At 46.9% G+C, this 69089-nt stretch overlaps 4 protein-coding genes, 1 long non-coding RNA gene and 1 pseudogene across 9 annotated transcripts; 2 read left to right on the top strand and 4 right to left on the bottom strand.

The window, feature by feature from the left end:
- The first annotated feature begins 5917 nt into the window (after nt 1–5917).
- LOC138430295 (pulmonary surfactant-associated protein A) lies at nt 5918–12814 on the top strand. Of its 3 annotated transcripts, XM_069572407.1 has the most exons (7): nt 5918–6575; nt 6836–8408; nt 8520–8736; nt 9551–9745; nt 9993–10112; nt 10849–10926; nt 11380–12814. In XM_069572407.1, exons 3-7 carry the CDS (start codon nt 8649–8651, stop codon nt 11754–11756), a joined length of 858 nt encoding a protein of 285 aa, XP_069428508.1. In that variant the 5' UTR covers nt 5918–6575; nt 6836–8408; nt 8520–8648; the 3' UTR covers nt 11757–12814. The 3 variants fall into 3 exon arrangements, with proteins under 3 accessions (XP_069428508.1, XP_069428509.1, XP_069428510.1); XM_069572408.1 differs by lacking the exons at nt 5918–6575; nt 6836–8408 and adding an exon at nt 9092–9151 and having other exon boundaries at nt 8697–8736; XM_069572409.1 differs by lacking the exons at nt 5918–6575; nt 6836–8408 and adding an exon at nt 9092–9155 and having other exon boundaries at nt 8698–8736.
- Nucleotides 12815–16325: 3511 nt separating this feature from the next.
- Nucleotides 16326–21614, top strand: LOC138430339 (mannose-binding protein A-like). 2 transcript variants are annotated; one of them, XM_069572516.1, is made up of 5 exons: nt 16326–16699; nt 18899–19088; nt 19475–19591; nt 20460–20534; nt 21156–21614. In XM_069572516.1, exons 2-5 carry the CDS (start codon nt 18908–18910, stop codon nt 21527–21529), a joined length of 747 nt encoding a protein of 248 aa, XP_069428617.1. In that variant the 5' UTR covers nt 16326–16699; nt 18899–18907; the 3' UTR covers nt 21530–21614. The 2 variants fall into 2 exon arrangements, with proteins under 2 accessions (XP_069428617.1, XP_069428618.1); XM_069572517.1 differs by having other exon boundaries at nt 16537–17491.
- A 1675-nt stretch (nt 21615–23289) lies between these two features.
- On the bottom strand, nt 23290–29036 carry LOC138430340 (uncharacterized). Its single transcript, XR_011253106.1, has 3 exons — nt 28657–29036; nt 28434–28562; nt 23290–25150 (listed from the first exon to the last, which is right to left on the bottom strand). It is a non-coding gene; the product is annotated as an uncharacterized lncRNA (long non-coding RNA).
- On the bottom strand, nt 25178–28372 carry LOC138430457 (2-iminobutanoate/2-iminopropanoate deaminase pseudogene; annotated as a pseudogene).
- A 3521-nt stretch (nt 29037–32557) lies between the features above and the next one.
- On the bottom strand, nt 32558–43329 carry LOC138430338 (pulmonary surfactant-associated protein D). The gene is made up of 9 exons (XM_069572515.1): nt 43141–43329; nt 42251–42322; nt 41629–41830; nt 37231–37347; nt 36842–36949; nt 36441–36548; nt 35963–36079; nt 35263–35346; nt 32558–33161 (listed from the first exon to the last, which is right to left on the bottom strand). The coding sequence occupies exons 3-9, from the start codon at nt 41825–41827 to the stop codon at nt 32785–32787; spliced, it is 1110 nt and encodes a 369-aa protein (XP_069428616.1). The 5' UTR covers nt 41828–41830; nt 42251–42322; nt 43141–43329; the 3' UTR covers nt 32558–32784.
- Nucleotides 43330–58285: 14956 nt separating this feature from the next.
- LOC138430321 (collectin-46-like) lies at nt 58286–68835 on the bottom strand. Of its 2 annotated transcripts, none has more exons than XM_069572471.1 (9): nt 68735–68835; nt 67841–67912; nt 67219–67420; nt 62562–62678; nt 62172–62279; nt 61720–61827; nt 61244–61360; nt 60977–61060; nt 58286–58837 (listed from the first exon to the last, which is right to left on the bottom strand). In XM_069572471.1, the coding sequence occupies exons 3-9, from the start codon at nt 67415–67417 to the stop codon at nt 58452–58454; spliced, it is 1119 nt and encodes a 372-aa protein (XP_069428572.1). In that variant the 5' UTR covers nt 67418–67420; nt 67841–67912; nt 68735–68835; the 3' UTR covers nt 58286–58451. The 2 variants fall into 2 exon arrangements, with proteins under 2 accessions (XP_069428572.1, XP_069428573.1); XM_069572472.1 differs by having other exon boundaries at nt 61720–61843; nt 68735–68826.
- Between the last annotated feature and the right edge of the window lie 254 nt (nt 68836–69089).

Raw genomic sequence — 69089 nt, 5'->3', positions numbered from 1 at the left:
AAAACACTGAATCACTGTTATATACCTGAAGCTAATATTATAAATCAACTCTAGTTTAATTAAAAACCACAGAGAGTCTAGATTTGGATCACGCATCTAATGATCCAGATGGAGTGTTTGTCAGGGAGGACGTGTTCTCTGAGCCCTGGACACATTTCTTCTCCCTTCCTTGCCTGCCAGGCAGTCTCTTCTCGTCCTCCACACCATCCTGTGAATGCACCTGTGGAGTTCCTGGCAGCACGGTGTTCTCTTCTTTTCCTCCAGGAAGCCAGCGTGGGCCCTTGAGCTAGCTTCTCACCAAGGGGTCATTGTTCTCCGGGTCCTCCCTTGGGGGCTGGGTCTTCCTTGCATTCCCTCAAACAGAAAGTAGAAATGGATTACCTCTTGGCTTTCTGCCCCTGCGGGTGGCCTTGCTAATCCAAATCCCAAAATTACCCCAAGGCCCAATGTAAAAACTCACCTTGTCCAAATGTATTTTTGAATTAGCTATATTTGTTTTTAGTTTAAAGAACTGCTTTTACATAAGTCCTTTTTTCTTCTTCTCATATTGCATCTCCGTAGTATTATAAACAAAGTTATGGATAGTATTTAGCAGGTAGTGGTTTTTAAAATGATTCCCATTATATTTTAATCTCTAGAAAATGTAATAAGGTAAATTTGATGTAATTCACTATTTCTTAACTATTATCTGGGAGAAATTCAACCACCAAAGACGTTAGACATATCGGAACACTGTTTCTCTGTTGAAGCTTCTGTGTGGCTGGGCGGTAAGAGAACAGTAGAGGTTGTATCAGGGGCTCCTGGTGGTCTAGCAGGGCTGCCGCCCTCTGATTGTCACCAGGGCTGGACTGAGTTCAGTTACTTAGGGCTGCACAAGGTACATGCAGGTTGGGATTCCCACCTCTCCAGGGCTTCTGGGCCAGGGAGGCCTTCGGCTTTTTCATCGAAGAGTGAAGAGCCTTCCCTGATGGCACCGCTGGCTGTGCGCCTGCTGAAGGCCTAGGAGCAGCCTGAGCCAAGATCTGGAGCAGCAGCCTTGGGGCTGGAGGCTGGGGCATGAGTCGCTGCGCCCAGTAGTCTAGCTGATCCAGGATCAAACATGCTCGGGATGGATGTGGATTCTAGGCAAAGAGCAAGGCTGGAGCTTCTGGCTGATACAGCAAGCAGTCCTGGGACCTGAGGCTTGGATAAGGTCTACCTTGCAGAGTGACTGTCCAAGAGGAGTCCATCCAGAGCCTAAGCCTGTGGGCAAAGGATGCACTGGATCTTCAGGGAAATTTTGCCCAGGATTCTGTGAGATCAGATGGGAAGAAGTTCAAACCTGACTCTAGGCCCTGCAGACCGTGCTACTTCTGGTAAGTTATGGAGCCTCACTGAGCCTCAGTTCCTCTATTATTTAAGGGAGTAAAGATGGGCTCTGCAAAGGATACGGTGGATGTAGAAAAACCTAACAGGTGCTCAGGAGTGGACACTGCTTCACATCCACCTTCTCCAGGGACAGCATTGAGCCAGCCTCTGTGGAAAGAGGGATGGAACGTGCAAGGGTGAAGACTCTATCAGGCTAGGTCAGGGGGAAAGCAGATCCTCATGGCAGAGCCAGGAGAGTGAGAGGATTGTCAGGACTTATCAACACCCCTGAAATAAAACAGCCCTTCGTGAAGGTGGAATGAGTGAACAGGGAGAGTGATGTGCGACGTTTGTTTTCAGATCGGCTCATTTGACTGCAATTTTTCCTGCAGCCACCAGAGGGCAGAGCTGACCCATACATTTCCTATGGGATAGCCGTGGGCTGTAAGTTGTCACCCTATTTATTTAACTTATATGCAGAGTACATCATGAGAAATGCAGGACTGGATGAAGCACAAGCTGGAATCAAGACTGCGGGAGAAATACCAATAACCTCAGATATGCAGGTAACACCACACGTATGGCAGAAAGAGAAGAACTAAAGAGCTTCCTGATGAAAGTGAAAGAGAAGAGAGAAAAAGTCAAAAAACTTAAAACTCAACATTCAGGAAACTATGATTATGGCATCTGGCCCCATCACTTCATGGCAAATGGAGAAACAGTGGAAACAGTGAGAGACTTTATTTGGGGGGGCTCCAAAATCACTGCAAATGGTGACTGCAGCCATGAAATTAAAAGACGCTTAACTCCTTGGAAGAAAAGTTATGACCAACCTAGACAGAATATTAAAAAGCAGAGACATTACTTTGCCAACAAAATCCATCTAGTCAAAGCTATGGTTTTTCCAGTAGTCATGTATGGATGTGAGAGTTGGACCATAAAGAAAGCTGAGCACTGAAGAATTGATGCTTTTGAACTGTGGTGTTGGAGAAGTCTCTTGAGAATCCCTAGGGCTGCAAGGAGATCCAACCAGTCCATCCTAAAGGAGATCAGTCCTGAATATTCATTGGAAGGACTGATGTTGAAGTGGCAACTCCAATACTTTGGCCACCTGATGTGAAGAACTGACTCATTTGAAAAGATCCTGGTGCTGGGAGAGATTGAAGGCAGGAGGAGAAGGGGATGACAGAGGATAAGATGGTTGGATGGCATCACTGACTTGATGGACATGAGTTCTCCGGGAGTTAATGATGGACAGGGAAGTCTGGCTGCAGTCCAGGGGGTCACAAAGAGTTGGACAGGACTGAGCGTCTGAACTAAACTGAGCTGTGGGCTCCCTCTTGTGAATTCTATTGGGAATGATGAGCCTTAAGGCTCAGGGATCACCTTCCACCTCTGTAGGTACAGACACCACTCACAGGCCCTGAGAAGTCAGAACCATTTTCTTAACATTCCATCTCTGGAGCAAGTCCTTTTCCTCAGGGGGAGGGACTATGCACACGAGAGCCTGATCCTTAGGTTCCTCAGGAATCCATATGGAACACACAGACCGTCCAACTTTCGCATCTGTTCTTCAGGAGACTTTAGAAGGCAAAGGGAAGGCCTGATCAAGGACACTGAAGGCCCTGCCCCAGGCACCATCATCCCCCACCCTGCAGCGAGCCAGGCCTCAAGGGCACAGCTGGGAACCAGGGGGCTTCTTGAGTAAGGATCTCCCCAGGATTGTGAGACTTGGGCACAAGCAGGAGAGTGTGTGGCACTGTGTCCTGCCGCCCCCCGACCTTTCATTGCGTGCACCAACCTGGCCTCCTTCCCTCCTTGGGCCCTCTGTCCCTCTCATGAGTGTCTCCCAATCCAGCCAACTCTCCGCGATTCTCTGGGGCTATGGAACAACGCTCTCCTGGCCACTTGGTTTCCTCTACATCCATGGTGTAGCTTGCATCTTTGTGGGACTCTGATTAGTTCACTGTTCCCTTCCCTGGTTCGTGTTTATCCAAGACACTTATCCTCAGCCTACTCTTATGCACTTCTTGGGCGCAGGCTCTTTCTCCTCCTCCCTGTTGGTCTTTGGGCCAGCTGGGATCTCATGCAGAATCTTTGTTTGTCCCATGGATATCTGTAGAGCTGTGGGCAGACAGAGCCGTGGCAGAGGGCACAGCCCCAGGACAGGACTGCTGGGTTGCCGAGACAAGGCTCTTTTATGGAAGCAGACATAGCTGGTGGCCAGTGGCCCTGCAGGGGTCACCTGCCATAGTTGGATTCCTGAAGGCCCCGCCTCTCTGAATGTCCCTGCAGACCTGGCTCCTGGCCTTGGGCAGTGTGGGGGCCACGGCCAGTGTGTGCCCTCTGGTCTTGAGTTGGGGCTTAGCCATGTAGCTATCCACTCTACCCATTCCAGTATTCTTGCCTGGAGATTCCCATGGACAGAGGAGCCAGACGGGCTACAGTCCATGGGGTCGCAAAAGAGTCCGACACAACTAAGCGACTAATAGAAATGCTTTCACTTCCATGTAGCTTAGGGGAGTCCCAGCTCTGGCAGAGGATGGGGCTGTGCTCAATTGGCAGCAGGCTGAGTTCCCCTGGCTCAGGTCATATATGAAGCATAAATTCAGTTTTTTACATTTATGCTTGTAGTCATAATTTTCATATTAACACCATCTCCCGGTAAACCAAAATGTGTTTGGTTGAAGCTGTTTCAGATACATATTGATTGGAGTCTGGAGTCTTTACTTGTTCCTAGTCAGTTTCTCCTGGGGCAGTGAATCCAACGGTACATGGGATGGAGGGATTGGAGGCAGCAGCAACATAGCAGAGCGGTATCAGAAGACTGTGGAGTTAGGAGTGATGTAGACGCCAGGGAAGCCTTGCTTCCCCCTCAGAGGGCAGACACTGGGCTAGTGTGTGAGGGGCTGACCCTGCTCCCTACAGACGTGGGACACTCCATCGAGGACCAGATTTTCCCCACATCTGTCCCCCTGCCAGGACCGCTGCCTGAACTCTTGTCTCATCATCTCTTCAGCTCAGTGAGGTGGGGTAGCCTGTGGTCTGATTGCCTGCCAGGGTGCTGTGAGAGAGCAGAGTAAGAGGGGCTGAGACCTCCTTCTCAGCCCCATTTTTGAGCTGCTCTAAGTTGAAAGCTCTCCAGAGAACATCCCCTCTTGAACATTCAGGTCTTTTAGAAAATGAAACCCAGACCATCGCCGATCTTAGGCCCACCTCTTGGCCTGAGGAGACATTGTCCCAACATCCCGGGTCACTGGGACAAGCACTGCAGGGCGTTCATGTCCAGAGGCTTTGGGCTCTTCTGAAATGTTTTCTAAAGTCTAGGATGAAGGTACTGAGATATTCTTGCTGTAATCAGAGGTTGATTAAATACAGGAGGGCTCGCCGAAGGGCACTGCACACGGGAGAGTGGACTATGTGGAAGGACCCAAAAGAACAAGCCTCTTTAGAGAGCTCTGTGCAGACTCACACTGCTAACTCCAGGCTGTTCTGGGGCCAGGCTCCCAGGTGGAGGCCAAGGCTGACACAGGGTCACTTGTGTATCAGGATGTGGGCACCGAGGTTCTCTGAGGGACAGTGGAGGGCCTGGGTGAGTGTAATAAATGAATATAATAAATGTGGGGGAGGCATGGGGAGATACATGATGGGAAAAGTCCCTTCGACTCCAATACAGACATGAGGCTGGAATCAGCCAGATCGGAAGCTGGTGGTTCTGCAAATCAGGGGCGGAAAGAGAGTTTCATGTTGTCCTGAGTGTGGGATTCCTCCCGGAACCCTGTAACTGTTCAGCGCACAGGCTAATGTGCGTGTTTGATTCTGATGACCAGGGCCTCCTCGATCCTGGGACAAACTGAAGTGTTGTTTGTGAAGAAGCTTGCAGGCTGTTGAAAGTCTTCTGCCTGTCACAGTGTAGGTGGCAACAGTCTCTCTGACTCCCTGAGGCTGGGATCCAGGGGCAGCCCATCCTGCGTCCTTCCCAGGGAGGTGAACCCCAACCTGCTTGGGGTAGTCCCTCTGTCCACCTGGCCCACCCCACAGGCTACGTTCAGCTTTGCTTCCAGCAGGCAGTCACGTGTAAATACGCTCCAGAGCCTGAGCCCTGGCTGCTGCCTCCTCTCTGGGCTGAGCATGTGTGCTTTGCAAGGTGTCTGAAGCCCACTGCCCCAGAGAAAGGGACTCTTTGACTCCGTGAGAAACCTCTGCACATGGTCAACATCTCTGCTTTGGTGGACACTCGTTCCCGGAAGGCTGGTCAGGCACTCTGGCCACATGGTCCTTTCCTTTTCTCTCTCCTACCGTATCTCACTTCCCTGCCTGCCATCCTGATGTAGCCACGGAAACTCCCTTGGGAGAGTCGCTCTTGTCCAGGTGGAGGCAGGGCATGAAGCAAGCCCTGAGCATTCTCACCCCTGGCTCCTGGGTATCCCCTGCCACTTCAGGAGAGCTGGGGCTTGTTTTATTTTTTATTTTTTGGCCACACTCCACAGCATGTGGGATCTCAGTTCCCTGACCAGGGATCAAACCCACGATCCGTGCATTGGAAGCATGAGGTCTTAACGACTGGTCCAGCGGGCAAGTCCTGGAGTTTGTTTTAAATAGCAGCCTCATTTGAACCCACACACTCTCCTGCTCACCAACCACATAGAGGTCAGAGCCCAAGATGATTCACTTTGACCACGCAGTCCCAAATTATACCCATGAGGTGACAGCAAAGCCAAAGGAGATCTCTGTTCAACCTCTGCAGGACCAGGTCCCTGCAGGGAGGGTTGCCAGATAAAATATAAGATGCTCAACTGCATCTGAACCTCAGATAACCAATGAGTAATAATATTGCATACTTACAGTAAAAAGATTATTTGTTCCTTTGTGCACTGTTGGTGGGATTGTAAACTGGTAAACAGTCTGGTCACTATGGGAACCAGTATGGTGGCTCCTCAAAAATTTTAAAATAGAACTACCAGATCATCCAGCCATCTCAGTATATATTCAAAGTATATATCTGAGTATATATTCAAAGGAAACGAAAACAGGTTATCAAGAGATATCGGTATTCCCGTGTTCATTGCAGCATTACTCACAATAGCCAAGTATGGAAATAACCTAAATGTCCATTGATAATAAGATGTGGTGTATACTACCATGAAATATTATTCAGCCATGAGAAAAAGGACATCCTGCCATTTGCAACAATATGGACACACCTTGAGGACATTATGCTAAGTGAGGTAAGTATTAGTCGCTCAGTTGTGTCCAACTCTTTGCGACCCCAAGGACTGTAGCCTGCCAGGCTCCTGCGTCCATGGGATTTCCCTGGCAAGAATACTGGAGTGGGTTGCATTTCCTTCTCCAGGGGATCTTTCTGACTCAGGGATTGAACCCAGGTCTCCCGCTTTGCAGGCAGACTCTTTACCCTCTGAGCCACCAGGGAAGCCAAGTGAGATAAGTCAGAGACAAATATTGTATGACATCTACTTTTTTGTGGCAGAAAATACAATCAGAACACTCCAGACAAGAGAAGAATCATGATCAAAGACACGGAAAGCAGCACTCAGTTCTGTGAACTTGGAGCATCATCCTCTGAGAAGCTGCAGAAGGGAGAATTGATGGAACAAGAGATAAAGAAAGAGGTAAGGCCAGGTAAACAATTAATTCATGATTTTATTAGAATTTTTATGACACACTTTTATATATTGGCATTAAGTTATGTAAGTAACTTCTTAAACAGATGACCTAAATGATGAAATAAAACACCACATGATACTCTTGTCACTGTTTAATGAAAGTAATAGCTGAACCAGTGCTAATTTCTTCATTTTGATGGTTATGTGGAAAAATATCTATGTATAAAACATAAATTAAGGTACTAGGGTGACGGAATGTCATGGTTTCAGAAAAAAATTTGTACTGCCCTGCATCTTTCCTATAGGCTTGATAGGAAATTTAATTTTGATTCAAAATTTAAAAAGGCTCAAGAAGTTATATAACCTGATCAAAACCACATGGATAAAGAGTGGCAGTTCCAAATCACAACTTGAGTATTTCTGACTCCTAAGTCCACCCTCTCCCACACCAATCACATGGCCCTGACCTCCAGGCTGCCTTCTCCAGGGCCCTTCAAGATCTTCCCAAGAAGACTCTCCCTGTTCTTGTTCCTTCACCCCAAGAACCACACTCCCTCCAAGCCAAGTTGAAGTCCTTAAGCTGGACCCAGCTTGCCCCAGCCCAGTGCTGGCCCTGGCTCCCCATCCCATGCCGGCAGAGTCACAGGCATGTGACAGCTGGCAGCAGGGCAGCTGGAAGCACTTAGAGCTCCAGATCAGCTCTGACAGGCCTCCTGCTCCCAGGGGAGGAGTTCCATTAGCTGGGCTCCCACTCTCCCTGCGGATCTCAAGATTTTCAGACCACTCACAGGTAAGCATGGCAATCTTTTCCTGTCTTGGTTCTCCATTGTTACCATCCTACGTTAGAGATTCCCTCCTAATTTAGTGGCTTGAAGAGGAAATCTCTTCCATTGTCTTCACAAGTCATTCTACTACTTAAAGATATCACCACTGCAGTCATTAGACATCACCATGGTCAAGACAGAAAATATGGCTTCCTGCCCTGTCTCCCTACCACTGAGCCTGCCAAGGCAAAGGAGTGGGGACCCAGCCAAGGGATCACCTGTGCCAGTGAACCATGTACCCATCAACTCAGCCACAGACCCCAGAAGCAGGAGTTGGGAGGCTCAGTAGTGAGCCATGCCCCTTGACAGACAGTTTGTTCCAGCTCAGTCTGATGATCCCTTGGCTCGAGACATGACCTCTGCGTGGTTTAGAGCCACAAGGATGCTTCCAAGACCAAAGAGTCTCTGGAACTGGAATGGCCCCAGCGGACAACCCTTTATACCACTGATCTGTCTCTCTGCTTCCCTGGGAAAAGAGTCCAGCCCTGGTTTGTTCTCTCCCACTGGTGGGCTTTTTGAGGGTAGTGATCCCAGGAGTGTGAACATGTCACCAGCCAGGACCAGGGACCTGAGACCCAGGAGGGAGGAGACTTGCTTTGCCACATGCCTCCTTGTAAGTGCTCTCGTCCTTCACTGCGTGGGAAACTGGATGGATGGAGGGAGAGCGGGTGACCTCCGGCCCATGGGAAATTTCCCTTCTTACTGACCTGGAGTTTCTCGCTAGCAGATTTTCTAAGTGCCTCTCCAGCCTGAGTGCCTGTGAGGAAATGCTGAGTAAACAAGATGGCGGCTTCCTGCCCGGCCCTTCTGGTGTAGAGGCCCTTGTGACAGGAGTCTCTACGGGTTGGAGAGGATGCCTGGGGGCCTACATCAGTATAAATGGCACCATCCGCCTGGCCACACTGCTCTGGAGGCAGGGAGCATGGGCTGTGTTCGTGCAGGTGAGTTTAGCCCCATCCTCTGGGTCTTCCCCAGGGCAAACCGGCCCAGCAGGCACAGGCTTCACCACGGGTCAGGTGGGGAGGAGGGTCCTCCTCTGTACTACTGGGAGCTATTCCATAGAGTCCTAACTACGGGTGCAGGATGATGGGCTTGCAGATATCCTCATTCTTTACTGTGCTCCTAGGCCAAGTCCCTTCTCCCCAAGGACTCAGCAGGGCCAGCAGGGTTGGGGCAGGGGGAGAAACAGCCTGCCAAGGAGAAAGGGACACCAGAGCAGGGAGGAGGGGACTCCCTGTTGTTGACCAACTGGGAATGGCCGAGCCATGGGCCCTGGTCATTTCTCCTCATCCTCAGGATTGTGATCCCTCAACTCAAAAGGAGGCCATCTGAGAGTACGAGGGACAGACAGAATGAGTGAGTGAGTGACCACTTCCTTCCTCCCAGCAACCTGGGAGGTACAGACCAGGATTTCCTCCAGGACAGACGTGTTAGGGGAAGCCAAGAGAGTTCCCTGTGGGTACACAGTGAGGAACAGAGACTCTATTAGAACCCAGGTCCTCTGACTCTCCAGAGCTCTTTACAACCCCTCACCTGCCCAGGTACCATACCACCTCCAGCCAAGGGGATGGGGCATGAGACCGTGTTAGGTACCAAATGATGCTGACATTTCCAAGAATAGTTTGGGTCTTTCCAGAGCTCCTGAGAGTACCAACCCAGCCCTCAGGCCCCAGCATGTGCTGAATCTTGACAAAGCAGAGCAAGGGGAAACCCTGATAAATGCTTCAGCGGGGCCACGGCCCTTCCCTTCCTCAGGAGGAGCCGCTGGAGCAGGCGCCATGCTGCTGTGCTCTTTGACCCTTACGCTCCTCTGGATGGTGGCTTCTGGCCTCGAGTGTGACACGAAGGAAGTTTGTCTTGGAAGCCCTGGCATTCCTGGCACTCCCGGATCCCATGGCCTGCCAGGAAGAGATGGGAGAGATGGTATCAAAGGAGACCCTGGGCCTCCAGGTACTGAGTGGGAGCTGGGGGACAGTGACCTGATTTCAAGGGGAGCACCTGCCCAGGTGGGTCCAATGCTCAGCTGGATGGTGGGTATTTCCTGGGACCCTTAGACTGGAACAGCCCTGGATGGTCTATCCTCAGTGCCCGCGGAAGGACAGGCAAGTCAGCCTGGCTGAAATGGAGGTCCAGTCACTTAAGCCCCAACTCATTGTGGGTTACAGATACCATACATCCTCCTCCCCTCTCTCTGCAGGCCCCATGGGCCCCCCTGGAGGAATGCCAGGCCTCCCTGGGCGTGATGGGATGACTGGAGCCCCTGGCCTCCCTGGAGAACGTGGAGAAAAGGGAGAGCCTGGTGAGAGAGGTCCTCCAGGTGAGCTGGATGGGGCCAGTGGGCAGAGGCAACTGGACACCGTGCCCATGTGTTCAGTTACATGAGGAATGATGGGGGTCAGACAAAACTGTTCAAGTTCCCAAAGGGCATCCTGGAGGTGTTTGGGGTGTGGGTCATAAGTGCAGAGTCTGGTGGGAATCGAAAGTTTTCTGTGCATTACAACTGCTGCCAGGAAGATACGGGACATCAGGTGTGGGAAATGGAATAGCGATGGAAGGAGGGGAAGCCCTTCCTGGGGCTGAGGTGTGTGGGCTCACATGGACCAAGGAGCAGACAGATGATGAAACTGGGGGCCCTGCTTGCCCAGGGGGCCTCTGGAGCTCTAGGTTTCTTACTATGCCTTATAGCAGCAATGAGGGTGCATCAGAGTACAGAAAGAACCACATTTGCTCTTAATGGAGGGTGGGAAAGGGGCCCTGCCCAGGAACTAGAGAACTCCACAGATATGGACAGACAGAGCCACGGAAGGACATGGAAGGAAAGAAGAGCAGGGAAGGGGCAAGCAGGTGCAAGGAGGCACTAAGGGATAAGCGTGTAGGGAAGACGGAAACCCACTCTGGCCTTGTGGACCCTTATGACCGGGGGCCCGGGTGGTGGCTCTAGACAAGTGAAGGGCCGAATTCCAGGCTTGCAGTTGATCTCAGATCTGCTTGGCAGCAAGTGGGGTTGTTGTTGGCCTGTTGGTCCTCTCATCTCGCCGGGGATTTCTCTACAGGGTTTCCAGCGTATCTAGATGAAGAGCTCCAGGGCACACTCCATGAGATCAGACATCAAGTCCTGCAGTCACAGGGCGGTAAGGGGTCCCCCTTGGGGCTCTATATGGTAGGGGGTCTCCCATTAGTTCTCCTCATCCTCAGAACCAGGCTCCAGAATCTAGAGACTTGATGAACAAGTGTAGATGTGGAAGTCATTTTTTAGATGTTCTTAAACGGCCAGAGGTGAGAGAAATAGACATGAATTAGTTCCCTATGTCCTGGGGAAGCAAGGTCCCTATCGATATTGCTTTCTTTGATTCCCAGGAAATTGCACAGTTTATAACACATAATAATAAGTAATTGCTAAATGGGTGAAGGAATAAACAGAATCATGAGGGCATAGCAGAGAATCCAGAAAGACTGGGGTTGGAAGAAGGAGGGATGACAGAGGCAGGCAAAGATAAAGAGACTGGGGAGAACACAAAGGTGGAGAGCCTGAAGGGAAGGAGGCAAAGAGGTCTGTGGCCTGACCTGGAATCTTCTGCTGTCAGTCCTCATTTTGCAGGGGTCCATGCTGGCAGTGGGAGAGAAGGTCTTCTCTACCAATGGGCAGTCACTCAATTTTGATGCCATTAAAGAGTTATGTGCCAGAGCAGGTGGACACATCGCTGCCCCAAGGAGTCCGGAGGAGAATGAGGCCATTACCAGCATCGTGAAGAAGCACAACACCTATGCTTACCTGGGGCTGGCTGAAGGCCCCACCGCTGGAGACTTCTATTACCTGGATGGAGCCCCTGTGAATTATACCAACTGGTACCCAGGGGAGCCCAGGGGCCGGGGTAAAGAGAAGTGTGTAGAGATATACACAGATGGTCAGTGGAATGACAAGAACTGCCTGCAGTACCGACTGGCCATCTGTGAGTTCTGAGCAGGCACCAAAGCCACAGGATGGACAGAGTCCTATCTTTCCTTTCAGCCTCCATCCTGGGAATCCACCTGGTCTATGGATCAGGTGCTATAATCCCTTTGTGGCTATCAGAAGTGAAGGCACTCTTGATCACTCCACTCCTGGGTGGATCCTAACTCCTCCCCAATGATCACTAATCAGTCTGACTCCCCCAGAACCCCTTCTCAGCATTGCACTCTTGGCAGCCACTCTAACTTTGCCCTTCTGCAAGAGACAGAGGTTTCTTTCCTCCTCTTCTTGTCCAGTTCCTTTATTTATAGATGGCAACAGTAAGGTCCTGAGATGAAGGTTCCCTCCAAAGCACCACACTGGGTGCCTGCTTCCTGGCCCCCTCTACTCTGTCTTTGCAGCTCACTGCTTGCCCAGCCTCATCAAGATTTAGCAGTTCTGCTCAAGCACAATGATAGGTGGACTTCTGGGAAATTTCACACATGTGGAGCTAAGGATACATTTGGGTTTATCTATCAACCTGAGATCTATGGGGAGGCATCTTGTTGGGCTCTCCATGAAGTCAGAGGGTCAGGTGGTGCTCCAGCATGATGGAGGCCAATTTATTCCTAGTGATTGGCAGGTATTATCCACTTCCTTGAGTCTTGGGGTGTCAGCCAGCGCCTCTAAGGAAGATCTCACCCCCACCGTAGACATTACCCAAGTAACTGCCTGCTGATGAACACATTCCCCACCTCTTCAGAACTCAGTGAGGAGTTCACACCACTTGTCACACCACCATTTATTGAGCACATACTATACACCAAGCACCTTGACATGCACTTCTAAAACATCTTATGTGATTTAATCTTCGCACAGTGTCATGGGATGAGCATTATTTTCCCCAATCTTTTATATAACAACGCTGAAATTTAGAGAAGTTAAATGTTTTGAGTTTCTTTTTTTAAACATGAAGCAATTGGCAGAGGCTGGTTTCAAACTCATCTACCTGGACCTGAAGCTTGTGCTCATAACCACCCCACCTCACTGAACAGAGATGATTCAAGTGTAATAAATCATGACTGTGTTAACATGAGTTTCCACTGCTTTGGTTTCAAGAAACATTTCTGTATTTTTAGAAGTCAAGTTAACTCTAGCTCTGAACCCCCACTTACCTGAAAAGTAAGAGTGGGAAGTGCAATCTCAGGTTAAATTTTCTTTGTTGGGTGATAGGGGCCACCTGGTTCCATCCTGGAAGCACACTGGGCACCATCATTCTCTCTACCACCCACACATGCAAAAGAATAAGACAAAAAGTTACTGCCTACCTTTCATTTTAAGAACCTACCACTCTATGGCCAGGGTGGTGGTGAATCAGAAATTAAGCAGATTTTAATGACAAAGCTAGGGGCAATAATCATTTGGAGTATATTTTAAATCAACCCCAGAAAGTTTGCATTCTAAGGAAAAATATATGTAAATAATTATGAGACTGTGTATTAGTTTGAGGAAAAGAATGAGCTTCAAGGCTTCAAGATTGTACTTATCTATAAGATTATTAAGATTCTTGAACGTGTTATAAAATTTGTGAGTTACATGGATGCCTTTCTTAATGTTGAACAATTCCATCCCTGGAATATACTCAACTTGGTCTAATAGCTCATATTCTCATAGCACTTTCAGTTCAGTTCAGTTCAGTTGCTCAGTCGTGTTCGACTCTTTGCGACCCCATGAATCGCAGCACGCCAGGCCTCCCTGTCCATCACCAACTCCTGGAGTTCACTCAGACTCACATCTGTCGAGTCAGTGATGCCATCCAGCCATCTCATCCTCTGTCAATCCCTTCTCCTCCTGCCCCCAATCCCTCCCAGCATCAGAGTCTTTTCCATTGAGTCAGATCTTCGCATGAGGTGGCCAAAGTACTGGAGTTTCAGCTTTAGCATCATTCCTTCCAAAGAACACCCAGGGCTAATCTCTTTTAGAATGGACTGGCTGGATCTCCTTGCAGTCCAAGGGACTCTCAAGAGTCTTCTTCAACACCACAGTTCAAAAGCATCAATTCTTCGGCGCTCAGCCTTCTTCACAGTCCAACTCTAACGGCTCATATTCTCATAGCACTTACTATGTGCCATATATTATACTTGTACTAACTCATATAATCCTCATTAACCCTAATATGTAGATGCTATCATTATACCCAGTTTAAAAATGAATCAGTTCAGTTACTCAGTTGTGTCCAACTCTTTGTAACCCTGTGAACTGCAATACGCCAGGCTTCCTGTCCATCATGAACTCCCGGAGCTCACTCAGACTCACGTCCATCGAGTTGGTGATCCCATCCAACCATCTCATCCTCTGTCATCTCCTTTTCCTCCCGCCTTCAAATCATCCCCAGCACCAGAGTCTTTAAAAATGAATACTGAGGCACATATAGGTTAAAATGATTTTCCAAAGATCATGCAGCCAGTTCATGGCAGAAGTGGGCTGTAAATACAGGAAGTCAGAGTCCAGGGACTGGGCTATTAACCGTTGTTGCATGACTAGATTTTTAATAACTATTTTTTACGTCAAGCTTCCTCGGGGGCTTCCTATTTTCTCTACATCATTTAATTATCCTGATATTAGTGGCTACTAGGGAGATATTCTTCTCACATTTAAAGCTGCTGTTCCCTGAGTGTCTGCTCATGTTCACACAGCCAAGTCAAATACCAAAGGGGTCAGGGTGTTTACTCCACACACTCAGTGGGAGGTGGTATAAAGTACCATAGTAAAGGGCATGGCTATGTATTTCTATGAAAAGAAGACATGAGAAACTAGGAGCAATCATTCAAGCCACTGTGGACCTATCTGCCAAATACATTTGATTTTCCAAAGAACAAGGTTTTTGAAATTTTATTAATAGCTCCATGCTGCTGCTAAGTTGCATCAGTTGTGTCCAACTGTGTGCAACCCCATAGACGGCAGCCCACCAGGCTCCCCAATCCCTGGGATTCTCCAGGCAAGGACACTGGAGTGGGTTGCCATTTCCTTCTCCAATGCATGAGAGTGAAAAGTGAAAGTGAAGTCGCTCAGTTGTGTCCGACTCTTAGTGACCCCATGGACTGCAGCCCACCAGGCTCCTCCGTCCATGGGATTTTCCAGGCAAGAGTGCCGGAGTGGGGTGCCACTGCCTTCTCCGATATCGTGTCCTAGCTGTATGTAAATCTCTGTTTCAGATTTCCCCCTTTCTGGGAGGTCTGCTCATTTGCTATAAGGTTTGAGTGTTCTTTGTCCTCTGAGCCTAAGGGCCCTTCAGAGTTATGTCAATGGCATCAGGAAACATGATCCTGGTGTGCTGGTGGGAGGCGGCGATCTTCTGTACAGTGGGCTCCTCTCAGCGCCTGGCAGGCTCCTTGATGACGGGAATCTGGGAGGCTTGCTGAACAGGGCATGGTGACTTGAGTACACAAGGGCCAATGCTTGAGGAGCCAAATCACCAATCACGAAGTAGAGTCAACGGGAAGTGGCCCCACCCCCCCGGACAAAGCAAACCTCTAGAGTTGCTTTAGTTGTTAGAATAAGTGTTTCAAAGAGCGGGTGTAAGTTTAGTGGAAGGCAGGAATTCAAAGTTGCATCAGGGACTTGAAAAAGGCCATTTGATCAGGCTCTGGAGATAAGAACTGGGTGCTCCTGGAAACCCAGGCATGGAGGAGCCATGGACTGATCTGGTGTCTGCCCTGCTCAGGGTCTCTGCTTCTCCCCTCGCTCTGCCAATGGATTCTCGCTGTGTGCCCAGCCCTGAGTTACACCCTGGAGACAAGGAGGTGAATCAAAGGCAGCTCCTGCCCTAGAAAAGAGAGCACAGATATCAGCTCTAGGTGGAGGGAAGTCAAGAGAGCCTCTTTGAGGACACGGTGCTGGAGGATTCTTTTGTTTCATAATGTTTATTGAGCACTGATTCTGTTCCAGGCCCTCTTCTAGGTGGGGATGTAAGATCCCTGTTCTGGTGAACTTCCTGTTGTAAAGGAGTGGGCTGGTCAATACACATGGCAAGCAAAGACATAAGACAATTTTACATAGAGATGGACTAGAAGCAGATAATTAAAACAGACAACTCTAATTTTGTGATAGGGCTTTCTCCAGTGATATCACTTAAGCTGAAATCTGAATGACAACAAGTAATTGTGCAAAGATGGAGAGAAGTGTTCTCGGCTAGATCACCTAGCACAAATGCCCATGTTCAACTCTGAATCTGAGTTATTTACAGACACTTCCTCTCCTTGTGCCTAGGCCTGTGATGCACCCAGAGAGGACAGATAAGGGATGTTCTGAATGAGAAGAAAGGGATGAGGTGACTTCATGTCGTAGGTCTTTAACCCCTTCCCTCCTACCCCCAGTAAACTAAATATGGGTGAAGGGGTGAACTAGGCAGATAGAGAGAACTGATAGAGAGGTGTGCACCCGTGTGTGTGTGTGTCTGTGTGTACCCGTGTGTGTGTGTGTGTGTCTGTGTGTGCACGAGCATGTGTGTGTTTGGTAGGATGTGTATGCATGTCTCTTCCAGAAATAAATATTGGGAAAGAACTATCCTCTGTGAATCTGATCCATGGTCTGAGAATCTGTGATTCTAGATGGTCAGATAGCTGAGTGGTAGAGATGGATGTGTGAGAGGGAGCAGTAGGAGGTATCTGGGGCACTGCAGTAGAGAGCTGCCCAGTGCTAAGGTGGAGGACCCACCAGCAGCCTTGGAGAACTGCCCAGGATATGGCAGTTCTAAGGATGGTTGTTCATTAATCTGGGGTTGAAGGCCAGTCCACCACTGTCTCTGCTCACTAGACTGGTTGGGGCTGACGTTGCTGAGGCATCTGCCAAAGGCCCAGGCTGGAGGACCAGCTTCTCAGCCACAGCCTCTGTGCTCTGAGGTGCACTAGTAGGTCATTCGTGGAGGACAGAAGTGGAGGCCTGGGCCAAGAGTCTGGCCATTTGACTTGATCCTGGTGAGTTCCAGGCAGGGGCTATGGTGGGGTCATCAGTTTCCCTGAGGGCCTCTGTCTCTCTCTGACCTGGGGCCTTGTGCCCTTCCTGGATCTAGTTGACCATCTGCAAACTAAAGGTAGTCTTTTCAGCCAAATGGAAGGATGGAAGTGGGATGTATGTGCTGGCAACATGTTTAACTCTGGCTTTGGTCTGTAGCATAATCAGAGGAGGTAAAGAAAGGAGAAAGGTGAAGATCTGATCAAGAAAACTCTGTTCCTGGATTTCCCCAGCAGTCCAGGGGTTACCCACCAGTCGTTCCATCTCCGGTCCAGGAACTAGGATTCCACATGCTGTGTGGTACAGCCAAAAACGAGATCAATTAATCCCCAAATTCAAAATCCTAAAAAAGAAAGACATTTCCCTTCCAACTCATTGCTTCTCACTGAGTCCTGGAGAAAAGAAAGGGTTAAGAGAACTGACAGGCCAGGGGAGGAAAGGACAGAGGCAGTAGTATGAAGCAGTTCCACGGACACTGGGGTGAGAGGCCAGAGATAAGCAGAGGGGGACGCCCACAGCGGCTGGGCTCTGAAGGCTTTCTGGGAGGGGGCCAGCTCAGGCAAAGACTGGATGGGGATCTGATGGCTGGATGGGGCGCAGAGCCAGAGAGGCATCTGGGAAGCTTGCAGCAAATCCTGCCAGGAGGAGGAACATGAGATCACCCCACCGGGCCCAGAGTGAACAGAAATTTCAGAAGCCTGGGCTCTGGCTGAACAAATGGCCTCTCCGTGGAAAATTCAAATGAAGGGAAGAAGGTAAATCTAAGTCTCAGTTGGCTGGGATCAATGACCAAGAAGCCTCCATTCTCAGGGTTAGAATAAGGCTCCATACCTCAGGGCAATCTGGGTCCCTAGTCCCAGCAAGTGCCTGTCACAAAACAGAGACTTTATTAAACAAGATGATTGACAGGCTGTTGGAAAACAGCTGTGGTTCTGAGGGTGGTTGGGACCCTGGGGCGTAAAACAGATTTTTATGTGAAATGAGACAATGGATGTTGTAAAAACAGGTGCCATCAAGCAATGGGCCTTGTGGGACCTTGGGTCACCTGCAACAGTTTTGAGTCTAGCTTTAGGGTCCATAGGAGGGGATGGAAGAGGGAAATTTAAGCTATGTAGACCTTCAAGAAAGGGAGTTAAGAGAGCAGCCAAAGCTCATGCCAGCAATGAGCTCTCTTTGCTGGGCCATCAGCTGTTCTAAAAGGAACAGGGCCTGTGTGTCATGTGCAGACCCCATGGGCTCTCATGCTTTAATGCTGCCTAAACTACCAAGCCTTGAACTCAGAGGGCAAAAGAGCCCCAGGGAAAATGGGCCCCTATTAGGTTACTCTTGCATCTAAATTTGTGTTAGCAAGGAGATCCAACCAGTCCATTCTGAAGAAGATCAGCCCTGGGATTTCTTTGGAGGGAATGATGCTGAAGCTGAAACTCCAGTACTCTGGTCACCTCATGTGAAGAGTTGACTCATTGGAAAAGACTCTGATGCTGGGAAAGAGTGAAAGCAGGAGGAGAAGAAGGTGGCAAAATATGAGATGGTTGGATGGCAGCACTGGCTGCCAGTGAGTTGGTTCTTCACATCAGATGGCCAAATAATTGGAACTTCAGCATCAGTCCTTCCAATAAATATTCAGGGTTGATTTCCTTTAGGATTGACTGTCTTGATCCCATTGAAGTCCAAGGAACTCTCAAGTTCTCCAGTACTGCAATTTGAAAGCATCAATTCTTCAGTACTCAACCTTCTTTATGGTCCAACTCTCACATCCATACATGACTACTGGGAAAAACATAGCTTTGACTATATGGACCTTTTTAAGCAATGTGATATCTCGGCTTTTCAATATGCTGTCTAGGTTTGTCATAACTTTCCTTCCAAGGAGCAAATGTCTTTTAATTTCATGGTTGCAGTCACTGTCAACAGTGATTTTGGAGCCCAAGAAAATAAAATCGATCACTGCTTCTACTTTTTCCCCTTCTATTTGCCATGAAATAATAGGACCAGATGCTATGATCTTAGTTTTTTGAATGTTGAGTTTTAAGCCAGGTTTTCGCACTCTCCCTTTTTACCCTCATCAAGAGGCTTTTTAGTTCCTCTTTGCAGAGGTGGTGGCAAATGTTGGCTAAACAAAATAAGATGAAACTATTTTCCTCAACTCTCTTCATTCCAAGGTACGGATCATGTCCCTGTTTTCATCACTTCCTGTCCTCCTGTGTGTGATGACAGTATCCTTCTCAAATACAAAAGCCGCTGAGGATGCTCAGAAGACCTGTCCAGTGGTGGCCTGTGCCATCCCAGTCACTAATGGCACCCCAGGAAGAGACGGGCGAGATGGACCCAAGGGAGAAAAGGGAGAACCAGGTAGATGACAGGCCAGTCTTCTTAAACCTTTGCCCCAGTAGGAGAGCATCCTCTCTAAGGGGTCTAGCGTAGAGACAGGAGGAGGCTCATCTTTCATTATGGCGCATGCCTGTGAAAGGGCATTCTCTTAAGATGCTTTTCTGGCCCTCCAGGATCCCTCACTGCCACCCTGGAATTGGCGGTACATGGTTGTCCTTAGAGAAGGGGTGTCTTGTTTGCTCAGGGAGCTGCCTTAGGACAGGCCATCCCCAGGATGCAGGAGGATCTTTCTTCCTTGAGTCACCACAAGTTGAGTGGCGGTTTCTTGGGGTCAATCAACTATCGTGCTTTCAGAGAAAGAGAATGAGTGACAGCTACTTCTTCATATTTCCTTCATCTTCCAACAGGGCAAGGGCTCAGAGGCTCCCAGGGCCCTCCAGGGAAAATGGGGCCTCCAGGAAATATAGGGAATCCTGGTCTTCCAGGACCCAGGGGCTACAAAGGAGATCGTGGCGCTAGCTCGGGTAAGGAGCCCACCCCAGCATGTAGCAGGGGCTGAGGGGACGCAGGCCCTGGGAATTTCAGGCCAGGCGGGAGGTGCCCCGTCTCCTGCTGCCCCACTGGAAGATGCTCAGCTCTGCTTCCTGACCCAGCACTCTTGTTCCTCTCAGCTCCTCGGGGCCTGAGGGGATTTCCACAGCTGCCTGGGTACAGACTTCCAAAGTCCGCCAGCTGCTCCCTGAGCAGGCCGCTGTAGGCTGTGTGCCCTGGCCTTTCTTCAGCTACAGCAGTCCAGCGCATGGCTGCAGGCTGCAAGGATGGAGACGGGTCTTCTCTGCTCTTACTTTATGTCTGTTGTCACAAGAGTGGCATGAAAAGTGTTGGCCTCATAGAATGCCTGGATAATGGGGGACATCATAGCAACTTAGTTCAGAGTAAAATAAATTCAGTAACAACAGAACCAAAATGATGACCTCTTACTAATATTTATCCACTGGCCTATCAAAATAATAAATGTATTCAAGAGTTTGCCTACAATAAGAAGTTAAATAAGATTAGGGAAATTTTTCAAAAAGGAGAATAATTTGTTGGGCCTTTCTTATGAATTATTATAATATTTAAGAAATATATGAAGAAAAGGACCCAGAGCTATAGTTTATGGTATTACTTCTACTACTATTATTAGTATTTCCAGAGTTATATTTTTACAATAGCTACTATATATACTTGGGAAGGCAGGAATACATTTTATTTTCCTTTTGCTTCTTTTTATGTTTTTATTTTTCTGGAATACTTTTTACTCCACTAATATATACATGTATTTTCAAAATACTCTGCTTTCCAATTTAAGGTCTTCTTCTCAATAAATATCCTCTCTCTATTGCTTTACAGTTGCCGAGGCTAAGCTGGCTAGCTTGGAGGGACAGATAAGGAACCTGCGATCAGAACTGGATCATGTCAAAAAGTGTAAGCTTTTTTTCTGTCGCCAATGTGTTCTGGATTCTTTTATCTCCAGAGAGCTCTAGGTTCAGGGGGAAGAGCGGAAAAGAACTTACATGTATGACCACTTATTATATACCAGGGCTAGGTTGGTTGTCATTTTCTCAATAATATGATTTCATTCAATCCTTTTGCCATCCCTATGTGTGGGTATTACACCCATTTTATTGACAGGTGAGAAAAAACTAGGTCCAGGAAGCATGCAGCATGCAGTTAGGAGGATGGAGGAGGATGGAGTGGAGGTCTGCTGACTCTGGGATCTTTGCTCCTTCCTCAGCACCCATGGGTCTCAGATGGGTATCCACGCCTCTTTCTCACTCTGGTGCCCACACCTGGCAGTGGGGCTCTAGCATGTTTCCCTAGATTCACCAGTACAGGGGCAATTTTTCCAGATATTTGTCCTAAGGATGGGCTATCCCAGGAGATCGCTGGCTTGCTGCCAGGGGCTTGCCTTCACTTTCTTACCAGGATCTCACCAGAGGTGGTAAAGAATGGGGCTCAATCCCAGATTCCCAGAGAAGGGCTTTTTCATCTGTCCAGGGCTGGGCTCTAAGCCAAATCAACCCCACCTACCCTTTGTGATTTCAGTGCAAACCTTCTCCTTGGGCAAAAAGTCTGGGAAGAAGCTGTACGTGACCAATGGTGAAAAGATGCCTTTTTCCAGCGTGAAGGCTCTGTGCACTGTGCTTGGGGCCACCGTTGCCACACCCAAGAATGCAGAGGAGAACAAAGCCATCCAGGACATGGCCCCCGACATCGCCTTCCTGGGCATCACAGATGAGGTGACCGAAGGGCAGTTTATGTATGTAACTGGAGGAAGGCTAGGCTACAGCAACTGGAAGAAGAATGAGCCCAATAACCATGGCTCAGGGGAGGACTGTGTGCTCCTCTTACCAGACGGGCTCTGGAACGACATCTCCTGTTCTTCCTCCTTCTTGGCCATCTGTGAATTTCCAGCCTGAAGAGGCAAGTTCCTCTGCTCCCCCAGTGACTCCCTGCTGACCTCTCTGCTGCTCTGGAAGAGAATTCTGTGTTTATTTTCCCACATCCAGTGTTGACTCATTCCTTCTTGGGGATGGGAGGAAAGTGAAGGGGTGTATTGGATTGCAGGAGGAGGAAGTGAAAAGAGGCTGACAGTGGGGCATGAAGGTTTCTGGTCCAGTCCATGGCAAAGGACACTGTCTGTCCTGCCTAAGAGCACAGCATTGGGTCAGAGTCAATTACAGAAAAAGCAAGCAAACTATCTCCTTTTTTAGTGAGGACATCAGCCCAGCTGATGGATCAGTGGAGGACCATGTCTGTGTCCAAGCAAGCATTAGTCTCAGCCTCCAAGAGATCCAATTCCATTTTTCCAAGTTGCCACTGCTTGGTGTCAAAGTCTCCTTCCTTCTGATGGCTAGCCCAGCCATGTCTACAACGTAAGTGTTGCTTTAGTTATTCATGAGCTACCCCTGAAAATTTCTCACTGCCAGACTATAACTCCTGGCATGGGTAACAGTGAATAGTCCTAGGAATCCCTTCCCCTGCTCAAGTGGCTGTGGTCTCCCTATAGCCACTGTGGTGATCCGAGGACAAAGGCCAGCCTTTCCTTCTTGCATACTTTTAGGAGACTGATTTGACAGTGCAGCGTATGCCAGCATCATAGAAGCAAATGGTCAGGCAGGCTGCGTCGTTCCCCACGGCATCACTGGTCTTAGTCCCTCCGTGTTCAGCATCCCCTTCCTTCTGTGACATCCTCATCCCATTATAGGTCAGTAGGTCCATTATTAGTAGAGACAAGAGGGAAACTTCACAAGGGTGAGTTTCATGCCCTGGAGGGGAAGCTGTACAGCACCATCCAGTCAGCAAATAAAACCTCACCTCTGAGCAGAGTTCTGACACCATCTTGGCTGACAGTCAAGCTCAAGACTATGGATGTTCTTGAGCAATCTCAGGGTGGTGGAGTTGAGATTATATAGAGCCAAGGCAACCAACTGGGGGAAGAGAGTGAATTCTGGCTCCAACTGTAGGTCAATCACAAAATGAGATTGAAAATATTTCATGAATGGGCTAAGGACCACTTTAACTTAGTGAAATATCTTTGTTAAATTAGTTTTCCACTTTATTTTTCTTTGTATCCAAAGTACCAGAGGGGGCACTTTGTACTTGGGAAACACTTGATGAGCATTTGTTGGAGTGGTGCTCCAAAGACTTAGCAAAATGGATGAGCGGGTGGAATATTGAGAATTGAATATTATAGGGTAGAGTTCTCTCCAGGCTGTGCTACATCTGCGAGGCTATCAGGGTAGGGGCGGGGTGTGCTAAAGACACTGGGGCTGGCAGGGTGAGGGGGAGAGTGCCTTGTCCGTGGCCTCTGGCCCACCAGGATGGTCACCTCACTGACTTTTCAACCTCCTGAAGCTCTTCTTTAGGCACTGCTCTTGGGGGCAGTGAGAAGGGTGCTTTTGTGATGCAGAGCCAAGCAAATCACTATTTGCACTTCAAATCCAGGCTGCTTGCCAAAGGAATGGGAAAGTGCCCAAAATGTATGGAAGAGGCATATACGAAACATAAAGAATGTAGGCTATGGCAAACAGAAGAAGAAAAGTCGAGAAACATTTTAGAAGGAAAGAAGATACATAGATGATGACCCAGAAAAAGAAAATTATGGTAACCAAGCATGGAAATTACACCTGAATTTTATCATTGCCAAGATGAAAATGAGAAAATGGACAGGTAACCATTATATAATTCTTTCTATTTTAATAATAGGAATGAATGGGAATGGGGACCACTTCTACCCTGGGATGAATATCTCCTTTGTTTACACTGTGCGGAAGGAACAGTGTCTCCAACACCACAGTTCAAAAGCATCAATTCTTCGGCGCTCAGCTTTCTTTACAGTCCAACTCTCACATTCATACATGACCCCTGGAAAAACCATAGTGTTGACTAGACGGACCTTTGTTGGCAAAGTAATATCTCTGCTTTTTAATATGCTATCTAGGTTGGTCATAACTTTCCTTCCAAAGAGTAAGTGTCTTTTAATTTCATGGCTGCAGTCACCATCTGCAGTGATTTTGGAGCCCCCCAAAATAAAGTCTGACACTGTTTCTACTGTTTCCCCATCTATTTGCCATGAAGGGATGGGACCGGATGCCATGATCTTCGTTTTCTGAGAGTTGAGCTTTAAGCCAACTTTTTCACCCTCCTCTTTCACTTTCATCAAGAGGCTTTTTAGTAGTTCCTCTTCACTTTCTGCCATAAGGGTGTGTCGTCTGCATATCTGAGGTTATTGATATTTCTCCCAGCAATCTTGATTCCAGTTTGTGCTCCTCCAGCCCAGCATTTCTCATGATGTACTCTGCATAGAAGTTAAATAAGCAGGGTGACAATATACAGCCTTGACGTACTCCTTTTCCTATTTGGAACCAGTCTGTTGTTCCATGTCCAGTTCTAACTGTTGCTTCCTGACCTGCATCTAGGTTTCTCAAGAGGCAGATCAGGTGGCCTGGTATTCCCATCTCTTTCAGAATTTTCCAGCAGAGATTATCTGGGTGCTAATAAGATCCTCCACCCCTGCCAGGTCTTACATTGTAATCACCACTATCAGTTGCTCAGTGTTCAGTCATGTCTGACTCCGTGCAACCCCATAGACTGTAGCCCACCAGGCTCCTCTGTTCATGGAATTCCCTAGGCAAGAATACTGGAATGGGTAGCCACTCCCTTCTCCAGGGAATTGTCCCATCCCCACCCCAAACTCCTTATCTGACCACTGAAGCAAGGTTGGCCCAACCCCAGTCATCATTGCAATGCCCTATTTTATTTTATTTTTAGCAATTATAGTTACCTGAAATCATCTTGACCACTAACTTATGTCAGTGTGGCAAAATCAATGCATGGATAGAAACCTGGCTCTACCACTCTATAGCTGTGTGACCCTGAGCAAGTCACATACACTCTGTGCTTTAGCTGCCTTCTTGGTAAAATGGGGGCAGTAGTACTGCCCACCTTACAGGGATGTCATGAGGGGTAAATGAGCTGATACAAGTAAGGCATTCAGAACAGTATCAGCCTGCAGTAAGTGCCGTGCAAACATTTGTTCTCACTGCTCTTGTATTACCACACTACCACTCACCTCTGTAGTTCCAGGGCCTAGAAAAGGACTCACTCATTTGTGTCCAGCTCTTTGAGACCCCATGGACTCTACAGTCTATGGAATTTTCCAGACCAGAATACTGGAGTGGGTAGCCTTTCCCTTATCCAGGGGATCTTTCCAACCCAGGGATTAAACCCAGGTCTCCTGCATTGCAGGTGGATTCTTTACCAGCTCATCTATCAGGGGAGCCCAAGAAGTCACATACACACTCAATAAAGTTGGATACATAAACAAACAAATGAGTGACTGAATCTAAATCCTCCCCCAAAATGTGTGATCCGACTCCCTTCTCTGGAGCTTGACTCAGCTTCAAGCTGGATCCAAAAGAGAAGTAGCCAGATTTGTTTTGGAATACGGCTCTGGGCGCAGCCTCCTTTCTCGAGTAATGGGGTCCGGTGAATTCGTGCCCCAGGAGCTGAGGCCTCCTGCTGCCCTCTGCTGGCATCTGTAAGACAGGATCAGCAAACAAAGATCACAAGGCAGCTAGGTGAGAGGCGGGGATCTGTCAGAACTTTGAGACATCACAAGATCCTGCTTCCGGCTCATCCCTTTCCCCCTGGTTGCTCCACTCTCTTGGAAGGCCTTTCCCTAAAAGCCCCTACCCGCAGGGCCAGATCCAGATACCCCACGCCCACACATGTCTCCAGCACCCTGAATTCACCAGCTTAAGACCACACTCACTGTGAGCACTCTGGACCAATACCCTGGGGCTCTGGGCTGAATTCCAGATTAGAGAGAAAGCAGTGCCCCTTTCCTCCTCCCTGACCAGGAGCTGTAACCATGCGGAGCCCCAAGGCAAGGACATCAAATCTGACCCCAGGCCACGAAGTTAAAGTGAGGGAGGGCTAAGCTGAGATGCCAGATTCCCTTCATCCTTGTCCTGTTTAATTATGATCAGTACCTGAAAGGAGATGAATGTATTGCTTTAAAGTTCTTCTCATCTTTTTCACGTTTGTGGTTACAGCATCTTTCTGATCTCTACTGCTCTGGTTGTTACTGTTTTGTCTTTTTTTCTTATACAGATTTATCAGGATACATTTTTCTTTATTTGACTTTAAAATGTTTGGTTTCTGGGTTAACTTATCATTTCTTTTATTTTTAAAATATTTCATTAATTTCACTTTTATATTTATTTGTTTTATCCTTTATTTTTTTGTTGTTTTTAACATTTGTTTCAAAATGATAAATGTTCAATTATTTTCAGTTCATATTTTTATGGTTTAAAAAATTGTAATGGCAAAAGTAAGACATATTTTCCTCTGAGAATAGCTTTAGCTATAGCTTATAGATTTTTGGATACTTGTTACTATTTAATATGTTTCCTTAATTACTATTCAAATTGTGCATTCATGGTTCCATACTATTGGCCATCATTATTTCTTCTTTTATGAATTTTCTCTTTTAATTCTCACTTTTCTTATTTTTTCTACTTAGGTACTAATTTTTTTTGCAGATACATCAGTATTTTATTTGGGTTTTTGTCTCTGATAGTCTTATTTTTTTTAATCTGGATGCTATTTTATTTCCATTAGAAAAATACTATCTATATAAAATTTAGTCCAGTTTCTTTTCCTTAATGTTTTTCATTCAAACTTAAATGCTTAAATTTTCCTCAAGTAAAAGCAGAATCATATATCTAACATGAGAACTAAGTATTTCACATCATTAAATTAATAGGATTTGATTGAATTAGATGTGCTCTTTATTTCTCAGGAATTGTAACTTATCTTTCCTCCATGTTATTTCCCTTTACTTTTGTGTTTCTGAGAATTATATAATGCATGTCTGTTTCCCCACATCCAGTAATATGAGTGTTCTAGAAGTGTAATTTATAACATTAGTAACTAGATTCATCATTAACCTTCAATTCATGTTCAATTCTCCTTATTAAGTGGACTTTCCATAATCATTTCAGATGTTTCAGTCAACCTTACACTTTCCAATGAAGACTGTAAAAATGAAGACATTAATTTAAAAATCTTATTTAGATTCCAGACTAAATGACACTGGAGATCAGTGTCATTCTGAAGGAGAGCAGCCCTGGGATTTCTTTGGAAGGAACGATGCTAAAGCTGAAACTCCACTACTTTGGCCACCTCATGTGAAGAGTTGACTCATTGGAAAAGACTCTGATGCTGGGAGGGATTGGGGGCAGGAGGTGAAGGGGATGACAGGGGATGAGATGGCTGGATGGCATCACTGGCTCGATGGACATGAGTCTGAGTGAACTCCGGGAGTTGGTGATGGACAGGGAGGCCTGGCGTGCTGCAATTCGTGGGGTCGCACAGAGTAGGACACGACTGAGCGACTGAACTGAACTGAAATGACACTGGACCCACTGAGAGTGATGCTATCAGGAGAGGTCCTTGCACAGCTACTGCTTCAGTCTCAACCCAGCCTCCTTTTGGCAAAGCAGCAACCTGCTACTCTGAAAATCTTGTTTGTAAATATCACTGAGAGTGTTGAAGTCATTTATGTTAGCCAGCAAAACAGTTGTTTTTATCACATTTGTGAAGTCCCAGCCTGCTACTTTCAGAATTTTACCCGTGTTTGTGAGAGGCTGTTTAGCTTTTTCTGCCACTCTGCTGGCACAAGCTGTCTACCTGCAGAGTCCATGCCTAGCTGTCCTGATATGTGTATGGTCCTATTGACTAACACAGCCTGATTGCAGGGACCAGTGGCCACTGTGGCTTTTGTGGTGTGGATCACCTTCTCTTTTTCTCCAATTTGTTTTTATTTATTCTTTTAAAAAAATGGAGGATAATTGCTCTACAATGTTGTGTCAGTTTCTGCTGTACAACGTGAATTAGCCATATGTATACATATACCCACTTCCTGTTGAGCCTCTCTCCCCCCAGCCCACCCCTCTAGGTTATCACAGAGCATCAGGCTGGCCTCCCTGTGTTATTCAGAAGCTTCCTGCTAGCTATCTATTTCACACATGGTACTGTATATATTTAAAGACGGCATGGCTAATCCTTTTCCCTCACCGCCCTTCAGAGTCAACTAGCCCATATACTACTTCTTCTTGCATCTCGCTGCCCTCTCTGACAGTCTTAGATTGCTCTTGTCCCTTCTAAGACTGCACAAATCATGACTTAACATTTTCTTCTGATTTTGATTTTTATACATAATAAAAGAATCTAATTTCATTTTTCTTATAAATGCTTAAGCTTTTAGCTCAATATTATTAGTTGAAAGATTATTTTCCTGCAATTTGAGGAAAAATAAATACATTTTAAAAATAGAATTATTGTTTATCGTAATTATGCATATATAAGATATATGTGTATAAATATATGTATATTTGGGCCCGCTTTTGGACTTTGTTATTTTTTACATTGTTTTGTTTATTCCTGCGTCAGTGATACACTATTGTAATTATATTAGCTTTCTAAAACCCTTTAAAATGACCAAGTCTATTCTCATTATGTTTTAAAATTAATTTTTATGTCTGTTCTAGGATGTTTATTCTCTCACCAGAGCTTTGGAATCCCTTGATGAAGTCTTCACAGCTTCAGTCACCCTTTTGCAGGGATTGAGTCTTTGAAGAATTCACATCCCCCTCATTCTCTATTCCCTCAGACTCTCTGTAGCTGGGGATAAAGCATCCTAGGCTTGTTCAAAACCCACCACTGGTTTTCCTCCTCTTCCCATCCTGCTCCATCCTTATGTTCACAGAATGCCTTTGCTGGTCTGAGGTTGTCATCTGACCTTTTGGCCCTTACCCGTGAATTGAAGTATTCAGGGACTTGATAAATGTGCAGAAAAGCTGGCAGTGATGTCATGGCGCTGTTTCTTCAGATCAGAGAGCCTGGAAGCATCTTGAAATCACCTTCTTCAGCGCTATAAATAGACTTACAAGTAGGAATGAAGGATCTTATTCACTCAGCTCTCCCACTTACTCACTTTGTTCATTCCTTCTCCTTACTAAATAAATAAGAAGAGTACCATTTCGCTCAGGCAGGGCCCCCTTGAGTCCCTCTGTGGCTCCAAGTTGTTTCAGCCAGCCAGTCTGAGAGACTGCTCTGCTTAGCTAAATGGAGATCAAATATGTGAATATTCAGAATGTATTCAGTAAGGATGGGCTGCATAGGATGTAGTAACAACTCTAAAACCAGACTCAAAATCCAAGTGGATCTAGGTGATCCCTAAGGGCATTTGTTTTGCATGCATTTGCTCAGGGGTCCAGAATCCTGGAATGTCCAACCTTATAATCACCAACATTTCTGTGCTCACCAAGGCAGCAGAAAATTGGGCATTTCAGCAATATTCACTGGCCTTCATCTTCTTCTATCCAGGAGAAACACATGTCACAGGGCAATGTCTGCCTCCATAAGGCCTCTCTTATTGAAACGTCTGTGAAAAACAGTAAAATCTACCAAAAGATACCAGTCAATAGTTATACAGAGGCCTAATAGTCCCAGGCAATTCAACTGAACAATAATGAGTATCGAGGTCTCTGAACATATTGGTGCCTCCACAGGAAGAAGGCTCTCCTCTATTCTCCTGGTAAAAACATTTTACAATCCATTTTACAATCCATCCACTCTTTTCCAGTTTACACTCTGAGCACCTCCAACACCCATTGCTGAAACACAATTTTATATCTGATCTCTAATGTTAAGGAAGTTCCGGGTTTTAGTATATGTGAAGGCATGACATGCCTGAATAAATGTTTGGCATATCAATTAATATTTTACTTTTTCTGATAGGTACCTGGTTTCTTTGTTCCACTATATAAAACACAGGTAACCTGAAAAAGTCCACCACACCATTAAGCTTGAATTAAGGACATCTGGAAAGTAAGAGTGATCAAGAATGTTCTGAATGTAAACAACTCAAATGTCAGTGTTGTTATGTCAGCGAAATTCAGAACAAAGCTAGGATCCTAGAAAAGTTAAAAAAAAAAGTAAAACAAAACAAAACAAAAATGTGGGCGGGGTTCCCATAGGCTCTTCAGTATAGGTTGTGGGCTGGGCTGGTGACAGGACGGTTGAGAACCAACAGGCAACTGTAGAATGTACTTGAGAACACACTATAAACAGAGGCTTCCCTATGTGGTTGTCCCGCCTCCAGACATGGAAGGATGTCTTGTTCCCACGATGTCAGCTGGCATTGTGAGTGTCTTAACATCTCTCAACAATAAGAGGCCCACAGCTCTGGCTTCACTCGGCACCTAGGCTACTAAACTAGGGTCATGGCTACTGTGGTTGGGGTGGGGCTGATGTGGTTGGAGATCCATGTTCACATTTGCTCATGACTGACAGTGTAGGAGGGAGAGACCTCTGTGACCAAGAATGGTTAAAAACCTGCATTTTCTGAAATCCTTGCCTCTTTCCTCTGCTTTAATCGGACTGTGTCTGCAGAGCCCGAATGACTCTCCCTACTTATTCTCTGTGCTGGAGAGAGGCAAACCGGACTCCCATGGCCCACGATGCGGGTTGATCTAAGCTTCTTTCTCAGCATTTGCAGACTTCAGCATCGCAGATTTTTTCCTTCCTATGGTATCACATAGTTTCCTCTTGCCAAGAAATAGGCGTGGCTTACACATTGGGATATGAGTAGTGATCACCCACAGAGCATCCGCCCAGACCACCAAGACCTCCCGTGCATCCCATGGCCATGTTGGATTATGAGGTTCCAGAGTGAGCTGATTGGATCAGAGGTGGGCATCTGAGACAGGAAGATGCATTTTCACATAGTTTTGAATAGATGTCAGGCAAGAGAGCAAGACTTTCTGACCTTTGTGGCACACAAGAGACCTGGATGCAGAGGATTTGATATGTAAAGAAGGGAAAGAGGTGAGGATGGGCAGAGAGAGACAGGAGCCAGGGAGGTGGCACAAGGTTGCTTGCCCCCCAACCTAGTTCTTCTAAAGTCAAATCAGAATTCTCTGTTCTTAAGGGGGAAAAAAATGACTTCCCTTTGGCTTAAGTAGATCCAGTTGTTTTTCTTATTTGCAATAAAAACAGGCTGCTCTAAGATCCACGCCTTTGTGCTGGAGAGCTGTTTGCTCATTATTGTGTAAATGTTTATATTTCAGAAACTGCCAGGAATTTGGGGAGATTTTCAGTAACAGGAGAACGATCTTAGCGGGAACCTGAGCTGCATGCTGTTGAGAGGTGTGGCTTTGTTTTCAGATGTGTTGTTCATATATGCAGTGTGTCTGTAAGCATGTTGGGAAGAGGGGTGGGGCTTGGGGGTCCCATTCAGAAAGGGCCAGAGAAGGCAGTCCTCCTGGTCCCTGGGAACAAAGGAAAGAGAGGCTGATTTCCCGTCTGGGGGAGGATATTCATCACCCCCTCCCATAAGCCTATGGTTCATTCAGGCCTCATTATAATTTCTTAACCACAGATGTCATTTAAATCTTTCTTTGCAGCACCATGTCAATAAAATCAACTAAATATAAAAATTTTAACTAAACTAAATATAAAAATTTTTGATCTAAAAATTTACAGGCTGAAAGTATAAGCTCTGGGGTCGTATCGCCTTTTTCAAGAGTGAGCAGTAACACCAGTGCTACCTGTACAGGTTCCCTTCCTCTCTGTGTCTTGGTTTCTTGTCTGTAAAATGAGAAGGGTTTGACTAGATTATCTCTGAGGCAGAGTGGAGACCAACATCCCCAGAACTGCCAGGCAGGAAGAGGTCTGGGGATGAAACTGAACATGGCTCTACACCCTCTTTGCCTGAGATTTCAAAAGTGATTACGATTGTGCAGATGGTATATTCTCCCATGAGCCAGTGGCAGTCACATTGTCAAGGGTAAAGAGAGATCCTGGGTGTTCAAGAGTGAGGGTCCTACTGTGTGTAAGGCCACTCAATCTGGCCAGAGAAGCTGGTACCTTCCTGCCAGGTCATCCCTCTTTACCTGTGCAGCTTCCTAGACTCGGGGCTTGAAGCAAGAGGCAGCCACTGAGAGACTTCCTGTTAGGGGAAGCACACTGATTGAAACCGCCCACCCTGGCCAGGCACCATAGTAACCATCTGCATGAGTTGTTTTACGACAGGAGATCCTGGTAAGGAATACGGAACTAATAAGCCTCCACCAACTGGAAGAGTTCGGGGAAGGTCAAAATGACCACATGTCCAACCACCTCCCAGAATCCTTCTCTCTGGCATTCATCTTGGCTGAACAAGGTGTGCACCACCAGGAAGGACTCTTGAGTTAGAATGATTGGCTAAAGACAACCCAGAAACTAATCCCATCAGCATAAAACCCGAGACTGCCAGCCACGTGACAGAGCAGTTCTTCTGGGTTCCCTTACCCTGCTGCTCTCCACCCGGGTGCTCTTTCCCAATAAAATCTCTTGCTTTGTCAGTGCATGCATCTCCTCGGACAATTCTTTTCTGAGTGTTAGACAAGAGCCCAGTTTTGGGCCCTGGAAGGGGTCCTCCTTCCTGCAACACTCCCAGCCCCAGGGCGACAGCTTGCATTGGCTAGAGAAGTCCAGGGTTTGGGGAGAGGCCTTGAACAGAACAGTACCTGGGGAGGCATCAATAGAAGGAATTTAAACTAGGGGAGAGAATGAGCCCAAGGCTGGAGTAAGTGTGAGGAGAGAAGGGAGCCAGAATTGAGGCTCCCAACCTCCTCCGTGGACTGGAGGAGAGGAGGAGAGACGAGGGAAAGAGAGTGATGCTGAGCAGCCAGGAAGATAAGAAAACCGCAGGCAGGAGAGGAAAAGGGAAGGAGGCGGAGACAGTGATCAGTGAGGTCAAATGTAACCGATGGTTGGTACAGATGGAGGGATGAGGCAGAGACACTGGATTTTGCAACAGGGGAGAGTTGGAGAACTTCCTTTAACCTTTGCCCCTGGGAAGGGAGGCTGCCCCTCTTTTCCTCTGACAAATCTTTCTTGTGTGAAGCCAGTTTCAAACTTTATTCTGAGGGATGTATTCCATAGGAGCCCTGCCTCTGGCCTTATTCTGTGGCTCTGTAGAGAAGCCCTGGCCAGCAGAGGGTCACTGTTTTATTGAAACACTGGAAAAATGCAGCTCTGGGCACTGCACCCGCCTCCCCAGCACACACTGTGTGTGTGTGTGTGTGTGTGTGTGTGTGTGTGTGTGTGTGTGAGGAGCTCAGAACTCGCAGATCACGAGGCGCTGCTCTCCGCAGACCTTGTCATTCCACTTGCCATTGGGAAAGATCTCCACACAGTTCTCTGAGCCGCCATCATTGTTGGGCTCCTGGGGGGCCCAGTTGGAATAGACCAGGGGCTCCCCCGTGGGGTAGATGAAAGTACCCTCCTTCCTGGTATCGGTCATGCTCAGGAAAGCAGCCTTGTTCTGGACTGTGGCCAGCTGAGTCAAAGCCTCGTTCTCAGCTGCAGAACGTGGGGAGGGCAGCTGTCCTCCAGCCTGTGTGCAGACCTGCTGGGCATCCTGAAACGTTTTTTCAGAGCCTGCCGTCTTAAAGATCTTCTCCCCGACACTCCGGCCATCAGGGAAGAGCACCGCTAGGGGAAGAGGAGAGTCAGGCTGTGGATGCGGCGGCACCTAGACCTTGTGTTCCAACCAGAATCCCCAGCATCCCATCTGGGTACCAGGGCACCAGATGGGAAGAAAGTGAGGCACTTGGTTCTGAGCAGCCCTGGCTCCACAATGTGCCCTGTGATGGTGCCGTGGTCTCCAGGTACAGGTGAGGACCCCGGAACTCAGGTGCTTACGTAAGAGGCCCAAAGTCGCCCAGCTGTCAGGTGTAGACAGGGATCAGACCTTGCTGGAGGTAACACTAAAGCTTGCACTTTCTGTTCCTCCCTGTGTTGCATGCCAGAATCAAGTTTTCAGTTACTGGGTAGGAGGGAAATGACACCATGCAGCCCAGGGCAGTTCCTGGAATTGTGGAAAACATCATACGGGCTCACTCCAATCCCTCCATGATGATCGGGTGCATGGGGAGTTCTGTGCTGTCTGAAGGCATGAGGGGAAGGAGAGGATGGGGATGCCTCTGAGAACAGCCTAATATTGGGCTCGACATGCTTGTGATGCAAGTCACTCAGTGTCCCTGGACCACTGGGCAGTGTGTGTAGGAACAGTGGGCAGGATGGGATCAGCGCTAAAGACAACCCTGTTTTGGATCCAGAAGACCATGTGTTCATCCTCACCTTGGCAATGATGCTCCAGGTGGACACAAGAAAGTCACTTCCCTTTTCAGGGTCTCATTCCTTATTTCTAAGGTAGGGGTATACAGTATAAGAGTATCCTCTGTGTGACGTAAGTATCTCTTCTTATTGTAACCCGTCCCCATCACTCTGACTTCTAGGGTCATACATGGAAACGTTTAGGGCTCCCTGGACTGTTTAGGAACCCAGGCTGCACCCTGACCATCTGCCCTTCTCTGAGTAGCTTCAACAGGGACTCAGGGAACAGATTCTCTGGGGGGTCAGGATGGCACCCAGATCAGCCCTGAATAAGGTCAGTGTGAAGCCATGTGACACTACTGGGCTTACAGCCCATGCATCTGGGTGGGTGTATATTTGTATCAGTGAATACGCCCATGTGTCTATCCGAAGATACATGGGCAGACTTAAGGTCCATCTGGATGGGAGAGCCTGTGCATACACGGTGCTCATGTAGGTAGATGGTGTCGCACAGGTGGTGATGTTTAGGTACAGATGTGCATAGCCAGTGCATGTGCCCAAGCCCTCTTGGTGTGCATCAGTGTGCACATGCGGGAGTAAATATGTATGCAGATATGCTTGTGGAAGGAGGAAGACATACCAAACACTGGCAACTCTCATTCTGAACTACTTTGGTACTTAACTGGCTAGTGTCCTTAGAAGCCAACAATATGTATCACCAGATCAGGCTCCTTTATGCTCTGCTCCTTCAGAAAATATTTGATCAATCACTGAGTTTGGGTGAATGATGTGAATGCAAAGCTGTCGTCAGGGAGAGCAGAGAAGGAGGGGGGACAGTTGGTGGAGAGTCCCAGGGCATAGGGCACTCAGGCGTGTGCTGCAGGAGGCCTCTGCCTGCTTAGGATCCAGGCTTAGGGAAGAGTCTCTGCTCTAAACTCCACAAGAGGTGCGGGGGAGTCCAGCACTGGCCAGAGACTGGAGGCAGCCTGCTCCTGCCAGACCTGGGGGCATGTTTAGGGAGAGATACTTGGAGGCCACACACTAAGGACAGGTCCCCAGCAGCCTTGAACCCCACACGAAGCATCCCAGCCCCATTCCCATGATCAGGTATGGATTCTCTGCTGCCCTGGGCTGTGTGGCTGCTTCTCTATGCACTTGCATACCTGGCCCCACAGAAGAAAGACAAGGGTTGGGTATCCCCTCATCTGTCGTAGGCACCTGCCCAGGGTATGCTGGGATAAGGTCTGCTGAACTGGTGACAATGAACACTTCCTCCTCCTTGTTCCGTGTGTCTACTTGCAGTTCCTGGAGCATAGATCTGTCCCAGCCCCACTCCTGCCCCAGGTCTACGTCCAGTCCCAATCATGGTCCCAGCAAGTCCAGTTTAGACCCAAGCCCAGCGAACCGTAAGCCAAGCCCAGACTAAGTCTGAGGCCCATGATCAGGGGCTGGCTCAGGGTCAGGTCCAGGAACTCACCTTTCTTATACTGAGAGAAGGCATTCTGGAGGCGTTGTAGCTGTCCCTCTAAGGTTCCCACCCGCTGCCTGAGAGCATTGACCTCTGCAGGAGAGAGAGGCCAAGTGAAGACAAATCCAGAACAGCCTGGGGTCACTCAGAGCCCAGGACTCAAGGAAAGAGTGTCCAGGTGGAGATGCAACTTGGGGGTGGGGTAAGAAGTTAGAACAGAGGCCTAGAAAGCCTACCTCTGCTGACCTAGCTGGCCTCTGCGTCCATGGGATTTCCTGTGGTTCTCTTCTGAACAGTATCTCCTGAGCAGGTCCCTGCACCTCACTGACAGTGAACCAGATATCATTTTAATTCCAAATTCTAGGAATCTGATAGCACTTCCTTTTGTATTGCAGGGGGTGGTATGGTTGTAGGAAAGGAATACACAATGGATGGAAAATACATCCATTGAGTTATTTGCTGTTCAGGGTTATCTGATGAACTGGAGAGGCAGGTTTGCTTGTCATAAAGATCAGATAGAAAATCTGCTCAGGTTGTCCTCCAGCGAGTCACAGAGGCTAAGCCCAGAGTCCACCTCGCCATATACCCTGTCAACTTTTCCTGCTTGGACCCCTACCTGTAAGTAAACAGGTTATCTGAGAGGAGAGCTGAGCTGAATAAGGCCTCCTCCCTGCCCCACACCCTAATGGGGCCCCCAGGGCTTCCTTACCTGCAAGCCCACTCTCACCCTTTGCTCCTCTTTCTCCAGGAGTACCTCTGTCCCCCTTCAGTCCTGGGGGGCCCCTGGCACCTGAAGACCCCTGTGGACCGATGGCTCCAGCAGGCCCTGGGATCAGAGAAGTAGAAATGGGTGAGTGCTGAACATATATTTCAGCATTTTCATACCCACTCCCCACCCCCAAACATGGACTTCCTATCCCCCAGCCATACACCCTCCACCTTTACAAATGTCCCTCAGTGCCTGGATCCTCTCCTTGCATCCTCTCTGTACACTGACAGTCCCTTAACCCGACAACCAGCCTTCCCTGAATACAGACAGTTCCTGCTGCTCACACCACCCTCTTCCTAGAGACAGACAGTTCCCAGAACCCAACACTGGCTCTCTCCCTAGAATGCTAGCTCTGACCTGAAGGGTAGTGGGGGTGGGCACAGGGGAACATGAGCCCAGCCCCATGTCCATTGCTCACCTGCCAGCCCCGCAGGTCCAGGGGCTCCGGGCTGACCAGGGGCACCTCTCTCTCCTTTGAGACCTGCGGGGCCTGGGGAGCCCTGCATGCCTGGGGCACCCACTCCTCCTGCAGAAGGAACACACTGAGAAACACGGCTGAGAGTGTGCTCAGCAGGTACCATTTCCTGAGCAGTGCAGCTTGTCACCCACAGCTCCAGGTGAGAGAGTGACCCGGCAGACTGCTCCTGACTGCTTGGTCTCCTCTAGGAAATTCAGTCAGTGTGGGAATGTCGGCCAGGCCTACCAGGCGCAGAGGTTCCAGGCTTTCCAGGCACTGTGCACATACCCTGGTCCCCACCAGGGCTGCCAACGTCACCCCTCCCTCCTCCCTCCCCAATCTGCCACATACCACCCTCCTACCTTTGGGCCCAGGTTCTCCTTTGGGGCCTGGTGTGCCTGGAGGTCCCGTGCTCCCCTGCCTCCCTGAGGGGCCCTCTCTTCCAGCTGGACCAGGCATACCTGGAGGCCCTGGGAAAAAGGAGCAGCCTGGTTAGTGACACTGAATCTCCTTGGAAGTGGGAGTGCATAAAAGATGAGGCTATAATAGAAATCAGACAGGCAGCCTCCTCCTAAAGATGTTGCCGTCACTCTCAGCCCTCCCCAGGAGCTTCAGTCTTCCCTCAAATAACCCCGAGCCCCCTTGAGAATGACCTTCCTCTTCCTGGGGCAGAATCTGTGCGCGCCTACTGCCGTGGCCTAGCGGCAGCACGCCCTCTGCAGACACCTGCATTCCATGCCCAGCTGCTCACCAGGTGGTCCAGCGTCTCCCTTTGGTCCAGGTTCCCCAGCAGAGCCATTGTCTCCTTTCGGCCCAGTGGGGCCAGCTGGTCCAGGCATTCCTGCTCGTCCTGCTAGTCCTGGTGAACCTGTGGCAGAAAAAAATGAACATACAGCTGACCCAGCCCAGGAGGAGCCAGCTGCCTCCAGAGTCAGGGCCCTGGCATTTCTTCAGGGTTCTGTAGGGTGTAGACACTCCCCCTTCAGGTGACTGGTCCAGTGGTGATGCAGGAAGTGTATATCCACATCCCCATTTTGCAGGAGAAGGAACAGGCTTGCAGAGTTGGAGGCAGATCCAGACCAAGATTCGCCCGATTTTGCATACAGTGCACCTGCCCCTGCCCCAAGGCCACCGTATTTATGGCAGGTAAGGCTGTCAGCTCTTACTCTGGACCATGGACTCCCTGCTGTCCCCCATCCCAAAACCAAAGTTTCTGTCAGAAATGACACCTGACAGTAATCACCAGAGGAACAGAAAGCAAAAGCACAATGAGCTGTCACCTCACACCTCTCAGAATGGCTGTTATCAGACAGCAAATAGGAAGCGCTGGAGAAGGAGAGAAAAGGAAAGCTCTGTGCAGTAGGGATGCAAACTGGAACAGCCACTGTGGAGACAGTAAGGAGGTTTCTCAGAAAGTTAAAACTAGAGCTACCGTATAATCCGTCAATTCCACTTCTGAGCATTCAACTAAAGAAAATGGAAGCACTAACCTGAAAAGACATATGCACCCCCAAGTTAACTGCAGCGTCATTCATGGTAGCCCAGACATGGATGCAGCCTAGAGCCCAAGTATCTGTGGATGGATGAATGGGTATAGAAAGTGCAGGGTGCACATACAGTGGAACATCATTCAGGCATAAAGGGAATGAAATCCTGCTATTTCAGCAACACTGGTGAACCCTGAAGGCACTGTGCTTAGTGGAATAAGTCACAGAGAAGGCGGCACTATACGATCTCACTCGTATGTGAAATCAAAGAAAACAAATAGAAACGACATACAGATACAGAGAACAGATTTGTGGCTGCTAGAGATGGGGTTGAGAAGTGGGCAGAATGGATAGAAATCTTCAAAAGGTACAAGGGTCCAGTTAAAAAACAATTGATTCCTAGGAATACAATGTACAGCGAAATTGCTATAGTTAGTTTTCCTGGGTTGCATGCTTGAACATTGCTGAGCAAGCAGATCTTAAAAGTTATCATCACATACAAACTGTAACTATGTGTATTGATGACATTGACATGACTTGTTGTGACATCATTGCACAATATATGCAAATATGAAATCATTATGATATACATCTGAATCTACTATAGATAAATTCTATTTTAATATAAAGGGAAAAAACTATGTAACATGTTTTTAAAATTAAAGAAGATAGTCAAAATTAATGTGCATCATCAAGTGATAAATGTAGGCTATAAATACTCTATTGAGTTTGAATCAGTTTCTTCAACATGTCCACGCATTGTCAGGCATGTGCACATGTAACACACATTGAAAAAACCACAAGAAGAGCACACACAAGTGTTAACAGTTATTTTCTGTAAGGGGCACAATTAGGTAATTTTAATTTTCTTCTTTTTGTGATTAGTGATCACATGTTAATTGTTTTGTAAAAATGATCGAACATTTAAAAATCACATAACCTTAAGAAGGATGCCTAAGTCTGAAATTATGAGAGATTTACCTTCAAAGACTAAAAGGAGAAATGGCTATTGATTCAAGAATTATACACTCAATTCTGTGAGCTTGGTTATTCTTTTTTCATTGAGATGAAATTCACATAATATAAAAATAACCATTTTTTTTTCTTTAGTGTGATGTGTAACTTGCAGGATCTCAGGTCCCCAATCAGGGACTGAACCTGAGGTCTGGCAGTGAGAACACCGAGTCCTAACCACTGGACCTCCAGGTATTTCCTATAATTAGTCATTTAAAGTATGCGATCCAGTGGCATTTAGAACATTGACACAATTGTGCAACTACCACTTCTCTTTAGTTTAAAACTATTTCATTAATCCCAAAGAAAACCTCATACCCATTTATCACTCCGTCCCTTCCTCCTCCCAGGCCCTGGTTACCACTATGAAGCTGCCTGTCTCTGTTATCTACTCTGGATATTTTATATAAAGACATACAATGTATGACCCTTTGTGTCTGCCTTTTTAAACTAGGAGCGACATTCTTGAGGCTCATCCAAATTGTAACACATCTCGGTACTTCATTCTGGTCTATGGCTGAGAAATGTTCTATAGTATGAATGCAATACATTTTCTTTATTCATTCACCATGCATAAATGTTGATATACACTTGGGTTGTTTCCATCTTTTGACTGTTGTGAGTAAGCATCCACGTGCAAAAAGACAACAAAAGAAATCTGTCGGATACTGCTAACTTATTCACTCACTTATTTATTCATTTCCTCATTATTTCATTTCTCTGTTCACTGAGAAACTATCTGTGGAACATCACTTTCTGCCTAGTACTGAGCAGGATGGACACGTTAGCACCAGGTCCTGGTCTGCAAGGAATTTATCATCAAGTTTTAAACTGTGAGGCACAGGTAACAAGTGAAGAAAACAGCTTATGAGATGTCCCTCGTCCCATCCCAGTACCCCCAACCCATGGACATACATGTACTCATAGGAAACAGGACTTCAAGGCTGAAGAGGATTCAGAGACCTGGAGAGGGGAGATGACATTTCAGATCTGGAAACCACTCCCCCAGGGTAAGAAGGGCCAGGCTAGCCTGGGAAAGACTGTGCAGGTAGCGAGAGCCTCTGTGCTGGACATTGTGTCTTGCTCTTAGCTCCAATTCTCACTAGGCAATCAATGGGAGCCCGGAGGATGGGCCCCGCATCCCAGAACCCCTGGTGCAGTGTGCTCAGGCAGAGACACCAGGTCCCTGGCTGAGCCTTTCCTGGGCTCCCCCCTGGCAGGGGAGGGCAGCAGGAACCTTGGAAGCAAGTCACTCCTTAGAAGGGAGCATGAGAGGTTGCCCATCCTTTGCACAACCATGGAGGCCGTGAGAGCAGGGAGGGAGAAGAAGGGATACTTTTCATTTCAGGGCCTCTCGGGGAGCTAGAGAGACCTGGCACCTTGACTACCACCCCTCCTCTGAGATTACTTCTAGCAGGCCTTCTCAAGCCCCAGCCCATTCATGTTAGACGCTGCTCTCTTTCTAAAAGGCAGACAGATACTTGTCTCTTACCCTACAAATCCTGGGGATGTTATGTATTCTTTTCAGCTTTAATGTTGTTCATTTCTTTCCTCCAATCAAAACACAAACTTCAGAAAGATAAAAGACCTCATTGATTCCCCATAGCCCTGGCCCAGGGCCATGGTGGTCCCCTTGTCCTTGTTGCTGGTTCATCAAATTCTCACTTCTTGCCAGTAAAAACCAGATCTTCTCCTGTGAGGCAGTGTTTCCAGAAAATACCCTTAATAATCAATACATTTGGAAACCTCAGGAGAATTCAGCTGGTTGGTACAGCAGAAGGATAAACTATCTGGAAGACCCACCAAAAAATGAAGCCTTGGCTCAATTCTTTGTCACTGTGTGGTCGATATTATTCTCATCCATAGATGATTAAACTGAAACTTACAACACTGTCATCAGTTCAAAAATATTTAACATTCTGCAGAGGCAACATTTAATACAAATGAACAACAGTTAAGTTTTGGAGTGTATGTACTCAGTCGCATCGGACTCTTTGTGGGTTGTAGTCTCACAGATTCCTCTGTCCATGATATTCTCCAGGTAATAACAGAGTGAGTTGCCATTTTCTATCCAGGGGATTGTCCCAACCGTGGGATCAAACCCACATCTCCTATGTCTCCTACATGAGTGTACTAAGTCACTTCAGACGTGTGTAACCCAGTGGCCCAAAGCCTGCCAGGCTCCTCTGTCCATGGGATTCTCCAAGCAAGAATACAGGGGAGGGTTGCTATGCCCTCCTCCAGGGGACCTTCCTGGCCCAGGGATCGAACCTGCATCTCTTACATCCCCTTCACTGGCAGTCAGGGTTTTACCACTAGCACCACTTGGTAAGCCCAAACAGTTCTGCAGCAGGAGACTCCAAATACCAGTCATCCGCTCATTGTTTGTACATTCTTGGGGTGGTTGGGGTCAGAAGATCCTAGGGGAGGAATCAGCACAGGTGGTTATGGAGCTGGGGACTTGGGCAAGCCAGTCTTTGCCAATCAGTAAAGCCATGTCTCAGGTGGACTGAAGATTGGGGGAAACCCAGCCACTTGGAAAGACCATCTTCAAGGTTTCCACAGCAGAAGATTCAGAGTTTTGGGGTTGGCTACAATTCCAGTGCCCACCCCTTCCCACCAGGACAAGTCCATGGACCCAGTTCTACCTGGATCTCCCTTCTCTCCCCGGGGGCCTTCTCTCCCATCTCGTCCATCACGACCAGGCAAGCCACCCTCCGAGGGGCTACACATAACCAGGGTACAGGCGTTGGCCAGTGTTTTCTGGGAATAGAACGTCATTTCTGCTCCCAGGGATCTCCAGGGCTGTGTGAGCAGGAGCAGCACGGAGAGAGGGAGGAGAAGCATGTCCTGGGCAGAGGAACAGAGAGAGGGGCTGCTCTTGGTCCAAGGACGAGGATTAGGGCTGGCCCAGCTCCTGGAGGGCAGGAGAAGCCCTTCCCCGATCTCCTCTCCCATCCTTTGGGGCCAAGAGTAGCAGGGCTCCGAAAGCAGTTTAGGGAAAGTTAGGATAAGGTCTGGCCAGGGCGGACATGAGCGGACCAGCCGGGCCTCTGAACTGGCCTGCCAGCACATGAATCTACTCTCAGGCGCTCTGTGTCATCCCTCTTTGGGCTTGTCATCCCTGCCAGGGGCACTGTGATCAGGATGTAGAATTCCTCACTGAGGCCATTGTCACACCAGGAGGGACTCACTGAGGGCCCTCGGGTGGGACCCTTCTCTCTCTGGGCCTCTTTATCCCTTTTTATACCAGTAAGTCCATTGCTTTACCTCTTACAATGCTGGCTTGTTTCCTCTCACTTGCTGCTCTGGACAGGCTAGGACTGGAGTCTGCAGCGCTATCTGAAAAAAAAAAGCCAGAGTGCTAATGCTTGGTAAGATCTGTCCTGTGCACAGAATGGGGCATGACTGCTTATTTTCCAGGATTTGTCATTCCTGGGCTCCACCAGGAAAGTTCCTGGCACACCTAGCATGCCTGCCCAGGCCTCCTGAGAGGACTTGGGACAGGGGCCTCATGGAAGAGGGGACCTGTGAGATGGGTGCCATCAGGGGGAGGCTGGCTTCAGAGGAGGAAAGCCCATGTCCAACAGAGCTTCCAGTCACCGTCAGAAAGGGACTCAGGGGCTAAGTGAGATCAGGGTGCAGGACATGGGTCACTTCCAGTGTTGGGCTTCTTTCCTCTCTCAGAGAAACTGTAAAGTTTTGAGCATGGAAAAGAATCATGGGAGGTGCAGAAACGTGGAAGAAAGCCCGAGGGAGCTGTGTAAAGGACCAAGGGTTGCCATGCAGGCTGAGGTAGTGGGAGGGAAGGGGTTTCCTGGTCAGAGAAGTGCTTCCTTCCAAGAGGAAGATGGCATGCACTTTCCAAAGGGACTGCCAGACAATGGCATCAGAGATCTGGTTGGATATCACATCCAACTCTCCCTCTCTGGAGAGTTGGAAACACGTCTGGAGAGTTGGAAACACATCTGGAAACACATCTCCCACCAAACAAAGGGACCAGAATGAAGAGCTCCCCTTATTACCCCATTTTCTCCCTCCACCAGCACTGAACCACCTCGAGAAGGTCTACACACACCCTGCCTTCTTCACCCACCCACATAGGCAGGGAGATAGTCACCAGACATGGGAAAACAAGAGGCAAGGACAGAGACACTCACAGTTGTTTCCTGTAGGGCTCTAGCACGTCCAGGCAAATTAGAGTTCCTGGGCGAGAACTGGCTCCTTATACCTGTCCTGTAACCTGACTCTCAGCCCGTTTGTGAAAACTCTCTTCAAGAAGTAGGTAATTTCCTTCCTTGTTGACTCACTCAATTGCACCCTCTCCTGGCTTCTGGACATCTGCCACTAATGTTGATAGGACTACACACACCTTAGAGTTCAAAGAGCACCCTCAGCCCAGGACCTCACCGGGGCCTCACTGCAGCCCTGTGAGTAAAGTGGCAGCACCAGTGTCCGTGTTTCGCGGATGTCCAGGAATCCAAGGTCCAGAGAAGACCAGCAAGCTGCACAATGACCCAGAGCTCTTGTGAGTGCAGCCTGCCTCTGCAGAGACCAAGATACAGCATCCGCTGAGCCCACTTCTCTTCCACCTTCGTCTCAACATTACTGCTCAGATGCTAGGAAAGAGCTGGGAGCTGCTTGGCCAAACTGAGCAAAGTGGGGCAGGTGAAGGGCTGCTGAGGCAACAGCCTGTGGGAGACAGCGTCTGGGGGAGCTGCCTTCTGGCAGGGGTCACTCTTTTGCTTTCTGCTGTAGATCTAGGACCACGCTCCACTTGCCTCAAGATGGCTTTCCATGCTCTCTGTTCATCCCCTGCCCAGCCCTCCTTCACTCACATGACTATCCAATTCTCTTAATTACAGGGTTTAACGGTAATCGCCTACATACTTGCTGCCCCAGACACTGCATTCCCTGGTACCTGATAAACAAACTGATGTCAACTCTCTGTTAGACTGGGGGGTTCCTCCCTCAAGCGGTGGAGATTGCGTCCATGCCCTTCCTGTTCTCACTGAACATGGTTGCGCTAAGCCTCTTCTGTTTTGGACATTAAGATTCCTTATCTAGTAAGCCATGGATATCTTTGTCCCTGTCTCCCAGCTCTTGCTTCGGTCTCAAGGCTGGGCATCAACAAGCATGCATACCTGCAGGGTGAAGCCCAACAATTGGTGAGTCCGCCAGAAAGCTACAGAAAACCCCGTGAGTGCCGAGATGTTGGAGAATGAGGACAGGGAAGGGAAAGTTGTGGGGATAATCCCAGGGTGTCATTCCCCTAGCACGTGGGTTCATGTGAGAGATATCTTTCTCTTCCATTAAACTGGTGACATCCTATTAACCTCAGTCTCTTTCCAGTTTAAAAGTAGCAGCCAGTCTATGTCTGACGCAGGATGCAGCATGCTTGGGGCTGGTACATGGGGATGACCCAGAGAGATGTTATGGGGAGGGAGGTGGGAGGGGGGTTCATGTTTGGGAATGCACGTAAGAATCAAAGATATTAAAATTTAAAAAATAAATAAATAAATAAATTAAAAAATAAATTAATTAATTTTTAAAAAAGCAACCAAAAAAAAAATAAATAAAATGAGATGATATCAAGTCAAAAAAATAAATAAATAAATAAATAAAATCAAAGTAGCAGCCTGGGCTTGTGCTTCACCTGACTGCCTGGGAGGGCTTGTGATACTGGAAAAACACAAGAGCCTTTCTGGTTTTATTGTTTTCTACAAAGTACAAACGTACTGCTGACCCACCACCCCTAAACAATTACAGGCTTTAGGGACACTAACTGGGACAGGCTTGTCAATTGGCCATGGTCGGTTACCCTGAAGGGTTTGGTTGGGACCTGTGGCAATGGTGAAATAAAAAGAGTACCCTCTGGGCTTCTGGTCCCAGGTATGGGAGTAGGGATATGGTGTCAAGGAACAAAGCTCTATGCAGCCTACATGCTTTACTGGAAGCTGTTACAGTGGGCCTACTCAAGTTGCTGAGCAATGCAGAAAAACACCACTTAGTGGCCATGAGATTCAGGAATGGGCTGATAAAAATGCCGTAACCTGGCATTTCCGCCTGTCCTACAGCCCTACTGCTGCCGGGCTAATAGAAGGATGAGTGGATTGAGTAAGCAACAACTGATACAGGAAACCCAATGTCTCAACCTGTGAACCAAGAGGCTAGCTTAGTCACAGAGCTTGTCATTAAATATTCCAGGAGCAGTCACCAATGGGTGTACCTACATCGTGTTAACCCAGAGCAAACTATTCAACATCATTGGAGTTCAACTGTTGACCACCCAAGTATCATTGCCAGCTAATGATCAGGAGAATAACTAACTTTTGCCCTTGCCACAGGTTTTACCCCCAAGGGAACATATTGTAAGTGGCTCTGGGACTGAAACTGGTATGGATGTCCCAGGTGTTTTGGGTTTGCAGCCCTGTGGGGATTAGGAATAAGGGACTTAAAGATTTCATCTGGGCCCACGTAAAATAACTAAGAGATTAATCTCGGGCCCCTACTAGAGAAAGGCACCATTATATTAACCTGGTGTTCTGTTATGCCCTGTCCAGTGTTTGTTGACATTGGCTGAAGTGGACTGAGGTTGGACAGAGTAATGGTACTGCAGCCAGGACAAAAAACGTAGTCAAGGGTGTTATTATGTTGGAATGCTGTGACTGCTTGTACTTTGCTTAATGGTCATGATCTTCCCTGCATTGAGTCTGTTAGACATCTTACATTTCATGTCTAGTCTGAGCGGTAAGGAATCTATTTGCAGACAGGGCAACAATGGTGACCTCACTCCAGAATGAATCTGATGGTGGGTCTACAGTGATGCTGTTGTTGCCCTCAGGAATTCCATGAAAAATTGACCTGATAAATGCCTGTCCCCAAAGACTGCCTGCTCTTTGCACTCTCAATATTCACAGCTGTGATTGTCTGTATTGCATTTGTGGTATCTGACTGCAGTGCATCTTTATATACCTGAAGCCGGGAATACTGTGGAAGAGGGGTGGACCTAGATAGTAAGGGTCATAGGTCATACAGGTTATGTAGGGATGGAGTGTATGGTCAGCACATTTGAGATGGCTGTTCTCTTGCTTTTTCTACACCTCCTTGCTCGACCAGTCCCTGCTCCACTCACAGGACTACTCAATCCTATTTTATACATTGCTTAGTTAGTAACCAGCTGGCTGCTGCCCTAGCTGCAGGTTTCCCTGGTAACAGATAAGCCCTACTGACATCAATTCCCCCTGTAAATGGTAGGGGGACACTTTGACACTTTTCCCCAGTGCCAAAAATTGCTGCCATTTCCTAGCTGCTATAAACATTGGCACATCACTCTAGGAGAATGTGTTTTGAACATGTAAGATGCCCTGTCCAAAAACCACTGATGTCTTTGATGCTGTCTCTCCCTCTTGCTTCAGTCTTAAGGCAGGGCATCTGCAAGGCACGAAGGCCTCTGAGGTCCAGCCCAACAGCAGTGGGCAGGTTGCTTTGGTTTTGGTCTCTGGGAACTGTCACGGGAGGTCTGGCAGTGGTGCCTTCCACCAGAGCATTTACAGACCCGCTTCTGCTCTGTTCTGGGTACTGAGCTCTTTGCTTCTAAAACCATAACCAGGGCAGGAAAAAGGAAACATGGCCATCAGAAGTAAGATTCCAGCTCTGTTTCCCCCCTGACCCATCAGGCAGAGGGCAACGTCTTTGAGGTCAAATCTTGGGGGTTCGATTTATACCTTTCATCTGATCATTGTATACTAGGTGCAAATTCAGAGCAACTGTCCACACCTGGCTAGGAGTGGCTTCTCCATTGGTTGGCTGGAATGGAGGGCTCTTCATGCACTATTGGCTTTATTGTCCTTTCATTTCCTTAAAGTTGACGTCTTAGTAGTTGCCATTTGTTGATTCTTAGGTCAAATAGTGATCTGCCTTCCGTGCACTTTCCAGAGTGCTCAAGTCCTCAGGTATACAGGCATTCCTTAAAACATTTACCCCTCTGCTAAGAGCTGGGATCCAAATGAAAAATCAGCTTCTGTGGCTCAGCTGCCTTTCTTTGGTTTAGGCACGGATTGAAATTCATGCCTTCAGTGCATGTGCCCACTTATATGACTATAAGCTCATCTCTTACGGACAGATGTTCAGACCACCAAGCAGCCACCAAGTCCAGATGAAAAGCACCTGAGTTAGACTCAACACTCTTCCTGCAGGCTATATCAGGAGAAACACTTTTCTGATGAGACTGAATTTCCTTTCCCTCCATGCAGAGCAGAAGGGTCTTGCAAGCCAGCTGAAGCAGGATCATAGGTTTTTGGATACAAAATGACTCTCATTTGTATCCAAAGAGACTAACTGCTAAGTCTGCTAAGTCGCTTCAGTCGTGTCCGACTCTGTGCAGCCCCATGGATGGCAGCCCACCAGGCTCCCCTGTCCCTGGGATTCTCCAGGCAAGAAAACGGGAGTAGGTTGCCATTTCCTTCTCCAATGAATAAAAGAGAAAAGTGAAAGTGAAGTTGCTCAGTCATGTCTGACTCTTAGTGACTCCATGGACCAGCCTATCAGGCTCCTCCATCCATGGGATTTTCCAGGCACGAGTACTGGAGTGGGTTGCCATTGCCTTCTCCAAAAGAGACTAACATATACCCCCAAATCACTATCTTCCTACCTTTTGGAGAAGAGTTCTCATCTAGGTATAATTGTGACTCAATCCCCACCAAGGATAAGGTCAAACACCTGAGATGATTAGGTTATCCCAAGGGGTAGGAGAGGGTGGATTTGGGGAAGGTGAATTTGGGGCCCTAGGGCCCTCAAGCACAAGATCCTGGTTACCTCTGTTTCATAATCACTTACTTCAGAACTTATGAGAGAGGTGGTTCAGCATAGGTATATCTTGGAGATAAGGAATAAAGGAATAAATCACATGCCCACCCAGCCCAATCCCTAAGTATTTTATGGACTTTCCTTCTTGACCATCCATTCAAATGAGCCTGTACCATTCAACCACTTAAGGCCACATGTATTCCCAACGGATGATAATTAACTACTAAGATATGAGTAAATGCTGTCTCGTACATCCCAAAGGGAAGCAGGAGAATCATGTCTTCTTGAGAGTTTAAGAAGGGGTTGGTATAAAGGTACAAAGAACCCCCAACAACTGGTGGCCCAGTGGTTAGGATTCCTAGGTTTCACAGCTGTGGCCTGGGTTCAATTCCTGGTCAGGGAACTGAGATCCCATAAGCAACATGGTAAAGCCAAAAAAGGAAAAACAAGTTTTCTCCCCAGTGTACCCTCAGTTTGAAGTCCCTGTAACCCATGGCTTCTTGGTTTCTTTCTTTTGTTTTTAGCTATGGAGCAAGGTATGGGGGATCCTAGATCCTGACCAGCAATGGAACCCATATCTCGTGCATTGCAAGCAGGAAGTCTTAACCACTGGACCACCAGGGAAGCTCCCCCAAAGCTTATTGGGTACTATCTGTTCAGTTCAGTTGTCACTCAGTTGTGTCTGACTCTTTGAGACCCCTTGGATTGCAGCACTCCAGGCTGCCCTGTCCCTCACCAACTCCCGGAGTCTACTCAACCTCATGCCCATTGAGTTGGTGATGCCATCCAACCATCTCATCTCTGTCATTCCCTTCTCCTCCCACCTTCAGTCTTTCCCAACATCAGGGTCTTTTCTAATGAGTCAGTTCTTCACATCAGGTGGCCTAAGTATCAGAGTTTCAGCTTCAGCATCAGTCCTTCCAAAGAACACCCAGGACTGATCTCCTTTAGGATGGACTGGTTGGATCTCCTAGCAGTCCAAGGGACTCTCAAGAGTCTTCTCCAACACCACAGTTCAAAAGCATCAATTCTTCAGCGCTCAGATTTCTTTATAGTCCAACTCTCACATCAATCATGACTACTGGAAAACCACAGCTTTGACTAGATGGACCTTTGTTGGCAAAGCTATGTCTCTGCTTTTTAATATGCTGTCTAGGTGGGTCATAACTTTTCTTCCAAGCAGCAAGCATCTTTTAATTTCATAGCTGCAGTCACCGTCTGCAGTGGTTTTGGAGCCCATAAATATAAAGTCATCTATTTGCCATGAAGTGATGCCACATCTTAGTTTTCTGAATGTTGAGTTTTAAGCCAACTTTTTCACTCTCTTCTTTCACTTTCATCAAGAGGCTTTTAAGTTCTTTGCTTTCAGCCATAAGGGTGGTGTCATCTGCATACCTGAGGTTATTGATATTTCTCCTGGCAGTCTTGATCCAGCTTGTGCTTCTTCCAGCCTAGTGTTTCTCATGAGGTACTCTGCATATAATTTAAGTAAGCAGGGTGACAATATACAGCCTTGACAAAATCCCTTCCCAATCTGGAACCAGTCTGTTGTTCCATGTCCAGTTCTAACTGTTGTTTCTTGACTTACATACCGATTTCTCAGGAGGCAGGTCAGGTGGTCTGGGATTCCCATCTCTTTTAGAATTGGGTACTATAACATTTGTTAAAAACCTGATCTCTAATATGTTGCTTTACTTTATTTGTTAGTAGTCTGAATATGGCTTCCTCTAGATTAACTATTTTCTTTCTAGCTGTCTCTTTGATCACTAGATACATTATTTTTTTCCCTTTTTTATATGAAGCATTCCATTCAAAATTATTCTTCTAGTCTGTAAGCTGTCCTGTGTCAAAGCCACCTGAAACAATAGTGCAGAAAAGGAATCCTGGTCTGAAACTGGCAATTTGGATATTACTTTATCCAGAGTGCACATAGTATACACTGTTCATTATTCTCTAGTGTTGACTATAGTCATCAAGGACAACACCCATAATCAAACTGACCCTGTTGCTTACATTCTCTGCAATGTCCTCATGTGACTTCATTTTCTACTCTGAGATGAATATACAGTACACGTCCTTTTCCCATCAGTGAATGCACCAAATCAAGTTTCCCTCCATTGGTAGAAGATATAAACATATTTATTTTTATTTAATCTTTCACATTGTATTAACATGCAAAAATTGTTTAGCAAAATATTTGATATAAAATATTGATTCAAAATTGCTAGCCCAGATTATCTCTTCACCTTGATCCTCAGAGATAATGAAAGAGAAATTGAAGCATACTTGGATTCTAGTTTCTGGAATGCAAAAATTTCTTTTTTTGTTTTCTAAACTGAAATATACTTGACATACAGTATTGTGTATATTTCAAATGTACAACATATTAGTTTGATATATTTATATATTGTAATATGATTGCCATTGTAGTGATAATTAGCACCTCTGTCATAAAACAGTTCTAATTTCTTTTTAGTGGATGGAATATTAGGTTCTAGTCTCTCAGTTTCATTACAATAGGATATTGTCTATACTCACTAGGTATTTGATCTCTAGGACACATTTACTACCTGTTGCAAGTTTTTACACTTAAAAACCATATTCTAACCCTTCTCCCTGTCATCCCCTAGTAACCATTTACTCTGTTTTTTGAGTTTGTTCTTGTCTAGTTTCCATGTATAAGTGATATCTTAGAGTATTTGTCTTTCTAGGTCTGACTTATTTCAGGTAGCCTAATGTCCTCAAGATCCATCCATGTTATTGCAAATGGCAGGATATACTTCTTCTGCATGGCTGAATAACATTCCGTTGAGCACATGTGTATACCTCATCTTTTTATCGATTCATTCGTTGATGGGCTCCTAGTTTGTTTCTATATCTGAGCTATCAAGAAAAATGCGGTAAAACACATGAGATTGCATATATCTCTTTGAAAATCTGTTTTTATTTCCTTTCGGTGTATACCCAGAAATGGGATTGCTAGATCATAGGGTAGATCTCTTTATTTATTTATTTATGTTTAGGATCCTCCATATTGATTTCCATAGTAGCTGAACCGACTTGCATTCTCACAAATAGTGTACACAACAAGTTAACTTTTCTTTTGATCCTTGCCAAAACTTATCATACCTTGTCTTCTTGGTGATAGCCATTCTTAAAAGTATGAGGTGATAGCTTATTGTGGTTTTGATCTATATTTCTCTGGTTAAGTGTCTTGAACATCTTTTCATATATCTGTATCCATTTCTGTGTTTTCTTTGGGAAAATGTCTGCTTCTTCCCTTTGCCTATTTTAAAATCAGATTATTAATGACTTGTATGAGTTCTTCATATGTTTTGTAACTGCTATTCATGGTTTGCAAATTTTCTCCCAATTTATAGTCTGTCTTTTCATTTAATTGTTTCCTTTGCTGTGCAGAGACTTTTGAGTTTGATGGAGAAGGAAATGGCAAACTGCTCCAGTATTCTTGCCTGGAAAATCCCATGGACGGAGGAGTTTGGTGCAGGCTACTGTCCATGGGGTCGTACAGAGTCGGACACAACTGAGCGACTTCACTTCATAGTCACCTCAGTTGTTGTTTTTTTGCCTTTGTTGTTTGTGCTTTTAGTGTCATATCTAAAATATGATTACCAAGACTTGATGTTGAGGACCTGCTACCCTATGCTTTCTTCCAGAAGTTTTATGGTATCAGGTCTAATGTCTATGATTGATGTCAGTTAATGCATTGTGTGTGTGTTATAAGATAGTGGTCCAACTTCAGTGTCCTGCTTGTGCTGATCCATTTTTCTCAACACCACTGGTTGAAGCGACCATCCTTTTCCCGCTAGGTGGTCTTGGCTTCCTTGTCAAATATTTTGACCATATTTGGATAGTTTCTTTCTAGGCTCTCTATTCTGCTCTATTGGTCTTGTCTATTTTTATTCTAGAACTATACTGTTTTTATTTCTATGGCTTTGGGTAGTGTATTTTGTATTGAGGAGGTGTGAGACCTCCAACGTGTTTCTTCTTAATCAGGATTGCTTTGGCTATTCAAGATCCTTTGCGGTTCCATACAAATTTTGGGACTTTTCTTTATATCTGTGAAGAATTCCATTAGAGTTTTGATAGGGATAGAATTGAATCTATAGATGATGACCTATATCCATAAATGTCTTATCTATCTCTAACTCTGTGACCATTTTAACAATATTAATTCTTTCAATCCATGAACATCATAATCTTTCCTTTTGTTTGTGCTTTTGATTTCTTTCAACAAAGCTGTATACTTTTCATTGCACAGATAATTCATTTAAGGGGTTTAATTTTTTTCTAGGCATTTTACTGTTTTAAACTATTCAACATAGTTCTGGAAGTTTTGGCCACAGCAATCAGAGCAGAAAAGGAAATAAAAGGAAAAGAGAGAAAAATAAAATCAATAAAATTAGAAATGAAAATGGAGAGATCACAACAGACAACACAGAAATACAAAGGATCATAAGAGACTACTATCAGCAGTTGTATGCCAATAAAATGGACAACGTGGAAGAAATTGACAAATTCTTAGAAAAGTACAATTTTCCAAAACTGAACCAGGAAGAAATAGAAAATCTTAACAGACCCATCACAAGCACGGAAATTGAAACTGTAATCAGAAATCTTCCAGCAAACAAAAGCCCAGGTCCAGACGGCTTCACAGCTGAATTCTACCAAAAATTTAGAGAAGAGCTAACACCTATCCTCCTCAAACTCTTCCAGAAAATTGCAGAGGAAGGTAAACTTCCAAACTCATTCTATGAGGCCACCATCACCCTAATACCAAAAACTGACAAAGATGTCACAAAAAAAGAAAACTACAGGCCAATATCACTGATGAACATAGATGCAAAAATCCTCAACAAAATTCTAGCAATCAGAATCCAACAACACATTAAAAAGATCATACACCATGACCAAGTTGGCTTTATCCCAGGGATGCAAGGATTCTTCAATATCCGCAAATCAATCAATGTAATTCACCACATTAACAAATTGAAAAATAAAAACCATATGATTATCTCAATAGATGCAGAGAAGGCCTTTGACAAAATTCAACATCAATTTATGATAAAAACTCTCCAGAAAGCAGGAATAGAAGGAACATACCTCAACATAATAAAAGCTATATATGACAAACCCACAGCAAACATTATCCTCAATGGTGAAAAATTGAAAGCATTTCCCCTAAAGTCAGGAACAAGACAAGGGTGTCCACTTTCACCGCTACTATTCAACATAGTTCTGGAAGTTTTGGCCACAGCAATCAGAACAGAAAAAGAAATAAAAGGAATCCAAATTGGAAAAGAAGAAGTAAAACTATCACTGTTTGCAGATGACATGATCCTCTACATGGAAAACCCTAAAGACTCCACCAGAAAATTACTAGAGCTAATCAATGAATATAGTAAAGTTGCAGGATATAAAATCAACACACAGAAATCCCTTGCATTCCTATACACGAATAATGAGAAAGTAGAAAAAGAAATTAAGGAAACAATTCCATTCACCATTGCAACAAAAAGAATAAAATACTTAGGAATATATCTACCTAAAGAAACTAAAGACCTATATATAGAAAACTATAAAACACTACTGAAAGAAATCAAAGAGGACACTAATAGATGGAGAAATATACCATGTTCATGGATCGGAAGAATCAATATAGTGAAAATGAGTATACTACCCAAAGCAATTTACAAATTCAATGCAATCCCTGTCAAGCTACCAGCCACATTTTTCACAGAACTAGAACAAATAATGTCAAGATTTGTATGGAAATACAAAAAACCTCGAATAGCCAAAGCAATCTTGAGAAAGAAGAATGGAATGGGAGGAATCAACTTGCCTGACTTCAGGCTCTACTACAAAGCCGCAGTCATCAAGACAGTATGGTACTGGCACAAAGACAGACATATAGATCAATGGAACAAAATAGAAAGCCCAGAGATAAATCCACACACATATGGACAGCTTATCTTTGACAAAGGAGGCAAGAATATACAATGGAGTAAAGACAATCTCTTTAACAAGTGGTGCTGGGAAAACTGGTCAACCACTTGTAAAAGAATGAAACTAGATCACTTTCTAACACCGTACACAAAAATAAACTCAAAATGGATTAAAGATCTAAATGTAAGATCAGAAACTATAAAACTCATAGAGGAGAATATAGGCAAAAGACTCTCAGAAATAAATCACAGCAGGATCCTCTATGATCCACCTCCCAGAATTCTGGAAATAAAAGCAAAAATAAACAAATGGGATCTAATTAAAATTAAAAGCTTCGGCACAACAAAGGAAAATATAAGCAAGGTGAAAAGACAGCCTTCTGAATGGGAGAAAATAATAGCAAATGAAGCAACTGGCAAACAACTAATCTCAAAAATATACAAGCAACTTATGCAGCTCAACTCCAGAAAAATAAACGACCCAATCAAAAAATGGGCCAAAGAACTAAATAGACATTTCTCCAAAGAAGACATACGGATGGCTAACAAACACATGAAAAGATGCTCAACGTCATTCATTATTAGAGAAATGCAAATCAAAACCACAATGAGGTACCACTTCACACCAGTCAGAATGGCTGCGATCCAAAAATCTGCAAGCAATAAATGCTGGAGAGGGTGTGGAGAAAAGGGAACCCTCCTACACTGTTGATGGGAATGCAAACTAGTACAGCCACTATGGAGAACAGTGTGGAGATTCCTTAAAAAATTGCAAATAGAACTACCTTATGACCCAGCAATCCCACTGCTGGGCATACACACCGAGGAAACCAGAATTGAAAGAGACACATGTACCCCAATGTTCATTGCAGCACTGTTTATAATAGCCAGGACATGGAAACAACCTAGATGTCCATCAGCAGATGAATGGATAAGAAAGCAGTGGTACATATACGCAATGGAGTATTACTCAGCCGTAAAAAAATAATTCATTTGAATCAGTTCTGATGAGATGGATGAAACTGGAGCCGATTATACAGAGTGAAGTAAGCCAGAAAGAAAAACACCAATACAGTATACTAACACATATATATGGAATTTAGGAAGATGGCAATGACGACCCTGTATGCAAGACAGGGAAAGAGACACAGATGTGTATAACGGACCTTTGGACTCAGAGGGAGAGGGAGAGGGTGGGATGATTTGGGAGAATGACATTCTAACATGTATACTATCATGTAAGAATTGAATCGCCAGTCTATGTCTGACGCAGGTTGCAGCATGCTTGGGGCTGGTGCATGGGGATGACCCAGAGAGATGTTATGGGGAGGGAGGTGGGAGGGGGGTTCATGTTTGGGAACGCATGTAAGAATTAAAGATATTAAAATTTAAAAAATAAAAAACTAATTAAAAAAATAAATAAACAAATGGGATCTAATTAAAATTAAAAGCTTCTGCACAACAAAGGAAACTATAAGCAAGGTGAAAAGACAGCCTTCAGAATGGGAGAAAACAATAGCAAATGAAGCAACTGACAAACAACTAATCTCAAAAATATACAAGCAACTCCTGCAGCTCAATTCCAGAAAAATAAACGACCCAATCAAAAACTGGGCCAAAGAAGTAAATAGACATTTCTCCAAAGAAGACATACAGATGGCTAACAAACACATGAAAAGATACTCAACTTCATTCATTATCAGAGAAATACAAATCAAAACCACAATGAGGTACCATTTCATGCCAGTCAGAATGGCTGCTATCCAAAAGTCTACAAGGAATAAATGCTGGAGAGGGTGTAGAGAAAAGGGAACTCTCTTACACTGTTGGTGGGAATGCAAACTAGTACAGCCACTATGGAGAACAGTGTAGAGATTCCTTAAAAAACGGTAATAGAACTGCCTTATGCCCCAGCAATCCCACTGCCAGGCATACACACCGAGGAAACCAGAATCGAAAGAGACACATGTTCCCCAATGTTCATCACAGCACTGTTTATAATAGCCAAGACATGGAAGCAACCTAGATGTCCATCAGCAGATGAATGGATAAGAAAGCAGTGGTACATATACACAATGGAGTATTACTCAGCCATTAAAAAGAATACATTTGAATCAGTTCTAATGTGGTGGATGAAACTGGAGCCAATTATACAGAGTGAAGCCAGAAAGAAAAACACCAATACAGTATACTAATATATATACATATGGAATTTAGAAAGATGGTAACGATAACCCTGTATGCGAGATAGCAAAAGAGACACAGATGTATAGAACAGTCTTTTGGACTCTGTGGGAGAGGGAGAGGGTGGGATGATTTGGGAGAATGGCATTGAAACATGTATAACATCATGTACAAAGCGAATCGCCAGTCTAGGTTCGATGCAGGATACAGGATGCTCAGGGCTGGTGCACTGGAATGACCCAGAGAGATGGTAGGGAGGTGGTAGAGGGGTTCAGAATGGGGAACACGTGTACACCCGTGGTGGATTCATGCTGATGTATGTCAAAACCAATACAGTATTGTAAAGTAAAATAAAAATAAATAAATAAATAATAAATAAATAAAAATTTAAAAAATAAAATAAAATGGGTTAATTTCCTTAATTTTTTCAGATATTTCATTATCTTAGAAATGCTTATTTCAGTATCTTGATGGTGTTGGGAAGAGGGGTGGGGCTTGGGGGTCCTATTCAGAAAAGGCCAGAGAGGGCAGTCCCTCTGATTCCTGGGATCAAAGGAAAGAGTGGCTGGTTTCCTCTCTGATCTAGGGGTATTCACCACCCTCTTCCATGAGCTTGTGTTTCATTCAGGCCTCATTCCAATTTCTGCACTACAGATGTCGTTTTAAATGTTTCTTTGCAGTACATTGTCAGTATAATCAACTAAGTATACAGGTGCATTGATCTAAAAATTTACAAGCCAAAAGTGTAAGTTCTGGGGTCAGATGGCCTTTTTCATGACTGAGTTGCAGCACCAGTCCTCCTGATCTTGGAGGGAGAGCAGTGAGCGCTCTTGAAGGGATATCTTAGTTCCCTGTCCATGGATGGAACCTGGGTACCCTGGATGAAACCCCAGGAATCCTAGCCAACACACCACCAGGGACTAAAGGCTAGAAGCAAAGTGACTCTGGCTCTTTCCCCCATTTGAAAGCAAGAATGTTTCAAGGAGGCAAAAACTGTAAATAGGTAAAAAGTTTACTATTAAAAACACAGCACAATGTATGGCAGAGCACACAGAGAAACAGGTTGTTTATTTAAGACAGAAGCAAGGCAGAAATACGCCCCCAGAAAGAAAGGGTATGAGCATCCTCTCTAATGAGGAGGAGTGCGGTAAGCCAGAGCTAAGCAGAGACACACCCGTGGTGTGAGTGTGGGAGTCCCGGATGAGGGGGAGAGCAGTAAAGATGTGACATAAAATAACTTATACAGGATGGTCCTTCAGGGTCTTTGCTTACCTTTGGATAATTATCCTGTTAATTTCTTCACAACTGACTGGTCCATGGACCCTCCCCCAGGTGCGTGTGAAACTGTTTTCTAAGATACATCCCTTCTCAGGGGCTTATGGGTGCATGTCCACACTTATTATGGGGTGGGCCCCTCTATTTTCCACCCCCAAGAAGCCTTCATGAGCATGTGTAGACAGGGAAGTCTTTGTTGAATTCAGGAGTGGGCACCTTATCTCTTTGCTTTAGCAGAGCTCATCTTTTGCCATTAGCTTTGTCCTTGAATATCTAGGTGAGAATAAAGCTTGAATTTTACTCGACTTGACAAACACCATGGGTCTGGTCCAGAGGCACACCATCTCCTAACTTACTAAATGCAGATTCCCTTCCTCTCTGTGTCTTGGTTTCCAGACACAGAGAAGGTTTTGACTAGGTTATTCCTGAGGCAGAGTGAAGATGAACATCCCTTGTACTTCAAGGCAGGAAGAGGTTGGGGGAAGAATCTGAACATGGTTGGACAGCCACTCTGCCTGAAATATCAGAAGGGATTAGAATTGTGCACGGTACATTCTCTGATGAGCCATCCACAGTCACATTGTCGTGGGAAGAAAGAGATCCTGGGCGGTCAAGGTCAAGAGTGAGGAGAGCCTACTGGGTTTAAGGCCACTCAATCTGGCCAGAGAAGCTGGTGCTTCCCTCCACTGTGACCTCCAAGGTTGCCTTGGTGAGAGGAGTCTTGGGTTTGGAAAGAGGTCCAAACAGGGCTCTACCTGGGGAGGCATCAATAGAAGGAATTTGAAACCATGGGAGAGAATGAGCCCAAGCCTAGAGTGAATGCAAGGAGAGAAAGGAGCCAGAGCTGAGGCACCTGCTCCCCTCTGTGGATGTCCAGGAGAGGAAAGGGAAGGAGGAGGCAGTGACCAGTGGGGTCATATGCGGCCGATGGTTGGTGGATATGGAGGGCTAGACATCTATTTTGGTGAGGTAGGGGCACTGAATTTTTTAACAGGGGAGACTTGGAGACCTCCTTTTAGCCCCTGCCCCTGGAAAAGTAGGCTGTCCCCCCTTTTCTGTGTCAAGACTTCCAATGTGAAGACAGTTCAGAACTTTATTCTGAGGAAGGAGTTCCATAAGTGGCCTGCCTTATGGCCTCATTCCATGGCTCAGTGGGGAAGCTGTGAGCAGCAGAGGGTCACCTTTTTATTGGGATGTCGGCAGCACACAACCCTCGCATTGCCCCCTTCCTCCCCAGGGGCTCAGAACTCACAGATCACGAGGCGCTCCTCCGTGCATTCTATGTCATTCCAGTTGCCATTAGAATAGATCTCAAGACAGTTCTCTGGGCCTTTGTCTTTGGCCCTATTGTTGGGCTCCCCAGGGGCCCAGTTGGAATAGACCAGTGACTGCCCCGTAGGGTAGGTGAACCTGCCCTCTCTGGAGATGTCATTCATGCTCAGGTAAGCATGCTTGTTCCTGGCTCTGACCAGCTGTGTCACGGCCTCATTCTCGGCTGCAGAGCGTGGGGAGGGCAGCTGTCCCTCAGCCTCCCTGCAGACCTGCCGGGCATCCGAATATGATTTTACAGCACCTGACGTCTTGAAGATCTTCTCTCCAACAGCCAGGCCATCAGGGAAGAGCACCGCTAGGGGAAGAGGAGAGTCAGGCTGGGGATGTGGCAGCACCTAGACCTTGTGTTCCAACCAGAATCCCCAGCCTCCCATCTGGGTACCAGGGCACCAGATAGGAAGAAAGTGAAGCATTTGGTTCAGAGGAGCCCTGGACCCATGATGTGCCCTGTGAGTGGTGCCGTGGTCTCCAGGTACAGATGAAGACCCCAGAACTCGGGTGCTTATGTAAGAGGCCCAAAGTCTCCCAGCTGTCAGGTGTAGACAAGGATCAGACCCTGTTGAATGAGACGCTAAAGCTCCCACGTGAACGTTCTGTTCCTCCCCGTGATGTTCACCAGAATCCAGGATTTTAATTACTGTGTAAACAGGAAGGGCTTTGGCAGGGAAATGACACCATGCAGCCCAGGGAAGTTCCTGAGAGTGTGGAAAACACCAAACAGGCAGCTCACTCTCACGCTTGCTGATGACTGGGCGTGTGGAGCTGTCTGAGCGGTTCTGTGCTGTGTGAAGGGATGAGGAGAAAGGGGAGGACTGGGGTGCATCTGAGAGCAGCCAAGTGCTCACCTCTGCACCGGGGGCAGTCCAGTGTTGGCTTCTGTATGCTCGCAGGTGATGCTACAGTCAGTCAGCCTCCCTGGACCACTGGGCAGGGGATCTGAGAGCTGTATGTGGCAGTTGGGGCAGGGTGGGATCAGCTTTGGAGAGAGCCCTGTCTGGGCCTCAGAAGGCCATGTGTTCTGCCCCACACTGGCAATGTCAGCCCAGGTCAAGGGAAGGTCACTTCCCTTTGCAGAATCTAATTTCTTATTTCTGAGGTAGAGGTATACTATATAACAGCATCCCCTATGTGGTGTGTTAAGTATCTCTTTTTGTGCCATCCCATCCACACCACTCTGACTTCCAGGATCATTCATGAAAATCTTCAGGGCTCCTAAGAGGGCTCACTGGACTGGTTCAGAACCCAGGCAGCACCCTGACCCACTGCCTTTTTCCTCTGAGTAGCTTCAAAAAGCAGTCGGAGACCAGATTTTCCACGGAGTCAGGGTGGCACCCAGACAGCCCTGGACAAGGTCAGTGCAAGCTCGTGTGCCATGATTGGTTTACATCCCATTCATCTGGGTGATAGGTGTGCATATGTGTGCCTGTGTGTTCATGTATGTAGATGGTGTGGCCTGAGTGGTCTTTAAGTACACAGGTGTGGCCAGCGCATATGCCCAAGTTCTCCTTTGTTTGTATCAGTCTCCATATGAGGGAGTAAATAGGTGTGCAGATATGCTTGTGCAAGGAGGAAGACATGAACTGCTGGAAATGCTCATCCCACTACTTCAGTACTTAGTTGGCTTGAGTCCATAGGAGCCAACCCTATATCTCACCAGATCAGGCCTCTATACACTCTGCACCTTCTCTTTTTTCAATCCCTGAGGTTTGATGAATAATGTGGATTCAAAGCTGACTTCAGAGAAAGCAGAGAAGGAGAAGGTGCAGTTGGTGGAGAGTCCCAAAGGCACAGGGCACTCAGGTGTGTGCTCCAGGAGGACTCAGCCTGATTAGGATCCAGGCTTAGGGAAGAATCTCTGCTTTAAATACCTAAGCAGATGCAGGGAGAGTGCAGAACTGGCCAGACACTGGAGGCAGCCTGCCCCTGCCAGACTCAGAACATCTTTAGGGTGAGATTCTCGGTGGCCACACACCAAGGTCAGGTCCCCAGCAGCCTTGAACCAACAGGCAGCATCCCACCGCCTCTCTCAGGGTCAGTCCTGGATTCTCTGCTGCTCTGGGCTGTGCAGCTGCTTCTCTGTGCACTTGTACTCCTGGCTCCACAGAGGGAAGAAATGCATCATGGGTTGGGTGACCCCTTGTCTGTCATAGGAACCTGCCCAGAGTAGGCTGGAGTGAAGTTCTGCTCAACTGGTGACATGGACCGCATCCTCCTCCTTGTCTAGTGCGTCTACTTGAGCTCCTGGAGCACGTGGGGGGGCGGCTCTGTCCCAGCCCTGTCCTTAGCCCCGCTCCTGCCCCAGGTCTAGGTCCAGTCCCAGTCATGGTCCCAGCAAGTCCAATTTAGACCCAAGCCCAGAGAACTCCAAGCCCAGCCCAGCCTCAGTCTGAGGTCCGCCTTCGGTGGCAGCTCAGGGTCGGGTCAAGGAGCTCACCTTTCCTGTACTGAGACACTGTATTCCGGAGGCGTTGTACTACTCGCTCTAAGTTTGTCATCCGCTGCCTCAGAGTAGCAGCTTCTGCAAGAGAGAGAGGCCAAGTGAACACAGATCCAGCCTGAGGACACTCAGAGCCCAGGGCTCAGGGAAGTGTGACGCATCCTGGGGATGGGATAAGGACATGGGAGGCATGAGAGGAGGTGCTGAACTGAAGAGGGCCTGCTGGCCCCTCTGCACCCACTAGAGCCCCCAGAACTTTCTTACCTGGGACTGAAGTCTCCCCCTTTGCTCCTTTTTCTCCAGGAGTACCTCTGTCTCCCTTCAGTCCTGGGGGCTCCCTGGCTCCTGAAGGCCCCTGTGGACCAACGGCCCCAGCAGGCCCTGGGATCAGAGAAATAGAAATGGATGAGTGCTGAACATACATTTCAGCATTTTCATACCCACTCCCCACCCCCAAACATGGACTTCCTATCCCCCAGCCATACACCCTCCACCTTTACAAATGTCCCTCAGTGCCTGGATCCTCTGCTTGCATCCTCTCTGTACACTGACTGTCCCTTAACCCAACAACCAGCCTTCCCTGAATACACAGTCCCTGCTGCTCACACCACCCTCTCCCTGGAGACAGACAGTTCCCAGAACCCAACACTGGCTCTCTCCCTAGAATGCCAGCTCTGATCTGAAGGATGGTGGGGGTGAGCACAGGGGAACATGAGCCCAGCCCCATGTCCATTGCTCACCTGCCAGCCCCGCAGGTCCAGGGGCTCCGGGCTGACCAGGGGCACCTCTCTCTCCTTTGAGACCTGTGGGGCCTGGGGAGCCCTGCATGCCTGGGGCACCCACTCCTCCTGCAGAAGGAACACACTGAGAAATACAGCTGAGAGTGTGCTCAGCAGGTACCATTTCCTGAGCAGTGCAGCTTGTCACCCACAGCTCCAGGTGAGAGAGTGACCCGGGAGACTGCTCCTGACCACTTGGTCTCCTCTAGGAAATTCAGTTGCTCCTGACCACTTGCTCTCCTCTAGGAAATTCAGTCAGTGTGGGAATGTCAGGGGAGAGGCTCAGGCCAGGCCTACCAGGCGTGAAGGTGCCAGGCTTTTCCAGGCACTGTGCACATACCCTGGTCCCCACCAGGGCTGCCAACGTCACTCCTCCCTTCTCCCTCCCTCACCCGCCAATACCACCCTCCTACCTTTGGGCCCAGGTTCTCCTTTGGGGCCTCGTGTGCCTGGAGGTCCCATGCTCCCCTGCCTCCCTGAGGGGCCCTCTCTTCCAGCTGGACCAGGCTTACCTGGAGGCCCTGGGGAAAAAGGACCAGCCCAGTCAGTGACATTGAATCTCCTTGGAAGTGGGAATGCATAAAAGATGGGGCTGTAATAGAAGTCAGACAGGCAGCCTCCTCCTAAAGATGTTGCCCTCACTCTCCGCCCTCCCCAGGAGCTCCAGTCTTCCCTGAAATAACCCTGTGCCCCCTTGAGAATGACCTTCCTCCTCCTGGGGCAGAATCTGTGCGCGCCTACTGCCGTGGCCTAGCGGCAGCACGCCATCTGCAGACACCTGCATTCCATGCCCAGCTGCTCACCAGGTGGTCCAGCGTCTCCCTTTGGTCCAGGTTCCCCAGCAGAGCCATTGTCTCCTTTCGGCCCAGTGGGGCCAGCTGGTCCTGGCATTCCTGCTTGTCCTGCAGGTCCTGGTGAACCTGTGGCAGAAAAGATGGACATAAAGCTGACCCAGCCTAGGAGGAGCCAGCTGCCTTCAGAGTCAGGGCCCTGGCATTCCTTCAGGGTTCTGTAGGGTGTAGACACTCCCCCTTCAGGTGACTGGTCCAGTGGTGATGCAGGAAGTGTATATCCACATCTCCATTTTGCAGGAGAAGGAACAGGCTTGCAGAGTTGGAGGCAGATCCAGACCAAGATTCGCCCGATTTTGCATACAGTGCACCTGCCCCTGCCCCAAGGCCATGGTATTTATGGCAGGTAAGGCTGTCAGCTCTTACTCTGGACCATGGACTCCCTGCTGTCCCCCATCCCAAAACCAAAGTTTCTGTCAGAAATGACACCTGACAGTAATCACCAGAGGAACAGAAAGCAAAAGCACAATGAGCTGTCACCTCACACCTCTCAGAATGGCTGTTATCAGACAGCAAATAGGAAGCGCTGGAGAAGGAGAGAAAAGGAAAGCTCTGTGCAGTAGGGATGCAAACTGGAACAGCCACTGTGGAGACAGTATGGAGGTTTCTCAGAAAGTAAAAACTCGAGCTACCGTATAATCCGTCAATTCCACTTCTGAGCATTCAACTAAAGAAAATGAAAACACTAACCTGAAAAGATATATGTACCCCCAAGTTGGGCTTCCCTGGTGGCTTAGATGGTAAAGCATCTGCCTGCAATGCAGGAGACCCGAGTTCAATCCCAGGGTTGGAAAGATCCCCTGGAGAATGCAGTGGCACAGCACTCCAGTACTCTTGCCTGGAAAATCCCATGGACAGAGGAGCCTGGTAGGCTACGGTCTGTTGGGTTTCAGAGTCGGACATGACTGAGCAACTTCACTGTCACTCCCAAGTTAATTGCAGCGTCATTCATGGTAGCCCAGAAATGGATGCAGCCTAGAGCCCAAGTATCTGTGGATGGATGAACGGGTGTAGAAAAATGCATGTTTTTAACATGCATGCAGGGTGTGCATACAATGGAACATCATTCAGGCATAAAGGGAATGAAATCCTGCTATTTGCAGCAACACTGGTGAACCCTGAAGGCACTGTGTTTAGTGGAATAAGTCACAGAGAAGGGGGCACTATACGATCTCACTCATATGTGAAATCTAAGAAAACAAATGAGCAAAAACGACATACTCACAGATAAAAGAGAACAGATTTGTGGTTGCTAGAGATGGGGTTGAGAAGTGGGCAGAATGGATAGAAATCTTCAAAAGGTACAAGGGTCCAGTTAAAAAACAATTGAGTCCCAGGAATACAATGTACAGCGAAGTTACTATAGTTAGTAATCCTGGGTTGCATGCGTGAACATTGCTGAGCAAGCAGATCTTAAAAGTTTTCATCACATACAAACTGTAACTATGTGTATTGATGACATTGACATGACTTATTGTGACATCATTGCACAATATATGCAAATATGAAATCATGATATACATCTGAATCTATTATAGAAAAATTCTATTTTAATATAAAGGCAAAAAACTATGTAACATGTTTTTAAAATTAAAGAAGATAGTCAAAATTAATGTGCATCATCAAGTGATAAATGTAGGCTATAAATACTCTATTGAGTTTGAATCAGTTTCTTCAACATGTCCACGCATTGTCAGGCATGTGCACATGTAACACACATTGAAAAAACCACAAGAAGAGCACACACAAGTGTTAACAGTTATTTTCTGTAAGGGGCACAATTAGGTAATTTTAATTTTCTTCTTTTTGTGATTAGTGAGCACATGTTAATTGTTTTGTAAAAATGATCGAACATTTAAAAATCACATTACCTTAAGAAGGATGTCTAAGCCTGAAATTATGAGAGATTTACCTTCAAAGACTAAAGGGAGAAATGGCTATTGATTCAAGAATTATACACTCAATTCTGTGAGCTTGGTTATTCTTTTTTCATTGAGATGAAATTCACATAATATAAAAATAACCATTTTTTTAATCTTTACTGTGATGTTTAACTTGCAGGCTCTCAGGTCCCCAATCAGGGACTGAACCTGAGGTCTGGCAGTGAGAACACCGAGTCCTAACCACTGGACCTTCAGGAATTTCCTATAATTAGTCATTAAAGTATGCGATCCAGCGGCATTTAGAACATTGACACAATTGTGCAACTACGACTTCTCTTTAGTTTAAAACTATTTCATTAATTCCAAAGAAAACCTCATACCCATTTATCACTCCGTCCCTTCCTCCTCCCAGGCCCTGGTTACCACTATGAAGCTACCTGTCTCTGTTATCTATTCTGGATATTTTATATAAAGACATACAATGTATGACCCTTTGTGTCTGCCTTTTTAAACTAGGAGCGACATTCTTGAGGCTCATCCAAATTGTAACACATCTCAGTCCTTCATTCTGGTCTATGGCTGAGAAATGTTCTATAGTATGAATGCAATACATTTTCTTTATTCATTCACCATGCATAAATGTTGATATACACTTGGGTTGTTTCCATCTTTTGACTGTTGTGAGTAAGCATCCATGTGCAAAAAGACAACAAAAGAAATCTGTCGGATACTACTAACTTGTTCATTCACTTATTTATTCATTTCCTCATTATTTCATTTCTCTGTTCACTGAGAAACTATCTGTGGAACATCACTTTCTGCCTAGTACTGAGCAGGATGTACACATTAGCACCAGGTCCTGGTCTGCAAGGAATTTATCATCAAGTTTTAAACTGTGAGGCACAGGTAACAAGTGAAGAAAACAGCTTATGAGATGTCCCTCGTCCCATCCCAGTACCCCCAACCCATGGACACACATGTACTCATAGGAAACAGGACTTCAAGGCTGAAGAGGATTCAGAGACTTGGAGAGGGGAGATGACATTTCAGATCTGGAAACCACTCCCCTAGGGTAAGAAGGGCCAGGCTAGCCTGGGCCAAGACTGTGCAGGTGGCGAGAGCCTCTGTGCTGGACATTGTGTCTTACTCTTAGCTCCAATTCTCACTAGGCAATCAATGGGAGCCTGGAGGATGGGCCCCGCATCCCAGAACCCCTGGTGCAGTGTGCTCAGGCAGAGACACCAGGTCCCTGGCTGAGCCTTTCCTGGGCTCCCCTCTGGCTGGGGAGCGCAGCAGGTACCTTGGAAGCTAGTCACTCCTTAGAAGGGAGCATGAGAGGTTGCCCATCCTTTGCACAGCCATGGAGGCCATGAGAGCAGGGAGGGAGAAGAAGGGATACTTTTCAGTTCTGGGCCTCTCGGGGAGCTAGAGAGAGCTGGCATCTTGAATACCACCCCTCCTCTGAGATTACTTCTAGGAGGCCTTCTCAAGCCCCAGCCCATTCATGTTAGAAGCTGCTCTCTTTCTAAAAGGCAGACAGATACTTGTCTCTTACCCTACAAATCCTGGGGATGTTATGTATTCTTTTCACCTTCAATGTTGTTCATGTCCTTCCTCTCCAATCAAAACACAAACTTCAGAAAGGTAAAAGACCTCATTGATCCCCCATAGCCCTGGCCCAGGGCCATGGTGGTCCCCTTGTCCTTGTTGCTGGTTCATCAAATTCTCACTTCTTGCCAGTAAAAACCAGATCTTCTCCTGTGGGGCAGTGTTTCCAGAAAATACCCTTAATAATCAATACATTTGGAAACCTCAGGAGAATTCAGCTGGTTGGGACAGAAGGATAAAGTTTATCTTGAAGACCCACCAAAAAAATGAAGCCTTGGCTCAATTCTTTGTCACTGTGTGGTCGATATTATTCTCATCTATAGATGATTAAACTGAAACTTACAACACTGTCGTCAGTTCAAAAATATTTAACATTCTGCAGAGGCAACATTTAATACAAATGAAGAACAGTTAAGTTTTGGAGTGTATGTACTCAGTCGCATCGGACTCTTTGTGGGTTGTAGTCTGACAGATTCCTCTGTCCATAATATTCTCTAGGCAATAACAGAGTGAGTTGCCATTTTCTATCCAGGGGATTGTCCCAACCGTGGGATCAACCCACATCTCCTATGTCTCCTACTTGAGTGTACTAAGTCACTTCAGTCGTGTGCAACCCAGTGGCCCAAAACCCGCCAGGCTCCTCTGTCCATGGGATTCTCCAAGCAAGAATACAGGGGAGGGTTGCCATGCCCTCCTCCAGGGGACCTTTCTGACCCAGGGATTGAACCTGCATCTCTTACATCTCCTTCACTGGCAGTCAGGGTTTTTTTTTTTTTTTTTACCACTAGCACCACTTGGTAAGCCCAATGAGTTCTGCAGCAGGGGACTCCAAATACCAGTCATCCGCTCATTGTTTGTACATTCTTGGGGTGGTTGGGGTCAGAAGATCCTAGGGGAGGAATCAGCACAGGTGGTTATGGAGCTGGGGACTTGGGCAAGCCAGTCTTTGCCAACCAGTAAAGCCATGTCTCAGGTGGACTGAAGATCTGGGGGAAACCCAGCCACTTGGAAAGACCATCTTCAAGGTTTCCACAGCAGAAGATTCAGAGTTTTGGGGTTGGTTACAATTCCAGTGCCCACCACTTCCCACCAGGACAAGTCCATGGACCCAATTCTACCTGGATCTCCCTTCTCTCCCCGGGGGCCTTCTCTCCCATCTCGTCCATCACGACCAGGCAAGCCACCCTCCGGGGGGCTACACATAACCAGGGTACAGCCGTTGGCCAGTGTTTTCTGGGAATAGAACGTCATTTCTGCTCCCAGGGATCTCCAGGGCGATGTGAGCAGGAGCAGCGCGGAGAGAGGGAGGAGAAGCATGTCCTAGGCAGAGGAACAGAGAGAGGGGCTGCTCTTGGTCCAAGGATGAGGATTAGGGCTGGCCCAGCTCCTGGAGGGCAGGAGAAGCCCTTCCCCAATCTCCTCTCCCATCCTCTGGGGCCAAGAGTAGCAGGGCTCCGAAAGCAGGTTAGGGAAAGTTAGGATAAGATCTGGCCAGGGAGGATATGAGCGGACCAGCCAGGCCTCTGACCTGGCCTGCCAGCACATGACTCTACTCTCAGATGCTCTGTGTCATCCCTCTTTGGGCTTGTCATCCCTGCCAGGGGCACTGTGACCAGGGTGCAGAATTCCTCACTGAGGCCACTGTCACACCAGGAGGGACTCACTGAGGGTCCTCAGGTGGGACCCTTCTCTCTCTGGGCCTCTTTAACCCTTTTTATACCAGTAAGTCCATTGCTTTACCTCTTACAATGCTGGCTTGTTTCCTCTCACTTGCTGCTCTGGACAGGCTAGGACTGGAGTCTGCAGCGCTATCTGAAAAAAAAAGCCAGAGTGCTAATGCTTGGTAAGATCTGTCCTGTGCACAGAATGGGGCATGACTGCTTATTTTCCAGGATTTGTCATTCCTGGGCTCCACCAGGAAAGTTCCTGGCACACCTAGCATGCCTGCCCAGGCCTCCTGAGAGGACTTGGGACAGGGGCCTCATGGAAGAGGGGACCTGTGAGATGGGTGCCATCAGGGGGAGGCTGGCTTCAGAGGAGGAAAGCCCATGTCCAACAGAGCTTCCAGTCACCGTCAGAAAGGGACTCAGGAGCTAAGTGAGATCAGGGTGGGTGCAGTGACATGGGTCACTTCCAGTGTTGGGCTTCTTTCCTCTCTCAGAGAAACTGTAAAGTTTTGAGCATGGAAAAGAATCATGGGAGGTGCAGAAACGTGGAAGAAAGCCCGAGGGAGCTGTGTAAAGGACCAAGGGTTGCCATGCAGGCTGAGGTAGTGGGAGGGAAGGGGTTTCCTGGTCAGAGAAGTGCTTCCTTCCAAGAGGAAGATGGCATGCACTTTCCAAAGGGACTGCCAGACAATGGCATCAGAGATCTGGTTGGATATCACATCCAACTCTCCCTCTCTGGAGAGTTGGAAACACGTCTGGAGAGTTGGAAACACATCTGGAAACACATCTCCCACCAAACAAAGGGACCAGAATGAAGAGCTCCCCTTATTACCCCATTTTCTCCCTCCACCAGCACTGAACCACCTCGAGAAGGTCTACACACACCCTGCCTTCTTCACCCACCCACATAGGCAGGGAGATAGTCACCAGACATGGGAAAACAAGAGGCAAGGACAGAGACACTCACAGTTGTTTCCTGTAGGGCTCTAGCACGTCCAGGCAAATTAGAGTTCCTGGGCGAGAACTGGCTCCTTATACCTGTCCTGTAACCTGACTCTCAGCCCGTTTGTGAAAACTCTCTTCAAGAAGTAGGTAATTTCCTTCCTTGTTGACTCACTCAATTGCACCCTCTCCTGGCTTCTGGACACCTGCCACTGAAATTCATAGGACTACACACACCTTAGAGTTCAAAGAGCACCCTCAGCCCAGGACCTCACCGGGGCCTCACTGCAGCCCTGTGAGTAAAGTGGCAGCACCAGTGTCCGTGTTTCACGGATGTCCAGGAATCCAAGGTTCAGAGAAGACCAGCAAGCTGCACAATG

Source organism: Ovis canadensis, chromosome 25 (assembly GCF_042477335.2).
Source record: "Ovis canadensis isolate MfBH-ARS-UI-01 breed Bighorn chromosome 25, ARS-UI_OviCan_v2, whole genome shotgun sequence".
In the NCBI taxonomy this organism is placed as follows: Eukaryota; Metazoa; Chordata; class Mammalia; order Artiodactyla; family Bovidae; genus Ovis; species Ovis canadensis.
Note: the sequence above shows the minus strand (reverse complement) of the source record. Positions and strands in the feature narration are given on the sequence as shown.

Bases quoted from the DNA above. Each gene is read 5' to 3' on its own strand.
- LOC138430295 (XM_069572407.1), top strand. From the start codon at position 8,649: ATGCCTGGGGGCCTACATCAGTATAAATGGCACCATCCGCCTGGCCAC. The intron at 10,113-10,848 runs GTGAGCTGGATG...ATTTCTCTACAG, and splicing joins TGGTGAGAGAGGTCCTCCAG to GGTTTCCAGCGTATCTAGAT. The intron at 10,927-11,379 runs GTAAGGGGTCCC...TTCTGCTGTCAG, and splicing joins AGTCCTGCAGTCACAGGGCG to TCCTCATTTTGCAGGGGTCC.
- LOC138430339 (XM_069572516.1), top strand. From the start codon at position 18,908: ATGTCCCTGTTTTCATCACTTCCTGTCCTCCTGTGTGTGATGACAGTA. The intron at 19,089-19,474 runs GTAGATGACAGG...ATCTTCCAACAG, and splicing joins GGGAGAAAAGGGAGAACCAG to GGCAAGGGCTCAGAGGCTCC. The intron at 20,535-21,155 runs GTAAGCTTTTTT...TTGTGATTTCAG, and splicing joins ACTGGATCATGTCAAAAAGT to TGCAAACCTTCTCCTTGGGC.
- LOC138430338 (XM_069572515.1), bottom strand. From the start codon at position 41,827: ATGCTTCTCCTCCCTCTCTCCGTGCTGCTCCTGCTCACACAGCCCTGG. The intron at 36,950-37,230 runs GTGAGCAGCTGG...CCTTTTTCCCAG, and splicing joins GGGAGACGCTGGACCACCTG to GGCCTCCAGGTATGCCTGGT. The intron at 35,347-35,962 runs GTAAGGAAGCCC...TCTCTCCTGCAG, and splicing joins GGGTGAGAGTGGGCTTGCAG to AGGTCAATGCTCTCAGGCAG.
- LOC138430321 (XM_069572471.1), bottom strand. From the start codon at position 67,417: ATGCTTCTCCTCCCTCTCTCCGCGCTGCTCCTGCTCACATCGCCCTGG. The intron at 62,280-62,561 runs GTGAGCAGCTGG...CTTTTTCCCCAG, and splicing joins GGGAGACGCTGGACCACCTG to GGCCTCCAGGTAAGCCTGGT. The intron at 61,061-61,243 runs GTAAGAAAGTTC...TCTCTCTTGCAG, and splicing joins GGGGGAGACTTCAGTCCCAG to AAGCTGCTACTCTGAGGCAG.